The sequence below is a fragment of the Chironomus tepperi genome, unplaced genomic scaffold (genome assembly GCF_022539635.2).
Source record: "Chironomus tepperi strain 1889 unplaced genomic scaffold, CSIRO-AGI_Ctep_v1 contig_123, whole genome shotgun sequence".
NCBI classification, from domain to species: Eukaryota; Metazoa; Arthropoda; class Insecta; order Diptera; family Chironomidae; genus Chironomus; species Chironomus tepperi.
The window spans coordinates 1,077,105-1,149,193 of NW_027226245.1; the positions used below are offsets into that span (position 1 = coordinate 1,077,105).

The following is a 72,089-nucleotide window of genomic DNA, read 5'->3' on the forward strand; positions in this document are numbered from 1 at the left end:
ATGGGGTGAAAGCAGTTCTATGCTTTTAAGCAGCAAAATCATGACTGTTTCTTTTTTTTCGTTCCATTTAGATGAAATGAAGCGTTCAACCTTATAAAGCTTCACTCATACATAATGAAGTTTGATGTCATTTAACATTATGCTTTTTACCTTCTTGACATTTTGTCATAATATAAAAAGTACAACACTATGAGTGTCGTGTAGAATATCGTAAATAACTTTATGACTTTTTCACGCTTCATTTTCTAAGAATATAAATCTTGAAATCAGTCATGTTAATTAACATATTTCATCTACGATATATTTTGAATGATTATATGATATTCATAAATTCTACTTGTATTTTTGGATAATTTGTGAGGAGTTAAGTCAGAGGCGTATACCTAGTTACTTTCTTGGCTAAGGGGCACGAAGACCCATTGTCGTATTTAGAGTTAATCGAAAGCTGGATCTGTCTTTACATAACTGACAGATAGCTCTAGGTAGACATGTAGCCAGCTTTGACGGAATCAGGGGCGTGGAGTCAGTATTACCAGGGGAAATTCGGAAATATCAAAGAAGGGAAGGGAAGGGACAAGAATTGACCTAATCCCCTTGCGCTTCCCTTTTTCTAGGATACAATTTTGAGTCAACTTAATTCTGTGTCTACTTTCCATATGCATTTCAATCTCAAGCTATTTCAAACCATTTTATGTCGCAGCTCATTATGTTCCTGTCAACTAACTTAATGTGTGACTATAGTTGCTAGCTTTTCCGATACCTAGATAGCGTGAAAAGGATCTGTTACAATTAGACTCCACTCTAGAGCTACGCCGGTTTGTTTGCCGGTCTGGCTTCAGCTTGCCATTGTTAATGACTATTGTAGCTATCCCGAAGAAACCATGACAAATTTAGACAATCTCATTAAACAATCAGCAGTCGGGTCGTTGTTGTATAAATCAAATTGATTCCCATAAAGCACCTAAGATAATGTCCACAACTGTCCAACCCTTGCTATACTACTAAACAGTTTTCAACCCCATAAACATCTACTCTTAAATACAGCCATAAAAATCATTGTTTAATTTCACGAGCTTTTATACATCGACTCTTGTCATTATTTTTTATTATGCTGATCTTTGAAGTTTTTCAATTCTTAAACAAAAAAAAAAAAAAAATCAATTCAAATGAGAAAGAAAAAGAATGAAAAATAATGATGTCAAGTGATTTTTTATTCTACTCGCAATATCATTGTATGTTGAACTTTTTATTTGCATGAGCAAGTAGAAGAGAAAGTTTTGAAAGCTTATGAAAGTTTATAAAAGCTTTTCGATAAAGCGCATGAAGTTTTGAGAATTATTGAACCAATTTTTTTGTTTGAAAACAGTATTAAATGCTGTGCGATTGATGTATTTAGTTGGAAGTATTATGACTCTTGTTAGTAGAGCAAGAGTTTTCGAATTTCTAATGAAGTCCTGTTGATTTTACTATAGAAAATGCTAGTTGACTTCAAGTTTTGACAGCTAATGGTGACAATAATTAGCTGTAACACACTTTAATTGTGGTGTTTTTGGCAAGTTATGTACTTAATAAGATTTGTTCAAAATTGCAGGCTATCAGTCATGAACAAACTATAAGGTAAAGCCGTAAACTATGTAAAATACATGATATGCAGCTCCGCGGTTCTTGGTCTTGCTATAGTCCTTAATATCGAGAATGGTAGTTTTAATTCTGACATTTAAGTTCAGTAAAATGTAAGCGAATCTGTCAGTGAAGCAGTAAGCCATCTGTGGTCAAATGATTGAGCAACTCACCGGAAATCTGTAGCTTTCACCTTTGTGAGAACGTAGGTTCGATTCCCTTCAAAAGCAATAGATTTTCAGATGATCCAACTAGAGTTCGAATTCGACTCGAATTTTATATGAAGCCCAGTTGACTCATGCCGACTTTTCCATACAAAATCTGAGTCAATTTTGAGCTTTGAGTCCAACTATCGAGTTAAATACCCAAAATTGCTGAAAGTCGATTACTAAAGTCATAACAATTGACCCAGCATGACCATTGCTATAATTACTCCGACACTAAGCTGTTTATATGCTCATAAAAGCGCAATTCATTCAATTAAATATTCAAATTCTCAAAATGCTCTCTCTAGTCAAACTGTCTTGATTATCCATGCCTTAAATATATGCAGCGATAAGCAAAAATGTTTCGAGAATAAAAAAAATTAATGAGTTGAAATAAATACAGAAGCTACGAAATATTATTATTTATTTATTTACACAGCAAAAGGTCACAAACATAACACAAATGGGTTTTTTCCTTCAAACTTTCTGATTAACCAGACTGAACATTTTTTTTTCAAATTTAGCTCTAAGGAATATAAAAAAAACCACCACGGAACCAAACATAAACATAGTTTTAGAAAATTTATGGATACCGCAAATTTTTTATGCTCATATCTCATAATATCCAAAGCTACGATGTTTAGCTGTCCCATGCTAAGCTAACAAAAAAAAATTCACTTGACTTGATGCTTTAAGGTTCAGTGAGCCTTTTTTTGCTGTGTGTAGAGAAGAAAAAAGTGAATAATAATAATAATTTATTATTGGACTTATGCTGAATATTATTACGTACCCAAAACAATTTTCATTTTATATTTTTCATGAGCTGGCTGTGGTTGTGCTTGTGAGGAAAATTAGATATGGTAAAAAGTTTTTTATATGGAACCAAAAATTCACTTTCAATTTTTGGGTAAATTAATTTGAAGTGGAAATTTTTTTGACAGTTTGTTGAGCTTTATAGTAAGTTAGGGAACATTCCGAAATTAGGTTAATGTAAGAAATAGTATTTTAAGACCAATGTCACTTTAAGGTCCTTTAGAGTCTTTTTAACAAAATCATGAACTTAAATTTGAACCCCACTCGCCCTTTCACTTAATTACTGACTGTAACCATGATCCTGGGTTACAACAAATCTGACTCTGTTGCTGGTTCGGTCACACTGTCAAGTAGTTTGTACAAATTCTCAGTTCGGATCGAAAATGGTAGAATATTTCTCAGGAGGAATCCTAAAACCCCATTGAATACGCTCCTAGTCTATCCCATCCACAACTCCATGCTATTCCCAAAAATATCCCAACCCCCATCAGCTATCCCATCCTGCAACTGACAACTGACCACTTCACAAAATATACCTAAAATAAACAATTCACAAAACATCTTGAATTATTAAGATGACAGGCAGAAAAATAGCCGAAAACTCTTCCTTATAAAATAATAATCCAAGTAATTCATGAACAATAAATGAAAGCATAGCAGTTCCTTGAATACAAGAATATAAAAATATTCATTCATTAAAGCTGAACAGTAAATTCCATTTTATATTATTAAGGTAAAGCAAACAAACATAACAATTCTGTAATGTCACTTATTGTAAATGATAGTTCCATTCACCTGAACAGTCTCACGTGCAAACATCAAAGAGATTTGTTTAGTGCATTAAAGAGTTTAGGATTATGGATGGATTGTGGTTGTTTTGTGCATTTTTAGTGGTTTATTTGTGGGATTCTTGGAAATTTGAGGAATGATTTAGATGCTATTGGATGTTTTGTAGGACAAAAATAGGGATTTTGGGCATATAATCTAAAAATTGCCTTAAAATTAACTTGCAGCTGTAATAAAAGTGATGCCAACTACTTGGTTGGGTGTATTGGATATTATGTCTAGCCTCCTATCTTGTACTTGTAGAATTAGATAAATTTTGATGAAATTCTAGTCCATAAGATGAAATTCACCTCAATAACCTCAAAGAATCCACAAAAATCACATCAAATTCCTCCTTAAACCAACTCAAAAATTCCTTCACTAGAAACCATAACGGCAAATAAATCTCAAAATTCAAAAAAAAAAAGCTATCAAGTCATGTGAACAAGACAAATACAACAAAGCAACATCTAACGATGAGATGCATCTCATCGAAAATTGAGAGAATCAAAAACAAATTTCCCTCTTATTTTCTCACAAAATGATGACGACAAATTCGAACATTGTGATTACTTCCCCTCACTTGTCGCTCACTTTCTATTTTCGAAACACCATGTTTTTATCGATTGCTTTTGTGCGCATGGCATTTATGTGTGGGTGATTTTTGTCGAGGGTTGACTGATGTGAATGTGGGGATTATTCATGGATTTTTTTAAAGGTGCTGTTGATAGTAACAATGAGTTTGGAAAATATTAAATTATTTTAATTTCATTTCAATTTACAAAAAATTCATCCAAAATGGCACAAAAATTGACATGATTTTTGGGGTCCAAAAATCCAAAAAGATTATTCCACTCTTATCTAGACTGCTTTATATCGACTAGAGTTCGGATTTTAGTGTATGCTTTAATTCTGAATGGCAGCATCAACAATCGATTTTACGGCAACTTTAAGACATTTCTTCGCAGTTAGAATTTATTAGTTAAAATTTACCAAAATGCCATGGAGACGCCACTATGACAAAACTACAGTAATGTTTTTACGGGAATAATTTTGAAATTGTCATTCATGACTTATTCTAAGCGGAACTGAGATTAATACTAAGCAATTAGCAGAAGTTCCATGCTTGTTAGATTGACGATTGCACACATTTTGAAAAGGCCAGATTGAGGAGTATATTCAGGGTGAAATGGCAATTGAGGCTCAATCCCTTAACTATACTGATTAAAAACATTAGTTTAAGAATTATTCTTGGAACCTGTCCTGCTTGATTTTAATCTCATGCTTGATTTTAATTAAATCCGTCTTGATATCTGTCTTTTATATGATTTACTATTTCCTCAAATTTGGTTTGGGGTCAGAGCACACTACCTTGGGTCTGGATTTTCATTTTAATTTTTCAGTAATTGAACCTAAATGTTCAAGAACGTCTCAAGAATCTCTAAAATTCCTTCAATATAAATCTAAATTACATCCAACAAGAGAGAATGCCCACAAAAAATCACCATAAACGGAAGTAATTCTCTTTAAAAAATCCCATCACATGCAACCCTTAAAATCGAAATAAAATTACACAGCATAAAATGTGTAAATTTTCAACAATGACAATTTTTTTTTATTCATCTCCCATTTTTTTTTCTCTATTTTTCTCATTTCAGATAAACTCACAATGGATCCAAGGTACAGTATCATGCTCATACACCACACCAATACCACACTCTCATAAGGATGTTAAATGAGAGTAAAATCGAGAGTCCAATACAATGTATATGAAAAAGTGCTGTGCCGCTTATTTTCCTCTCTCATTCATTCAGTTGTGTTTAGGTGGTGGAAAACGTAACAGTTCTGTTTTTCTACTCTACTTTTTTACCTTCGGCACACACTTTTAAGACAAAATATATCCAAAAAAAAAATAAGAAAAGTTCTAAAAAAAACCAAAAAAAATAAAAATTAAAAAATAATTTATTCATCAGTATTTTAGCAAATATGGATCGTGAAGCACTCAAGAAACAAATTGAAAACATGAAATACCAAGCAACGATGGAGCGCTGGCCACTTTCTAAATCAATTCAGGCGTAAGTGAATAAAATTTTCATTTTTATTAAATTTTTTGTTGGAACCGACAAATGAAAGAAAGAACGAATTTTTGTGAATTTATAGTCATAAAATTGACTTTCATATCCATCAAGTGTTGAGTGAATAAGAAGACAAATCCAATGCAAAGTTACAATATAAGTCTAGTGGATGTAAAATGGCAGTGAGAGACTTAGTTCCTATTTTTTTCGGTCGTTCTGCCAAGTCAATAATTTTGGGGTGTGTGTAAAAAGGTTTTTCCTTTCATTTCTTTTTTTTACTCCCTCTTCTTCTTCCAATTCCTCTCCGTTCCTCTCTCACTTGCTGTACATTACAGCTATTTCGTGAGAGACATAGACGCACATTGCATGATTTTGCCGACTTTTTTTTTTCGGAATTAAAAGAAAATTTTCTTACAATTTTTTTAATGACTTAAATGTCATGTGTCATGTATCCAGCACATGCTATGCTTTTTAAATGTTAATTTTATTGACTTTAGCTCTTCTTGTAAAACAAAAGTGATAATTTAAATATCAAATAAATAATGAGGAATGGAAAGAGTTAAGAGGATGAATAAAAAAAGATGGAAATTGTTATCGATTTTCTTCTTACAAAGCAACAAAAAAGAGAGAAGCTGAAAACTCAGTGAAATGAAAATGTGAGGCGGTAAAATGAAAATTTGTGAAAAAATTGATGAATTGAGTCTTTTTTTTGTTTTGTTGATTCAAGCGCATTTCTGTCATGTTGGTAAACATTTCATTAAAATTAATGACGGTGGAAGTAGTTATGCGGTAAAATTTAATGACATTTAACACAAACTTAGTTTATTGACTTTGTGACGGGGCTTGTTGATGAATTTATTGGAGTTTAAGGGTTGTTTGGTTATGATGTTGTAGAATTTAGGTATAGACACTAAAGTTGATGTTTTAGACATTTTTCTTACTTACTTACTTACTTCGCTGGTCGTACAGATCAAATGTGATCCATGACCTCCCACAGGAGTCGCCTGAAGTTGGCTCTATCGCTGGCTGCCACTTGTCAATTTCCGATACCAAGTGCACTACTATCTCTCTCGACAGCTTCCTTCCAAGAGTTCTTTGGGCGTCCACGGGCTCTTTTACCGTCCAAAAAGTCAGCTTTCAGCAGTTCTAGACCTCTAAAGAAGGTTATTCCGGCTAATACTAGTTGTGGAGCTTATGTTTTAGGAAGTTAAGACTAAATTACATGTTAGGACTTTAGAGCATATCCCTTTTTGTGTCACGAGACACCTCAGCCCGTTAAAACGACACACAGGAGCATTAGGACAGTCTATATAGGATTTGACACTTATTAGGTGCCTTCCACGTCACTCACGCCATCTCCTATCTTCAAAAACCAATGAATATCCCAAAATCCAACTCCATAACTCATAAACAATCCCAATTTGTTCCTTACAATCCTCATAGCCTCATGAATTTATGTAAATCTTCATAAACTACTATCAATAGTACCATAAATCTTACGAACAGCATACAAACATTCAGGTAATCTTGTTCACTGTCTGTGATGATGCTTTCTATTGACTTTGGAATTACCTTCTATATGAGCTTATACGTTTAATCTAATGTTTCAGTTTACGATCTTTGAATTTAAATTTTATATCACATAAGATGCTTAAGAGAAAAAATAAGACGCAGGCAGTAAATCAGTTAATGCTCTTTTGATTTTGATGTCATTCAAGTTGTGCATTTTAGAGGGAAAATTTTAGCAGTAAAATTGGTTTTTTTTGGCTCCGAGCAGTACAAGCGAATGTCACATATTCTAGCTTGAGGCTAGATTTAAGTGTGAATTCAGCTACTGTGTCAGGTTCCTACATCTAGATGTAGGAGCATCTACGTGCTGTTCAAGATGATTTTATTCACACGAAGACATCTCCATTGTTGTAAATAGTGACAAATAAATGCACGAAAAGTATAAGATATGTATATAGCTTGATATTGATTGCTATTGATTCGATTATATTGTGAATAACAAGTCTGTCATGATGAGTTTCAATGAGTTCATATTTTTGAGGTTAGGAACAAGATGTGAGAATGTTTCGGAATGTAAATGGACTTACAAGGTTTGGCATCAATTGAATGATGTAAAGAACAAGGTAAAGACTTAAAATCAGCGGTTCAGAAAATCATTTTAGTGGAAGGTCAGCCTGCATACCCAAATCAGAATGTTGATTCAATTATCTGAGACATTCTCATCAGATATTGTTTTAAACAGCACAAACTGCACGCTAGGAAACCGCTACATTGTCGTATTTACAGTAAGACATGAAGTTACCTCAACAGCATCTTCACTGCTGTCTCATTCTGCCTTTAAGTTCCAAAATGCAATTCTATACCTTTCTAACCATAACATTAAAGACTTTAACCTCTTCATCATTAATTTACATACCAAAAATTCAATCTTGTTGATGAATATTGTATTTCAATCACAAAAGCCACAACCTGCACAAGCTCACCAAGCAATCCTATAAATATCTCAGTAGATTTCTTATTTCACATTTAATTACTCATTAAACATAAATGTCTCAAGTGACCCAACAAGCATTTCTGACCAATGTATCACGTGACCGATTAAACGTGACTTTCTGCACAATTTTGTCATCCTTAGTGCAAACTGTAACATAATAAAATGCTCATATAAAATACAGTATATTTACAGAGCACTTCAAACTGAATGTTGTCGATAAATAAATTATAAAGTTTGTATGAAATAATGCATGTGAAGGGACATTAAGTTGCTGTCGTTAGGTTGAATTTTGAAATTTGGAGTGGAGAGATAGTGATGAGTAGTTTTTCGGTACTACTCAAATTCAACTCGAATTTTAGATGCAGTCTAGTCTTTCACATGCAAAATTCAAGTCAACTCCTGAATAGCAAAAATCGCTTAAAGGATCGAAAATCTGACTTTAGTTGGCTTGGCTCTGACTTCTAGATCGACTTAAATTCCATAATCATGCCGTCCTGCGGCTGAGATTATTGATCCATTTACCAAATGTGTTTTCAACATTTGTTTGGGGAAGTTTTCTATGTCCATTGTGAGTTTATTGCTCAAAAGTCATGAAAATTGTGACTCAACTAGTAGAATTTTGTGTATATCTTGACTTTCAAACCATCATATTGGCGACATTCAGAGTTCAGATGTGCTTTTATAGCTTATTTTCCGGTTTCTAAATGCTTACATTCGATATTTTATAAACCGTGCTTTAAATTCTATAGTCCTGAAATGTAGAGGTCATTAACTTGGCATGCCGGTATGAATTCTCTTTGCATGGGACCATTCATGAATTCCGTAACGCTCATGGGGAAGGCAAGGAGTTCCCATTTTCTTACTGATTTCATGATTTTGTTTCCAAGTGTTACGGTGGGAATGGAAAGGCTGTTTTCAAGCATTTCTTAATTTTCAAACATTTCTTATTATAACTCATCGATGGTTTGCATCTATAGCTTTCTTAGTACTTACTCAAATCGTTACATCTGTAAATAAACCCAATAATATTTCCAATTCCAAAAATTCTCACTCCCAAAAATGATTCTCAATAATCACATCAAACGAAAAAAATAATTTCTCCAAATTCTATCCAAAAAATGAAGCCTAATCGGATGAAAATTGACCAAAGCGTACCGAGAAGTAAATTTTATGTCATCAAAAAAGGCCAAAAACACTTTTTTCCAAAAATGACCCCCAAAACAAAAATTAAGCTTCATTTCATGAAGCTGTAACTAAATTTAACAATCTGTTGATGCCGTTAGTGGATATCAATGACACCCACACACATTTACACAGCAAGAGAGAAACGAGAATAAAAAGCATAGAAATTAGAGGATTAAATTGAATTTATTAGGCATTCAATTCTGATTTCCATAATTACATGACCCGGATTTGGAGAGTTGACAATGTTTGGGATTTTTTTTGTCGGAATGAAATATGGTGGACTTTTTAAGGTACGGCATTAATGCTTTTTATGTGAAAATTACCTAAATTGTTGAATTTATGACATAAGAAAAAAGCTCATAAATCATTTCACCCAAACTGCAAACGCGAAGCTTCAAAAAAATCGCTAGGCATACGACGTCGATGACAGTGTGCCTTACGTGAAGTGGAGGAAGATGAGATGAAAAGTCGCAGGAAGACAATGAACTTTTGCCATTTGAACCGTTATGCTAATTGTATCCTGAAGCGTACTCACTTGTGAAAATATTTTTTTAAATGATTAAAATTAATCTTCTGATGTAAAAAGAAAGATATGGAACTGAATATCGGGTAATGGGCGTACAGATAGGCTTTACAATAATGATAATCATATGCTTGAGAGCAGATTGAAAATGAAAGTTCGAGAAATTGTTGTGGTTAAATATGACTCGTGTGTGTAGCATATCCATGATTACTTTGTGCCTAATAAGCATGGTTCAGTTGCTAAGGGATAAAGTTTTCATCCTCATAAATCTAATTAAAAAGTATAATCGTTTGGTATAATTAATTAAGTGTGATCTATGGCCTATCTCAGTTGGCGTCTTATGCTGACTTTGAGTAGGGGAATGTTGAGGAAGATGCAAGATTGGAATCAGATTGAATACAGTCATAGTTTAGGGGTTCTGAAAACTATTTCTCATTACTTAGTTTCTTAATTCACTGGAGGAACAGATCAAGTGTGATCCATGGCCTTTCTCAGTTGCACTATCCTGAACTCTATTGTTGGCTACCACTTACTTCTAATTACCAACGGTTGGACTCGAAATGTGACACTGATTTCGATATCGTACATGGCTTCTTTCTTCGTTCTTGGTGGTTTTTACATGGTTAGTTGTGTTCTATAATCTTTTAATGGCTCAAACTGACATTCGCTGTTAGAAGATCTGAACAGCACACCGTGTTTGCTAAGGAAATGTTGCTTCTATGTAATCACGGTTGGACACGAAGATTCCTGACGATGTCTGTAATAGGCCTTAAGATGACTTCTATTCTGGACATTTACACGCGAGACCCAAATGTGGTTCAATTTATTGTGTCTATTAGGGTCTTTAAACGACGTTCTGAATGTTTAGCCTTTAAAGATTTAGAGTTGCAATCTGTGCGAAGATCCTAATGATGTCTTTTCAGGCCGTCAAATGACATTGCCTTTGAAAAGGTGAGATCTGTGATAGATCATGTTGAACCATGTGCTTGTAACAGGCAGTTTTTAAATGACAATCTGTAAGAGCCTCTGAATGACCTCTTTAGAGCCTTTAAACGACGTATTTTTACGTATTCAAGGGCCGTCTTTCAAGCCATTGGAACGAAGTCTATCAAGTTTTCAAACAACGTATTTCTGAACAATTGATTGATGTCCTTGCGAACTTTCTAATAGCTTCTCTGAGGCCATTCTAGCGGCATGTTTCAAAGGATTCGAACGAAGTCCTTAAAGTATTCGATCGATGTCTTTCAAGCCATTAGAAGCCAAAAAACAACCCCTTTCAGAAATCACAAAACTCCACCAATTCCATTCCACCTCATTTCCCCATCAACAAAATATGACTGAATCGACAGCAAAAGCCTTCAATAATAAGAAGTAATAAAATATCATCGATTACTAACATATGATGTAAAATAAATCAAATGTATATCTCAAACATACTTTATGGATGCCTAATACCAATAACTTTTCAATACTCACTCAATAAATAAATGTTCCCATGAGGAAATTGATTTGAATCAAATCAATTCTCATTGTTGTCCAATTTCAATTTTTTTTTCATGCCTACATTGTAACGTCTATCTATCTCTCCAGGTTTTTATGGCTTCGATTTCTTTTTCAATTCGACTCTCATTTCACTTTATTCTTTTTTCGACATTTTGCTTGATAAAAAAGAAGAGGAACGGAAAATTTAGCAACGGAATTGAGTATGAGATGGGAAAAAGTAAAGGGCGCATTTAGCAAAAAAGTAAAAATATGGAAGTTCTACGAATACCAGGAACTAATTAGTCCACAGTTCAATTACGAGATTCGAACTCATGACTTTTGTTATTTATTTAGTAATTTATCATTTGATTGAAACAATTCTGATTAAAGTTTGGCTAATAATTGCTAATATTCAAATGTTGCATCCATAACAGTGATGGGCAAGCTTTTATTTTCCGTGGCATGTCTCATGTGACTTTAGCAAGCCTCGACCGATTGCTCAATATAGGTCTACAAGCTTCAAAACTGGTCTACAAGCTTCATAACTGGTCTGACAGGCTTCATAACTGGTCTACAAGCACAAACTGATCTACAAGCTTCATATACTGGTCTACAAGCTTCATAACTGGTCTACAAGCTTCATAACTGGTCTACGCCTCAAAGCTGGTCTAAAAAAAACTGGTCTACAAGCTTCATAACTGGTCTACAAGCTTCATAACTGGTCTACAAGCTTTAAAACTGGTCTACAAGCTTCATAACTGGTCTACAAGCTTCATAACTGGTCTACAAACTTCAAAACTGGTCTACAAGCTTCATAACTGGTCTACAAGCTCTACAACTAGTCATAAAACGTCGTAACTAGCCCCAAAATCGCCACGGCACACAGGTTGCTCAATCCTACTCTATAAGCTCCATAACTAGTCATAGAACGTCAAAACCAACCAACCTCAAACTTCCCCACAAATTCGATTGATTCTAAAATTTCCAATTTATTTCCCTCAAAAAAAGCCACTCAGACAAACCAAAACTTCCACCGCAAATTCATCATCATCATTTCAAACTTTACTTTTATTTCCAATATTCCGCCCAAAAAACGGTAGACATACATGATAGATTCGATCGAACTACATGCAACACATTTCATTTACCCTGCCAATAATAAATTTCGTATCTAGAGCAGTAAAGCTAGAAAAAAATAGTAAAAAAAGTATGAGATATGTATTGTCTGATTATAGAGATTTATTACCACTTACATCATCATGTGAAATACTTTTCCAACACTCTAGCTGGTTGACTTTCATATATTTTTTTGGGTAACCATTTCCTTTTACGTCATGAAATGTATTATCGATTTGACATTGCGTGAAAAGGATTATTATAAGCGTCAAAATTTCTTTTGCTTATGCTTATCATGATTAAAGAATTGTGATTGACAATTGAATGACGGGATATTACTGTGGATATAATGGATGTTAGAAATGTTTTTGGGTTTTGATTATGGAGGTTATACCTTGTGGGGTATGAGGAGCTAAGGGTATTAAGACATGAACAGCAATTAGAGTAATGCGAAAGTAAGGTGATTTTGTATCAAAATTGATGGATTATTGTGAGTCATATGGATTGTTTTGAGTTATATCCATAACTTGTAATGAGATTAAATTGCTTTATCGGGAAGATCAGGTGTTGTAAAATACATATAAGCTTATAGATGGGAAAATTGTCTGAATGCTGTTACTGATGTTGTTTTATTGAGGGAAATTGAGCATTTTGATGGATTAAGATGATTTATGGTTAAGAATTCGAAATTTGATTTTCGAAAATTGACTCTTCATATTCGAAATTAGAGTTTTTCACTTTCGTAATTGGGAATTTTACACTATAAATTGAAATTTTAATTTGAAATTCGAAATTTCTCTTTAGAATTTGGAAATCAGCTTTCGAAATTTGAAATTTCATTTTCGAAACTTGAATTTCATTTTCGAAATTAGAATTTTTACTTTCGAAATTAGAAATTTCACTTTCAAAATTGGAAATTTCACTTTCAAAATTGGAAATTTCATTTTCGAAATTGAAAATTTTACTTTCGAAATTAGAAAATTTCACTTTCGAAATTGGAAATTTAATTGATGACTTACCTAAAGGAAATAATTAAACCCCATTTCAAAAACGTTATTCAACTCAATAAAAGAAATCAAACCGTATTGAAGCCTTAGTAACAGCAAGCAAAAATTGACTTTGAAAAAGGCACGGCAGAAGAGCTGACAATATAATAAGATTTATAAGGTTACAATTCTCAGACCATTTTGTTCATTTTATTGATTAAATGTTGAGATAACTCAGTAAATAACAAATTGTCCCACAAATTGGGACTTCCAATCAATTTAAGGTTATGCTGTGCTTATGTTGCTACTTGCTACTTTTTATAAGATCCTTGAAAATTAATTTTCCATTAAATTATCGTAGCTGTTAAATTTACAATGATTAATATTTTCCATGTGACTTCCCTTATCTCATAATAACAAGCATATGCGACAGTTGGGGAAAAAAGTTCAGCACCCAATCCCAAGCACACATGACTACAAAACCTCATTATTGAAACTTTTCCGAATGAAAAACTTTTTTATTTTAAAAAAAAATACCCCAAAAAGTGGTTAAAGGTCGAAAATTGTTTTTTCGGTTGAGTAAAAAATCTCAGCTGATGGGTGCTGCTTGAGAAGGGTGAATCATATGGTAGATTTGTGCCTTTATCACCAATGAATAAATTAAGAATGTCTACGTGATGTGATTAATGCATGAAAGCCACTGAAGAAATGACTATGAAAACAATTAATCAATTCTTTATGGATGGAAATAGATGGGAACGCAGCATAAACGCACGTACTCATTCATACATATATAATCACCATGCTTTTCCTGTATTATATCCAGCTTCTAAATCATTGAAGCGGAAAGGTGAAAATTATATTTTTATTTATTTTTATATTATCTGCATCCACTTTGAGCAGACTTTTTTGTATATTGCTGTATGTATTTATTAAAGCTCATTATGCAAATTTGTTGCCTAAGCCAATGCGAAAACCATTGGAAGCTCTTTTTTTCCGCTCCTATTTCTCTTTTTATGATTCAAACGAATAATGAATTCTGAAATATATATATTTTTTCATTGTTTCCTGATGATGACGATAGCGATAAATATTTGGGATAGGCGTAGCTTACAATTTCGAAATTTGAATTTTTCACTTTCGAAAATATAGTTTTCACTTTCGAAATTCGAGTTTTCAACTTTAGAAATGAGAGTTATTTACTTTCAAAATTAAACTTTCGAAATTTTTTCGAATTTGAAGCTTTCACTTTACAAGATCAATTTTTAATTTTCGAAATTTCGAATTTTTTCGAACTCAAAAGCTTATCAACTCCCCTATTTTCAAATTATTCGTCCCCATCTCTCAAATTTATTGTTACTTTATATCTCAATACACCCGCAAAACTTTTTTTAATGTATTTTATTGTCATATTTTCCCCGCTTCTCTTCATTTATCAATTCCCGCTTATATGCCAGCTCTTATCCATTATTATCATTTAAATTACAGTATGCAGAATACTGGCGACATTAAAATTCATTTACAGGTTTTTTTTTCTATTGTATCTTTTCGTTATTTAATATCTCCCTCGTGTCCCGCACATAAAAAGTTGCGATATACATAATGAAAATGAAAAAAAAAGTGTGTTGTATCAATCATGTGATATGAAAGCAGGCTTTTATAAATATTATCAAGCATCGCATATCGCAATAGCTTGTTTTTTAAATTAAAATCATATAACACTCCAGTGACCTCCAACTTCATATTTATATTGATCGTCATACAATTTTGTTTGAGTGGTTTTGTATTTCGATATAAAGGAGTTGAGGGGGATTTGCGTTATGTCCAACAATTTAATTGAACAGACCCACATAACCGTAATCGTTGAGAATCATCAGAATGTGTATTGAGTTTTTATTAAGTTTTCAAAATGGTTTGTTGATCTTGTTTGATATATTCCATCTTGATGGTCGATGCCACAACCGAAACCGTACATAGCATGCGATTCATGACTACGTCACTCAGTATAGACATCAACCAAACCACAATGAACCTTCAATTCCCGAACAATCCTAAATCAAGTCATTTTCCTAACAATTTTCTTAATAATACAGCACAATCGCGTTCATAAATTCATCGACTACAAAGCAAATAATCCAAAGAAATTAGCATCTTTATAGACCCAAAATTAGCATCTATGTGAACCCAAAATTAGCTTTACTTCCCACCCTCAAAAATTGAATTTTAGTTTCTACATTAAAATAGCAATAACAGTCTCCATTGTGGCAACAATACCTCCCCCTAAAAAATAAGTATAGACCTGTAACAGTCATTACATTTTGTAGTCAATAATTGGAAAATTACATCCGAAATTGGATATACGCAACATAGTAAAATATTTATTTGCAAATATATATATTGAATTCTGTATCAATAGAGCGAAAAATGGCAGAAATTTTTTGACATATCCTTTATCAAATTTCAATCATTCTGATATCCGAAAATGCGCTTAAAGCATAATCCATGCCATAGAAAATTTCATCAATATTTCAATGTTCAGTTAATCATGTATATTGAAAATGAGAGTTGTTTGGAAGTGATGTTTACAATACATATTTATAGATGCAGGTCTTTACGTATGCAGCCAGTTAAACTCTTTGATACGAAATTTGCGGTTGTTGAGGACAAACCAAAACAATGCTATTTGGACATTGTTGGCTTTATCGAGGACTTATGCATTTTGTAGAGAATTTGGGAAGTTACAACAGATCATCGATCCCAGTGGAGATTTATGTCGATTTGTGCTGTATATTGGGTGTATAATGGTAACTTTACATGAAGATTTGCCGTTCAATTTAATGTATACTATCCTTGGTATTTCAGAAATGACTAAATCCCTTCAGAGGCTCATAAATCCTTCCATAAACACGTCCTCCTTCCTGAATACGTCCTTACTACACTCATGACAATTTCCTCAGGCTAACAGGTAAAGAACATGCGTTCATGGTGCAGAAAAACTACTACGGTACCTAAAAGCGGCCTCTTTGCCTGACAGGGACAATTAGGAACAAATTTTGGGAAGAAAACAGACATGAAATTGCCTGTCAGAATTTGAAAAGTTTGATTTCTTCCCAAATTCTTTCTTTTTTCTGTGCCAAACTGTCCCCAGGTCGACGAAGAGCCAAATTCGTTGTGACAAAACCAGCAAGTCACCATGACACTATCCTATCTACTAACTGGAACAGAGCGTGCTTGTAAGGGTAAATTAACCTGTAAGTACGCTCACCAGCATGCTCAACAACTATATTTCAGTAGAGCAAGGTTCTTCAGAGCATGCTCACTGCTTCTTGGGGAACTCCTTCAAATTTTAGATTGTCTGTCACCATGTGCTATCCAAGAATAGCAATAAATCTCCAAAAATGCCAATAAACCCATTACATAACATCCAAATGCCTCCCCTAAAATCAATAAAAAGAAGCCAATAGTTGCATTAGTAAGCACACTGTTTACGACTTATTCAAGTAAATTCTGTAGCATCATTTATCGTTAACTTTTATTGTTACCAATAGTACAATACCGTCCACACACAAAGCCTCCACATGTATGGTGATTTAATGACTAAAAATAGAGAATTATAATGATTTGAGGTTGAAGAAACGGAAAAATATAATTTGTGTGCGTAAGAAAATTCACGGTAAATGAAGAAAGAGAAACGAAACACACAAAAAAAAAGGTTCTAGTTGTGATTTATAAACAGTACAGTCAGACCACCCTAAAGCTATTAGTAACATTAACCTATAAAAAGGATTTTATGTCAGAAAATACGATTTTCGAGAGTGTGAGACAATAAAACAACAACAATTGTGTTGTATAAAGCCTCAAAATCAAAAAAAGGAGGGATGTGGACGAAGGGATAGAAAAAAAGTTTAGTTTTTGCCATGCCTGCATTAACATATTCAACAGCATTTATGAGAATGTGATAAAGTATCTATGAATATGGATAGAAAATTTAATTAAAAAGCCTGTAAGTTTTTTTTGTTATTCCGGTAAAATGGCAAACAATATTAACTTACAGTACATGTTACAGTCAGGAACTTTTTAACATAAACAAGTTAAATGTTAAAAAATAAGAAAACAAAAAAAGAATACTTGTGTACTGATCGCATGTACCATAAATATTAAGGGTATTAAATACAAACTTTTAATGGTAATTTTATTATCCAAGAATGGAAAGGAATAGCAAATCAGGCATGTTCACTTGGTTTCGTACATAGCTCTATGTGAGTCGACTTCAAGCTCTGATTTTGTGGTTGATGTTGCGTTTTGATTGGAATTTATGAAAAGATTTGATGATTTTCGGGACAATTTTTGATGGTCTTCTATGAGTTAACCGAATTGAACAAGTCGAATAATCAACCGATATGATGGTGTGACACTGACATGTCCTAACATGCAAAAAGCACCCTTTAATGACACAAATGGCAAATCTACCCAAGGCAATGCTTTTCAAAGGCAATCCATATCATCGATTATGAGAATCTATCATTTTTCCTAAATACTTCATCCCTAGGTCACAATAAACTCATCCAGTAACAAAAAATTCCCCAATTTACAATAATAATTTAAATATTTCATTCAACAAATATTTTAAATTCAATTGTTATATAACAGAAATTCATTAACCTTTGTACATCACCCTTGTCGATCCTTTATCGACAGTAAAATAATTTACGTAAATTTGCTTACATGTCTCCGACTAATTATACAATAATATTATCATAAATTAATTACTGTTCGATAATTAATTTAAGAGTCACATGCTCAATGTGTGCTTTCAACTCAGCATAGATATAAGTGAATGTACATATTTTATTTTTGTAGTCATCGAGAGATTTTTGAAGATCTTTTTCCGAATTTCTACATTTTCCTCATTTCGTAATCCTCAGCAATAATCCCAACTTGACAATATATTTTCAATATTTCCATTCCTCTTCAGCTCAACGATTTTCTATCTTAAATTACAAATAATTCTATTTTCATACAATATTCGCAAGACACTTGAGCCTTCTCGGTTAGCATTGTTCAATATTACGAACAATTTTTTGTGTCTATAATATATAAAAATTCACACCTTTTTTATCATCAAGATTGAATTTGATAGGATTTGTAGTACTTTTCCGCTTTCTGATTTATTGATCCGATTATTGATAATGCACGAAATAGACTTATGATACTCAAAAAATTTTCAGACTGTAATTTCTGTGAAGTATAAAGTAGATATGTTAGGAATTTTTGGGGGTCATTCACTTGTGATGGTCTGGATGTAGAGGAATGTGGGGAAAGGTCTAAGGACAACATAGGACATTATTCCAGTCTCTTACTGGTTCTAGTGGCAATTGCAAGTCTTGCTTACTCACTTACTTCCTTAGCAAATGCGCAGGAAAGACTCATTGGCCCATGTAAAGTTCGTTGAAAGTTGGATCTGTCTATAGATAACTTCTGTCAGTTTCTAATTTTCAGCATTTCTAAATCTTTGCTCACAAAGTAAAATTGTAAGTATTGGGATAAGAATTAATGGGAAATCAGCCCATAGAACCACGAAACATGCCATTATTTTCTAATAATCTCAATCTTCGAAGCTTGTCATTTAAGAAAGCCACCTTAAAGAATTTAAGAAGAAAAAACCAGGTCTATTGTCTAGGGGCGTATCTAGGGGCTAAAGACGAATGGTTTGAGATCAAAACTTTCAATTTTTCAACAATATTCTTCAATTTTCTAAGGTTTTTCGAAATAATCCAAAAATTTCTCTATTTTTTCTCAAACCATTGACCATTCTCCTTTTTTTTAACCACTCGATTTCCTGGTCCTACAAGATTTTCGGGATCCGAGACAGCATTTTCCAGGAAGTCTTGGTCTCGTGAATATATTAAGAGAGCATGCAAATCACCAAATTCCCGCCACCCTTGTTTAACAAAGCTTCCGACAAGTACTCACTGTTAATGACTAACTACATCCAATCCACATTGTCTAATCCTTTTTCGTTAAAACTGTATTCGATTTCTCAAACTTTCAACATTAATTTCGTAAGTTATTAAACAAAACAAGCCGAAGCAAAAAGAAAAGTAATGGCTGAAGGCTTCAAGGCAATAAAAAATACATTTTCATTTAGTATTTTCACTTTCAATTTTTATTAGTCCAGACGCTTAAAGCCTAATAAACTTTTTATTTTAATGACTGCCAAGCAAATGTCATTTCCTCGTTTTATGCCTTTCGATTATGATGTTGGGCGTGTTACGCTATGTATACACAAACCTATAAAAAAAAGTGTCTAAAGTAAAGAACTTAAAGGAGATGAAAAATTATCGCGAAAAAATAAAAAGAAAATTTATTTTCATTCATGCGTTATTATGTGATATGAAATGGAATTAAGTACCGAATAATTTATTTTTTTTTTTTGAAAGCTTTGCGAACTTTTTTCATGAAAAAAAAAATTTATTCGCATTTTTAAAAGCATTTTCTGAGTGAAAAATTGAGGTGAAAATTTCCTCGTTTTTTGTTTTTGGTTCCATAAATTTGGATTATTGTTTCATCGTGATCGTAATGTGCCTTAACAAAAAATGAATAATTTTTCTGCAAATTAGACTTTAATTTACTCTGTAATACGATATATAGATATTGACACTTAACACACCTACTATGGATATTTATTGATGGTTGTAAGTTTTTTGGGAGAATTTTCGTCGATTGTTCAGAAGTCAAAGGTCATGGTTTGGATGTGGTGTAGCCACATGCTAACAATAGTAGTAATAGAATTGCATTTTATGATGCGAAAAGGCGTGGAACAGCATGAGATGTAATAATAACAGTATGGTCACTTTGGAAGCTTTAAAGGTGAACATTTTGAAAGTAGCAAATGTTCCTGAAAGTGCAAGTGAAATGGACAGTCAGTTGCACAGATTTAAAGAGTTCATGACTTGAGTTTGGTGAAAACTGCTTAAAAATTGAAGAAACTGCTCAAAATGCCAATAATTTTATAATTCACCTTCCAATGAATGCCAAAGTAATGACACAAATCCCAAAATAACAATCCTTTTCATGAATTCATAGAAAATTTCCAAAGCATTCCCAAATCAGCACTGAAAGCTCCTTAAATCCAACCATAATAAGCAATTCACAGAAAAACTCATTAAAACATCAAAAGGCTTTAATATCCTCCCTTAAACTCAATTCTAGAAATTCCATCAGGATCCATAAAAATCCAACAAAATAAAATAAATTCCAACAACCAATCCTCATCCGCAAGCACCGTCAATAAACCAACAAACCCACACAAACCAATTTAATTTACCAAAAAAGAAAATCCACTTTCAATTCTCGCATCTCATCAGCACATTTGAATCTAAATGAAACATGCTACAGACACCTTTTTCCTGATATATTCAATGAATTGTATATCCTCAATTCCACAGCGGTTTCGTTTAAATTCTTTCATCTAATTTAAATTTTAAATTTATGTGTTTTTTTATTCGCGAAAATCGGCAGAAATGAAAACACAAAATTACCGCTGTTTTTCGTGCATTGCAGATTTTTACATGCGGGTCTGCGAATGATGAAAATTGTCTGATTATGAATTTTCTCATTGAATAATTTTTAATGGGATTCTGAGGTAGACAATGATATGCTACTGATATTATCCCCTTTACATGCTCATATTCGAATTCGTTGAATCGATCAATAAAAAGAATCAAGCATGAAATTTTACAAAAGCATTCAAATAATTCGACATTGCAATAATTTGGTCTAGTTTCAGTTCCAATTTTCTTTTGTTAGAAAACTCATATTGACAGTTTGCATAAAACGAAGTCATACACAGTAGTATTTCGTCTAATGTCTTTCCAATAAGTCTGCAATAATCGATAGAAATTTGATTTTCATTCAGTCTGATTCTAAAAATATCGAAAGATTTGTAGACTGTCACCAATGTGTGATCAATGACTAGGTTTATGACTAAGTCTGAGTATTGAGATGATTTGGATAATGTTTTGGGGTTTATAGTGATAGTAAGGTAGAAAAATTGTTATAGTTTGAAGGCATTGCTGAGGATTGTGAAGACATGAAGTCATTTGTTCGTCACACATTGAAATTAGGGCGTCAAGTGCAGGAAATGAGCTGAAATATCCCCATCTTGACAATGGGGCAGAAGACTTAGATCCAGATGGAAGCCACTTGACGGAAACAACCACATTTGCCGATTATAATTTGTCCGAATTAGATTTGGCACCGATATGTTCGAGATGCCCAATGCGGTGATTAAAATCAGTCGTTATGATGTTGTCAGGGTCAGGGTGTCTTTCTGTTAATACGACGGCATAGCGCTGCTTTAGTGAGTATTCTGTGCTGTTCGTGGTGCTTTTAATTCCATAGTATTGCTTACAAATGCCAGATTAGTGTCACTAATGCCCTCATTTGGTTGCTTCACTATGAGCTGTCGACTGCGTGTTTATATCAGTAGTGCCTAGTTTCCTGTATGCAAAGTCTTTTCTGAACGTAAGACCAGTCGAAAAACATTAGCGTTTTCTGATTTTTATTAGCATACCCCTTAAAAAGGTTGTGCCTAGTTAAAGGCAGGTTAATGTCTAGTTACTAGCCTAACTAGTTCAAACGGTTTTTGTTCACGCATTTATAATCATAGATAAATACATATGCATACAAAAAGGATAAAATCACAACCAAGTAGTCACCCCACTCAAAATTAAAGTCTACCCCAAAAAAAAAACTTCAAACATTCCACTTCAAATCAATTTCGTAAATAAAAATTCATTTCATTCAAATTAAATGAAAAGCACTCTGAACTTTAAGAGTGAGAGAAACAACCTTCAACCCATGTTATCTATTCAGCATTTATCTCGTTATACAAAAGCATTCAAAATGGATTTTTATTTTTTATCAACATACACTTATTCAATATCTGATGAATAATAGAATTACATTACATTTTCAATCAACAGTGAAAATTTTTCTTCATCAATTGAATTTTTATTGACAAACATGGTCATTTTATGCATTTTTCATTCCTATTCAATCATAGAACAATCGAATTATGTTCATATGTAGGATCTACTATAGAAAAAATATTTTAACGAGCTGTCCATCAAATAAAATGGAAATAAGAACGTTTCGAATGGCATTTGAATGACCATAAAAATATAATGACGGTGAATAAGCTTATTCAAATGTCCTTGATATGTTGCGATGGAACAAAAATAATAATATATTTTGTAGGAGAACTTACCGTATCCACTTCAAGTTTTTTGTTAGGGTGTTTACTTGTGACGTCAAATGTTTACGGTCTGTTTCACTAAATATAGGGATTTGAAGTTATGTTGCTCACTATTAAGGTGGAAATCATTGGCATGAAAAGCACAGAGCGTAGAAATAGCTGATATCCAGCTCGAGACAAACTTGATTCTGAACTGAAATCAATTTTCATTGACTCTGGTCTGAAACCAGAGTTACGCTGAATTTTTGGCCATTATGATACCGTGTGCCTTCCGGGAAGGTTATGAATAGGCAATTGAAGATTCAAGTCGAAAATGAATCACTTTCTGGACATAATTCGATTTCCAGCTTACTAATTCAAGCAGCACAATGCAGTGAACCGCATTTATTGATGCAATACTGCGTTGAAATCAGCCGGTATGGAACTGTGAATGCAAATTTAACGGTAATTTACGTTGACGTCAATACAATGACATAGCGGTCCCTTATTGAACATGTGGTGCTGTTCAGGCTATAGACGTCATTACCATATGACCCATATAAAACAAAATGCAGCATATTCAACAAATATCCCCAAAAACAAAAATACTTGAAAAATACAAAGCATAAACAAAATGTAAACTTCCTTCTTGATATATACAAAAGCTCTAGGTCTTCAGTCTTGATAATATTCATGCACAATTGTCTACTGAACTATTGTTGGTTGAGTACGATAAAAAGTTCAAATATTTAAATTGCTATTTGATCGGTTTCGGTAATATTTGAAAATATATTTTACTACCGCTCTTAAGTGTACTGTATACATACACATGACGGAAGAGAAGTAAAATTTTTAGTTGAAGAAGTTTGTGGAAACCGAATAAGGGTGGTGTTGGAATTTTTGTCAGTTTGGGTGGATATTTGAGTTTGGTATTGGAATGAGGGAAATTTGTTGATGAGAAAGTTTTTATGGATATTGATTACTTGATTTGGTGCTTAAAGTCGATATGGTTCAGGTTAGTTGTTGAGCAATGTTGTGTGGCTGCTTGTTTGAGGTAGGTTCGGTAATAGGCAGGACTAAGGTCGGAGTTGCATAGATTGTGTAATACTGTCCTAGATTTGTTCTTAGACTTATAGAAGCTCCTGGTAGCAACTAGAGTGGTTCAAACTAAGGCTCCTCGAAGACTCGGTTACGACAAATTCTCGAGATCGAAACTGAGACTTCCCGGGTAGTCTTGCCGGTCTCAGCATCAAAAACTCTTAGTTCCTACCTGATTGCCAGTAATTTAAATAAAGCTCAGATGTGGACCAAGCCTTATTTTTCAAAATTTCAAAGAACATTTCACAAGATGCGCTTCAATTCCCCCAAACCTACCCCAATCTACCCAATCTTCAACTCAATTCTATTACGCACAACATGCATAAGAGATTGTGTGTTTTATCATCGGCATCATACCAAGAAAAAGCAATATTCAATCTACATAATGTGAAAACAGGAAAAAAATTTATCACATATGTGATGATAGACGTTCGGCACGCAGTAAGGTAAAGTTAAAGGGGAAAAAAGCAGTAGCAACAGCACAAACGTTAATCCTTCAAGCCAAAAAACGCGAGCTTTTTTTCCTTCCACATTTCTGAGTAAAAATAGATGGAATAAGAAAGCATAAAAAATGGAAAAAAAAATTCTTTGTTGACAACAAAAGTGCGTCTACAGATGACATGAAAGGAAACAGATACATGCGTATGATGGTATAAAAAAATATATATGTAGATTATTGAAAGGGTTTGAATGACATGAACACAAAAGGTTCAGGCAAATGAAAAAAAAAATTCTTTTCAATATAAATGTTTTTCTAATATTCAACATTATGTATGGATATACGCACATATGTGTGTATACATAGTGTTATAATAATATGACAACATTCATAAAATTCACACACTTCATGGCCGTCCCCAGTGGGATGCGTGGATGAAAGTTGCAAACATACAAAAATAACTTTTTCAAATGAATATTTTTGCTAGGATTGCTTAAGCCTCACTTGAGGGTATTATCGAGTAAATATGTATGTATAACCTGTACCATAATCGCATAAACATTTCCTGTGCTTATACACAGAATTTTTTGCGCGCATTTTTCGCATCCCTCAAAATTTATTTGTTGCCAATAACAATAAGAAGCACTTCCTTTTGTTGAACAGCATTAAAGCACAAAAGACATTATTTTGAGAATGAGAATTGTAAATGACGCAATTTCCGTCAAACAAATCTGAGTACTTATTTGGGTCAATGGCTTATTTGATGAAATTGTGGAGATTTATTTTGATTAAAAGACTCAAGATGAGTCGTTTTTGTTAAGGTAATTTGCGTTGGCAGGCAATAGGATTCACAAGAAAAGCTCTTTTGCTTACAAAAATTGTGTTTTTTTAATGATTGAAGTTTTTAAATGGAAATTTAGAATCATCTTGAAAGGGTTGACGAGATTTTAAGGATATAGTTTAGATAAGATTAATTACAGATGATTTGGAGAAGAGATGCGGGGCTTGTTGGGTGGTATGGAAGCTCAGAAATGGATTTTAGACTAAAGATCGACTTTTTGAAATTCATGGACGTGTTTAGGAATGATATTCAGCCCAATTTGCTGCTATTTCGATTACTGACGCAATTTATTGCATTTGAGGCATACAATATGTTTAAGATAATCACCATCCATAGAAAAAGATGGGACATATGATCAAAAAAGACCTATTCTTCAAACAAATCTGAATAATCAAGTGTCACTCCACCAAAAATCCTAATTCTCCTTCTCAAAATTGCCAAACATTTCCTATATTTCTAGTACATCACTTGAGCATAATTTTTTCCACCAAAAAAAAGCCCTCAAATTTGAATGTCAAGTTGATAACGCTCTCAAAGAAAAATGACACAAAGTACAAAGTGTCGTCTATCTCCCCCTAGAATCTCTAAGTCACAAAAAGCACTGCTAAATGAAATTTATACACAAACTCATTTTTTATTTAAAAGAGAGAGAAAAGCACGAAATAAAAAGAAAATCAACAATAACGAAGACTAAAAGATTGAAATATACGTGAATAAATGGAAAGGATGTGCGGTTAGCCACGTTAAGAAAGCACATAAAGGCACAAAAAAAAGAATTGCTGCGATGCTTAATAAAATATATGCGCACATAAACATAAACATTAATTCAACTAAACTTGCAAGATTTGTTATTTTTTTTTTCGGGTACCCATCCCACTACATTCCATCCCTCATCCCTAATTGTATCGTATCGTCGATGCTCATAAATTTGATAACAATGTTCCATCTCTTTTTAACTGTCATTTTTGTCCTTTTTACTTTCAATCTGCTTTATCTAAATTACGGTGTACACTGACAGCAATAAAGTCAGTTCCAAAATTTCCATCCACATCTACTTATGCTCAAACTTTTTGCATTTCTAATAACATCATTTGTGAAGCACTTTTTCCAATATTTTTCTGACTATATTTGCCTTCGACAGACATGTCAGGTTGCCATGTCCCACATCAAACAGATTTCGTATGCTTTTTTATGATGGAAGAACGGAAGGGAGAAGTAGACCCGAATATATTTTTATGCTCATTTCCTATTTTGTATTTTTAACAATGTTGATGGATGAGAATTTGGGGAGTTGATGGGGATATTGGGAGGATTGGGAGAATTTTTTCGGTTTGATAGAGTGAGGGGTGATACAGAGGGTCTATAACTTAGTCGAATGAGTCTGCAGTTTTAAGTTCTATAAAAAATACTGAGAAAAATCCGAAAATCTATGGTTCGCGCAAAGATTGCGCCTGTCCCATAACATTTCCCACAATCCCGTAAAAACATCCAAAAAATTTAAAAAAAGCCACAGGCCAAAATTCCCAAAAAATATCACATTTCAAAAACACCAACTGACCACCAACTCAAATAACAAAAAAATGCCAAGACATTCCAAAAAATCAAAAAATCTTGAGATCTAAAATTACGTCAGCAAAAGCACATTTTTCCTATTCTCATGAGCCCCCCTTTTTTTCTCTCTCTGATTGAGAGTTGATGTTTCATGTAATTTATGGCATGGCAATGTTATGTAGACGTGTATTTTGTGCTCTTTTTTATTTATTCATTTCAATATATTTTTATTTGGAAAGAAAATACAACAATATGAAATTGAAAAGCGAGTAAATTTCCATTTTTTATGGTTAAAATGATAAAAAAATGAAGAAAAAATTCATCATTTTTACCCCCATTGAAGGCTCCGATGTTATACATGCCGTGCTGAATGTTAAACATACAATTCAATATTTTCCAGTATTTTTTAAAAACAACAAAAGCTTTTTCCGAGAAAGAAACAAAAAAAGAGACTTTTGGGAACAATTTCAATGTTGATGATGAAAAATGTTGTCAAATTTTCTACATCATAGCAAATATAGCAAGCATGTGTGAGGCACGGTTCATGAAAAAAAGTATCATAAATAAAATTTTCAGCATCGAATTTTTCATTAAATTATCTTCATGATACATGAAAAGAGCTTAAAAAAAAGGGAAGGAAAAAAATGCTTTTTCGCTTAATCCGCATAAGGAATGAACGTTATGTGCTTTATGCTGTAAAAAATCTCTTTTTTTCGTATCGGTTGAGAGAATTGCAGAGTTGTAAGAGCATTTGAGGCATACAATATGTTTAAGATAATCACCATCCATAGAAAAAGATGGGACATATGATCAAAAAAGACCTATTCTTCAAACAAATCTGAATAATCAAGTGTCACTCCACCAAAAAATCCTAATTCTCCTTCTCAAAATTGCCAAACATTTCCTATATTTCTAGTACATCACTTGAGCATAATTTTTTCCACCAAAAAAAAGCCCTCAAATTTGAATGTCAAGTTGATAACGCTCTCAAAGAAAAATGACACAAAGTACAAAGTGTCGTCTATCTCCCCCTAGAATCTCTAAGTCACAAAAAGCACTGCTAAATGAAATTTATACACAAACTCATTTTTTATTTAAAAGAGAGAGAAAAGCACGAAATAAAAAGAAAATCAACAATAACGAAGACTAAAAGATTGAAATATACGTGAATAAATGGAAAGGATGTGCGGTTAGCCACGTTAAGAAAGCACATAAAGGCACAAAAAAAAGAATTGCTGCGATGCTTAATAAAATATATGCGCACATAAACATAAACATTAATTCAACTAAACTTGCAAGATTTGTTATTTTTTTTTCGGGTACCCATCCCACTACATTCCATCCCTCATCCCTAATTGTATCGTATCGTCGATGCTCATAAATTTGATAACAATGTTCCATCTCTTTTTAACTGTCATTTTTGTCCTTTTTACTTTCAATCTGCTTTATCTAAATTACGGTGTACACTGACAGCAATAAAGTCAGTTCCAAAATTTCCATCCACATCTACTTATGCTCAAACTTTTTGCATTTCTAATAACATCATTTGTGAAGCACTTTTTCCAATATTTTTCTGACTATATTTGCCTTCGACAGACATGTCAGGTTGCCATGTCCCACATCAAACAGATTTCGTATGCTTTTTTATGATGGAAGAACGGAAGGGAGAAGTAGACCCGAATATATTTTTATGCTCATTTCCTATTTTGTATTTTTAACAATGTTGATGGATGAGAATTTGGGGAGTTGATGGGGATATTGGGAGGATTGGGAGAATTTTTTCGGTTTGATAGAGTGAGGGGTGATACAGAGGGTCTATAACTTAGTCGAATGAGTCTGCAGTTTTAAGTTCTATAAAAAATACTGAGAAAAATCCGAAAATCTATGGTTCGCGCAAAGATTGCGCCTGTCCCATAACATTTCCCACAATCCCGTAAAAACATCCAAAAAATTTAAAAAAAGCCACAGGCCAAAATTCCCAAAAAATATCACATTTCAAAAACACCAACTGACCACCAACTCAAATAACAAAAAAATGCCAAGACATTCCAAAAAATCAAAAAATCTTGAGATCTAAAATTACGTCAGCAAAAGCACATTTTTCCTATTCTCATGAGCCCCCCTTTTTTTCTCTCTCTGATTGAGAGTTGATGTTTCATGTAATTTATGGCATGGCAATGTTATGTAGACGTGTATTTTGTGCTCTTTTTTATTTATTCATTTCAATATATTTTTATTTGGAAAGAAAATACAACAATATGAAATTGAAAAGCGAGTAAATTTCCATTTTTTATGGTTAAAATGATAAAAAAAATGAAGAAAAAATTCATCATTTTTACCCCCATTGAAGGCTCCGATGTTATACATGCCGTGCTGAATGTTAAACATACAATTCAATATTTTCCAGTATTTTTTAAAAACAACAAAAGCTTTTTCCGAGAAAGAAACAAAAAAAGAGACTTTTGGGAACAATTTCAATGTTGATGATGAAAAATGTTGTCAAATTTTCTACATCATAGCAAATATAGCAAGCATGTGTGAGGCACGGTTCATGAAAAAAAGTATCATAAATAAAATTTTCAGCATCGAATTTTTCATTAAATTATCTTCATGATACATGAAAAGAGCTTAAAAAAAGGGAAGGAAAAAAATTCTTTTTTCGCTTAATCCGCATAAGGAATGAACGTTATGTGCTTTATGCTGTAAAAAATCTCTTTTTTTCGTATCGGTTGAGAGAATTGCAGAGTTGTAAGAGTTATACAGTCCCTTTTTTGAGAGATTCTGATAACCTTGAGAATGGATATTGAGTTCTGAAGAACTTTTCAGGAATTGAAATGATGAAGGTATAAGAACAATGGAGATTGGAGATATATACGGATCATTACTTTCTTTCTTGAACGTATTTTAGATTAATACTTGAGATATTTAGTTTCATTTAACTTTTATAAGAGGTAGATGCTGAAAAGGGGATGACAAAAATGGAACTTTTGTTTGATAAAGCTTGAATAAAGTTTGAATGAGAATAGACAGTATCTGGAATAGAATTTTGCATTGATTGAATCACAAAAGTGATGCTTTAGATCAGTTTTGTTAAAATTATTCTCCGCTACAAATTAGAATGTCGCTAAAATTCTCAGTCAAAGACACAGTCGCAAAATGTGTGGAGACGCAACAACATAAGATTGACATACACTCAAGACTGTGTTGTCCAAACTTATTTGGAACACCTTTGTTGAAGGCCACGATGGAAGCCGCAGACGACATGATTTTAGTGTTTTGCGGCACACAGTGTGGTCAACACTGACTGAAGGGTTTTCAAGATCCAAAATAAGATTTTCCAGTCTCGAACTCGAGATTTGTCGAGACAAAGACTTCATGGAAATTTCATGTGGTTTCGATCTCAGGCCTGGCCTTAGTCTTTATCTCAATCTCCAAAATTTTTCCAATCCGAAACTTCAGGAAGTCTTATATAAGTGATTTAGTGTGTATGTAGTATACAAAAACAAGTTAATTTCACGAACATCCTGATTTCTTGTTGCATACTCGAATACCACAAATCGGTTAATCGATTAAAAATCCGATCCTAGAATGGTGACTCTGACATGATTCAGGATTTAGTCTTAATTGATTGAAACTCAACCCCATGCAGCATATTTTGCCGCAATTCCTCTTTTCTGCTTAATAAAATTGTCAGTTCCTTCCTTCTTCCCCCCTAAAAAACAACCACTTAATCCCCAAATGATAAACAGCCTCATTATCAACTCTGCACAAAATTTTATAAAATACAGCATAACAAAAATTTAAACGATATTCCACCCTCCGTTCGTTGAAACATAACTCTCTCTTAAAAGATTAATTCATGATATAGACTCGTGGAAGACAAAAAAAAAAAATGTTTAGAAAAATAATTGAAAAAGATTTGTTCTGTGAGAGATTCTATTTCAAATAACATTAACAAATCATGTACTCAAATATCAGCGAGAAATTAGATCACATAAATTTTGGGCTGCTTTTTTGTATACTTGGGAAAAAAAATGTCGTTAACTCATTTAAAATTAATTTAATTAATTTGTGGAATATTATGTTTCACTTTTTTTTGTTCTGTGGTGAATGTGTGCTGTGGATGTGATGTTAATGGATGTTTTGTGTTGTTGATGTGGGTCGAAGGTGAGAAATAATCAGTTTTCTGGACGTGGAGAGTGATTTTTCATAATTTGGATGACTTTTGGGGGTCTTTTCTGATTATGTTCAGCATTAGAAGGATGTAAGGGTATTTGAAGCTGTTTGTAGGCTATAAGACTATTAAAGGTCGTAGTCAGGGTCGTAGTCAAAGGAATAGGCTTGATCACCAGCCCCTTCTCCCTAAATACACCCCTAAGACTAGTTTACATCACTAAAATATGTCAAATTGCAATAAAATGTCAAAAAATCCAGTCAATTCAACAACAGACTGTCATTAACCATCAAAAATCCTTAACACATCAACCTTACTCACTAATTCAACACGAAAACCAGCTGCTACAAATTACGAAAAACCAAACACAAGCCTACACAAGATCCTTATCATCATCAACATCATCATCAATTTGTGAACATTTCAATGAATATCCAATACGAAAGTTTCAAAGAGACATGAATGTCAACAACATGCAAGACATGCCATCAATCATGAGAAATCTTTCAAATTCAGTCAACCGATAGATTTTTGTTTTATTCATTAAATGGATGTTCCCTTTTACTATCAAGAGATGGTCCTTTTGGTTGAATACTTGAAGGATGTAGGTAGGGGAAGGTTGAAATGTCATGAAGCACGTGTGAATAGGAAATTAGAAAATGTTGAAGATGATGAGTCATTTTGTGTAGGTGTTGTGAAAAAAGTTTTAATCCTATTGAGTCACAACAAAATAGGAAACTTTTTTAATCCCCATCCAATTTTTAAATGCTGTGCTTTTTGAGTTTCGATCTATTTTTATCAATTTTCCATAGAAAAGTCATTTAGTGTTGTAGATTCTCAGAACAATTTAGATCCATTTTTAGAAAATAATTAAATAATTACGTGATATGAATCGAATACACGAAAATAAAATTTAAAATTGTCTTAATGAGCATATTGTGTTAATGTTAATTGATTTCTGAAGCAGAATGAGTTTGATTGGCTTATGGAGGCGTGTCAAATGCAAAGAAGTTAATTATGAATAATTAAGGCCAAAAAAATTATTCAGCACGTGGGATGAAGCTTTAGGTTTAATTACTAAGTTTGTGTAGTACAATTAATAAGTTCAGTAATTTTAATTCGTTGCGACATTGAGCTTTTGGAAGTTTTTGTGATGAATTTTTCAAGGGTATGATTGTGAGCTTGATAAAAGATGGAATTGTGGGATTTGTTGTTGATGAATCTACATGATTCAACACTTCCGGAGAGGATATGTCGTAGATGTTGCCGAAAATCTGAACTTAGGTCGATTTAACACTTGCCTGAGATCAGATTTCACCAAATATTGCTAGAAACTAGAGCAACGCAGGACTGATACTGGATTCACAGCCTTTTCTGCTCCATGTGCCTTCTTGGGTTTTAAATTATCCTCTCATTTGGTAGAAAATGCTCAAGACTCTCCTATATTGACTAATTCATATGAATTTAGAACCACACGTCATCTGTGCGACTGCCACAAACGTCCATCAATCCAATATCTACATACTTAACTTCATCTCGTTACTTAACACATTACAAGCACCATTTGTTTATTTTAGTTACCCAAAACTATCAAAATCTCTTCCAAAAATATAAAAATCCCAAAAAAAAAAAACTTTTTCAATCCCAAAACTTCTAATCCTCTGAAATATCCTTCACACTTCCTTAATATTGTTTCAATTTAAAAGTTTATCACAACACAAATCGATTCTTTTTCGTTAGAATTTGTTGGACACGAGAATATAAAGGTATATGCATTATTTTTTATCGTTGACATGAATTCCCAACGACGTACATTAAGTTGGACATAGTACATTTATTTCCGTACAACTTAACGTCTCAATTTAGAATAATTCTTGAAATTAAATATTCATCGCAAGGTTCCCATTATCAACTTTACTTTCTCATTTTACTCGATGACTTTATTTTATTTTCTTCCTTTATTTTATTTTCCGTCCATAATGAAATTTTCAATTTTTTTCCAAGCGAATGAGAATTTTCAAAAATTTATGAGCGGGAAGATTAAACGTCAAAGTTGTTTAAATTGCATTTTTTTTTTGCTCTCATTTCGTTCCTTCCGTTAAAAAAATAATTTTATAAAGAGTAAAGTCTTGTCAAGCTTCTTTAAGAACATTAAAGTTCCGCTCATTTATTTTATAGCATTTTTCACAACAAATTTTCTTCTTGACTTCGAGACTTGAATCCTGCATTGCGTCACTGTTTAAATATTTAATTCTGACTGAATACATCCTTCAATCATTTGTATATGTGTCTGATTGTGTGGCGTGTAGAGTAGAAAATATTATATTGTTTATTTTAGAAAACTAAAGTAGTTTGCCGAGGAACTATGGCTTTTGGGGATGTAAATAAATTGTAAGTTTTTGTGGGGTTTCATGTTGATTGAAATTGTTTGAAAATTTTGTTAGTTTGACTGAAAATTGTTTAAAATTTGAGGAGTTTTGGAACTATGTTTTCTGAATGAAGCTTTTCATTTGAACAGCACAACATGGGGTGCCGCTGCGTCGTCGTATTAACTGTTAGATGTGAAGTTACCTTTACGGGAACATAAAAACCAATTTTGACCTATTTTTACGACAAATAATGCAGTTCGATGCATTTTGGAGCTCAGATCAGGTGCAACTCTACACATTTTGATATAAATGTTAAGTTACCAGACTTTAGGGCTCATTTTTCTCAAGTTTTTGAACTTAGACACACTGAACACTCATATAGAGTGCCTTGTAGAATTTAATGACGTATCCACAATAGCAAAAGTCACTAAAGCGGTCCATAATACAAAATTAGGTTAGTGAGGCTCGGTTCTCATTTAAACTAGGGTTTCTGAAAAACCGCGTTTTTTTGCGGTTTTCAATTTTCATACAAATGTATGAAATTTTTTGAATAAATTTAAATTTCGAAAATTGAACATAACTTTTAAAACTAAAGCTGTTCTTACCAGTTTGCAAGATTTTAGTCCAGCTTTTCAAGTAAATAGAAATTTTTTATTAATTTTCGAATTTATCTTCAAAAATTTACATTTTGTGGATTTAAATGAATTTTTCATACAAAGTTCTAAAACTGCGGTTTTTTCATTCAAAACCGCGGTTTTTTAAAAACCGCATTTTAAGGTCAAAAAGAGCGGTTTTGCGGTTTTTTGAAAACCGCTTCCAGAAACCCTAGTTTAAACCGAATCCAACACCAAGTCAGAGCCACTGTTCAGACTATTCGAGCATTTTACATCGCTTAACATATTCTTAGTTATGAGACACCGCTCTGTCTTACTCAAAACCCAATGGTGGCGGAAAGAAAAGTCATCGTTACGAAAAATATTATTTTGAAAAGAAACTTGTTACAAATTTACATCAAAATTTTTTGATTTTAAAATATTTTTGACGGTTATTTTGAAGATAAATAAATTCAGTTATTTTGTGACGCAAATTCATTTCTTTTATGAATTTGACGACAGGGACGACTAAATAGACAGTGTCCATTTCGATTGCAACTATTACAATTACAAAAACAGCATTAATTTATTAATTTCATTTAATCAAAAAACGGTTTTTTAAAATTCAAATATTTTGTTCTATAAATTTAGTACTTGAGTTCTACGTTTGTTCTAACGATAAGGCCCTTAGTTCTAAGTATAAGGCCCTAAAATTTTCTCTCCGCCACTATTGGCTCAAAACCTATTAAGACCAACTCCCGATGCTCATTTTCCTTCATGGCTACAAAATTCTACAATTTATGATAACTATACATCACATTCACTCTCTTAAATTATTCTCACAAAAACGAAGATTCAGAATACAGCACAAAAAATGAAAAAAAAAAAAATAGAAATGAAAAAGTTTCTCATGAATGAAAGTAAACAAGAATGAATTTAAAATGAAGTCTCGTGTGTATGGTACTAATGGGAATTATTTATAAGTTACTATAGCATTTTAAAAATAGAACATATCAAAGTATATGCTTTAACAGCGCTCAGTTATTATCATTTATAATATGTAATTCAGTGAATTCTAAGAAGACGCTAAGTATATGTAGCATATAAGCATGTCATTTAGATGGGATGAAAATGTTTTAATTTTAATGCGGATGGAAGTTTAAACAGTATTTAAATTCAGATTGTAATTTGATGATCTGAGGGAGCTTTGGAAGTGAATCTTGACGATTTTTGTGTCTTTTATTCAGTATAAAGGTCTAGGATTAAAAATTGGAGGACAAAAGTGAACTTCTGAATTCTGGACGAGGTATGAGCCTAGGACTAGCCGAAAACTGGAAATATCCATATCAAAAATGCAAGATTATTGATCAAACCCTTTGAAAATCTATTTTGAATGAACTTTATTGTATCAAGGCAGAGTATCATTCACTACATGGCCTGGGTCGTAGTTGGCAAGTGTCTAATAAGACAATAATGGAGCCATGATGATCTTTTGCTATTTAATGAGTTTTTCGAGCAACATTAAGCTCCATAAAAAGCCGCGTCACATCATTTTCAATTTAAAAAAATCAGAACTGCTTAAAAAACATTCAAATTGGTTCCATAAACTTCTATATCCTTTTACTACAGCCAAGATATGGTCAGATTTAACCGCAATAAATTTTCATTGGATTTACATGTTAAAAAATTGTGTGGGAAAATATTCTTAAAATGTACATTTTCATCCTTTAAGTATGCATATACATATATATTTATCGCACATGTCCAAAACATTAACATGTTTTACGGTCAGATTATTTTTTTTGGGGGGTAAATAGTAATTTATGATAAGTTTCGTATGTAAATTGGATGATGAAAATAGCACAGTCATGGGTATGGGTACTGACTATGGGATTTTTATAATCGATTATGTAACAAAAATATTTTTTCATCGTCATACAAAAATTTTTCCATGGGAAAATGGCATGACTGTGAACGTTCTAGCATTTTAGATCATTGTTTTCCAAGAAGAGACTTCATTATGATGATAAATAAGAAAATAATTTTTTGTTCTTCTTCACAAGCTGACAGGCGTGTAGCTAGGGATTGTGGGGAATAGTAATGGCTGTGGGTGAAGGAATCAGAATTGTAATTTTAAGTATGACTAAGTATAAATGGGAATGAGAACTTTGTAGATGGATTTTGACATAAAGTGACATTTAGTACCTTCATGCCCGAGCGGCACAATGTGATGACTTTCATTTTTTGCCGTAAAAATGGGTCTAAGTCCAATAACTTCACGTCTTACCGCCAACGCGGTTAATTAGCCATACCCTAGCAAATACGGCGTACCTCAAGTGTGCTGTTCGGGACCAAGCACTCATGCACCATCAAAACATCAAAAATGATCAAATCCCACGCCATCCCATCCCATCCATCCCAAAATACATCCCCCGCATGCTATCCACAAAAAAACCATTTTTATGCTCAACAAATATTTGCAGTCTTGTTTGACAACAATCTCTGAATGCAAGCAGATGCTTTTTCCTCATGCATAAAAAATGTCTCTGCTTCCCTTTCTGTCTTGTGAGTTAGTCACAAATTTTCATAGAAAGTAAATTGCTTTACATAAAAAATATATAACGTCGAATAAAGGAGACACCGAGAAAGTTTTTCATAAAATGAAAAGCTATAAACTTTGTGTTTTCGGTACCCATTTACGTGAATGGGGAGCTTAAAGTACCGTCGCTGATGTTGTAAAATATTCTTAAAATATTTAACAGCATATATGAGAATACGGACAATATTCTTTGCGCATAATAAAGGAATGGAAACATTAAATTGTTGTTGCAACAGTTAGAGAGACAGTTGGATGGATGTGGAGTTATTATTTATCTATGTTTATGAATAGAGATGGTTGAATTGAATGATGTTGTTGTGTTTACTGATGTGTAATTATGATTTCGCTTCAGTGATGTTGAGAAGGATGCTTCAACTCAATGATGCTTTGGTAAAATGTTGTAAATGCTTAAAATGAGACATGAATTTAAATTTTCTTGGTGAGTTTTGTGGAAAAGTTGTTAGATGTACTTCAATTTTATGATGAAATCGAAGCTGCGGGATGAAGAAGAAGTGTCAGACTACTAGACTTACTTACTTACTTACTTCGCTGGTCGTACAGATCAATTGTGATCCATGACCTCCCTCAGGAGTCGCCTGAAGCTAGCTCTATCACTGGCTTCCGCTTGCCAGACTACTAGACAGTCTACTAGAATCAGACTTGAGATTCTAGTCTCACAGGTAAATTGATACTTACCTCAAATTCAGTATTCCATAGTCTGTTTAACCTCAAGTCACCCAAACAGTCAAGGAACATGCTCAAGAGTATGCCAAAATTGATTCACGACCTTAATGCTTAGCCATAAAGGCAAACAGCTTGAAAAGGTCAGAAAATTGTGTATTTAGGTCGGTGTAACTCTGATATTGAGTCAGATTATGTAAAATTCAGCCCCACACTAGAGTCACGCCGGTCTAGGGACCCAATTTTCCAATTTTTCCACACAATGAGCATTTCAGGCTGATCCTCAAGGTATTATCCCTAAAATTAGTCTAATGCCATCAACAGTACAGAAGAATATTCTAAAATACACCAATATTGCCCACAATTTCACCCTACAAACCATCCCCACAAAAATCACCTCCCTCTAACTCAACAATTACCTCTCCAATTAACATCACTTGCATTTCCCATTTTCTCCATTATTTCACGTGCTCCAAGGGCAATCATTAAAAATGCGGACTTGTTTTCTCTCGCTGCCTTTCATAAATTTCATTCAATTTTGCACCATTTTTAGCATCCTGGAAAAAATATTCTTTTTTTATATCCGTTCCATCTTCTCTAAAAATAAATTTTGAGAGACAGCTAGAGAGTAAAACCTGCAGTTAAAGCTGTATCCATCGAACTGTTAATCTTTTATGATTTTTCTCTCTTTTTATTCTATTTGTGAATTGGTAAAACAGCAGATGGAGTTTATGTATGTGAGGAGCGTAAAAAGAAGGAAGCAAATGTGTGAGATAAAAGTTTATTTTTGGAAAAAAGGAACTAGTTGAATTGTCGAAGAATGTGGATGATGGTTTGGGTATGACGTATTTTTTTGGGGTGTATGATGTGTTACCGATGGGTGGGGAATAGGCTTTATGGTTCTATAGCATGATTTGAGTTTAGGAAGGTTGTTGAAATTGAATCAGTCGTTTGAGTTGGAATGTTGAACAGGGTTAAAGTGGCTCCTCATTATCTGGAATTTCCCAGTACGGGATGTTTCTTGAATCCCGTTTAATTATTAAAAGCTGATTAAACCGTCAAGCAAGGCTTCAAAATTCGAAAACAGATCAGAAAAGCTTGTTCGAAAATTGTAGTGACTTAGTAAGACTCTAGCACGACTTTATAGGCCTTAAGCCGGATTTTGGATCAATTAACCAGATTGGGTTATCCCAGTATAAGTGGTTGCAGATACAACTAGCTTTAAACGTCATCCAAAAGAAGTCATTCATCGTAATTGATCAGTTATGCTACCAAACTAGGCAGTAAGCCAAGCCACAGCTCATCCAAGTCACCCAGTCACAATTTCCCTTCTCATTCTTCTCCATATCTCAAAATACCAGCTATTGCAGCTAGAATACAAAAATAAGAAACAGTAAAGAAGCAAAACAGTTTATTAAATTGGACATTTGCATTCGTTAAGGAGTTCCTTTTTTTTCTCTACAATATATAATGAAATGATGATCTGCAAACAGCAAAAAGGAATGGAATTGGAAGCTATGAGCTTGAATTTTCGTTTAAAAGAACTGAATCGTTTTATATTTCCGTCGAGAATGTAAAAATGGCACTCATGATGATGATGAAGTTTATAAAATATATAATATTATTATGATACATTTGCTAAACTTTCTCGTATAAATATATGATGGATATAAACTTAAACGTCAACTTCTTCAAATTTCATCCTTCAAACAAGAGCTTTATAAGCTCATTCTTGTGTCTTTGTTGGTGGAATAAAAAATATCTCTGGCAACAGAAAAAAAGTCATTTCCAGCATCTGCTGCATTGATTTTAATGTCTTAATCTTGTTTGAGAAAAATTGAGGGATTTTTTTTTCTTTCATTCGTGCTTCTCGTGGCATTATTTTAATTTAGAATAAAAAAAAAGTTTAATAACAGCAGATTTTATGCTGTGCTGTTCTAATTCCCTTTTTTTAATAGAGTAAATTTAATTAAAAATTTCAATCTTGTTTTGTTTTTATGAACGGATGGGGGTTTTGCGATCTTTGATGTGCTTCACTGACTTAATGTGTGACAGATGATATGACTTTTCCGAGCGGCACTGCCATATTTAATTAATTACTAACTCATGTGGTCGATGGCCTATGTCAGTTGACATCTAAAGCTGATTCTATCGCTGACTGCTCTTTGGCAATTATCAAATGCTTCACAGAATATGAACTTCAGATGGATACGGCATCGATTTGGTGTTAATAGAAGAGCTTTATCGGAGTCATCTTACTTTGTATTGCTCGGGTTTTGAGTTGTTATTCTCCTTTGAGACTATTCAATGCTAAAGACATTGCAGACATTTCAAGACTTTTCGAAATTATTAAACGATTCTTGAAGAAACTCATAAACCTTAAAGTTGAAGACGCAAATGTCATCAAGGTAATTGAGTCTTCCTTTGCAATCACCAAATTTGTCCATCCAAATGTCAAACAAATATTTTCTTTCCTTAGCCTTAAGGTCATTAGTGGATGGACTATATTTGGATGAATATTCTAAACGAAGACGTGAATGTGTGTGTATTATGCGCGCACAATATGAGATTGTGTCATCAGCAGAGGGTTTGTGAGAAAAAGGAAGCTGAAGCTACAATATTTAGCATCTTGGATAAAAAAACATGCTTATGGAGTTGAGTCGAGTCGTCTTCGATCTTCAATTTCAAAATTCCACCTTGTCTAATGTTCTGACTACGCCACTGAACCCTGATATTTTCTTAAAGCCACACAGTAAAAAACTCACAAGCATTCTTACGATAAGAAGATCACAAAATTCCAAAAATATCAATTTTTCAGTACCGTCAACTTAAAAAAAGTACGCAACATAAATTTTACCATGACAAAAAATTTTTCATACCAAATCCGCATAAAGTCTTTCATTTTTATATCTTCAAAAATGTCACAGATTTCACAAAAAAAAAAAATATTAATGTTTGGGGCCAAAATCATGACTGCTTCTTAAAAGCTTCACATTCAAGTACAGATTTTCATAATTTAGAGTCAAATTAAAAAATATTTGTCAAATGTCAGTCACAAGAAATGCTCTCAAAGGCACCCAAAGTTCATAAGTTTGTCACTCAAGCGACATGTTTTAATTAACCACGTAAAGCGTTTCCGTGGAATGTCAAAAAAGTTAAGAAGATTTAATAAGAAGAAGGTTTTTTAATTTATTTTTATCCATTGCGCGTTGTTGCTTGGCTCCGCTAATTAGAAGCTTTGAATATATTTAAATTAATTTGAATTTCGGAAAAAATAAAGAAAATTTGTGAAGACTGATGCTTTATATTGTGTGCAAGGAAAAGAAAAGTTTCATGAATGGCAAAGAGTGGCACCGAATGGTGATTTATGCTAGCATAGAATATTATTTGATAGCGTGGGACTTTTTGGCTGTTGTAGAATTTTTAATTTTGTTATGATGAAGAGAGTTTGTTGATTTAAAATTAGAAGGGGAATAAAATTCAGCCAGAGATGGAATCTGGACATTGGCATCTACTGAAAGATGATTTTTGTTGATGTTAAGGATAAGGAGCTTAGGAATCATCTTTTGATTAGTTTTGATCCTGTCTTAAGTCGCCGTTATACTCACTTGATGCCGGATTCGGTTTAAATCCATAAAATATCAAGTCGACTTCAAGCTCTGATTTTGAGAAATCCGCTAATATTTACAGTCAATAAGTCCTAAACTACAGATCCACCAGCCGTTAACTTTGACTAAATCCCTTAAAATTCTCTCAGATTAAATCAATTAAACTTAAAGCATCAAAGTTGTACCAAATTTTTAAAAATAAAATCATCAAAAAGTCAAATTAAAATCCCCCAAAATCGCCTGTCTAAGACTTTTCTCACATCATCTTGAATTCCTTTAACATAAAGCAACAAATAGAAAATATTCTTTTGAATTTTCATCCATAAAATCAGAATAAGAAAATATTTTCATCCATTAAATTAAAGAAAATGGATAAAAAAATCTAAATCGAATAAAAAATCATTACGAGCATTTCCATTCTGTCTGCTAAGTACGATAGAATTGAAGTTAAAGCAAAAAATATGAGAGAATATTATCAAGCATGAAAAGGAAGCTGTTTAAACAAGACAAGATACAATGACTGTGTATATTTTTATACTGCATGACGAAAAGGAAGATAGGATGGAATGTGAGAAAATGTGAGCCACAAAAAGGGCCACGTAAAGATGAAAATATCTATTTTTGGTTTCTAAGACGTCAGCAGTAATTAAGGACACCACATAGTATAACCCATGTGAAAAGTGATCTTTCATGAGCCTCATCACATTTATACTTATCATGATACATAAGTATTTATAGCAGACTGATTAAATTATGTGGAAATGAAATGAGATTTTCGTCGGTCTGATAGAATATATATTTTTGCAATTCGATGAGTTTTATCGATAACAGACAAATTTGTTAACAGATTTTCGAGTGGTCGATCAAGCGCGAGTGGAATTGAAGAAGCTTTAAGTGTTTTTATTGTATTAAAGAAGATGTTTGAATAAGACCAAGTGGTTAATCGGTCATTAATCCGACACCAGGTCATCGTGATTATGACTTGGTATCGGATATGACTTAAATTCGGCACCAAAAAAGTGTCACGCAAGCTCTCCGGACACCAGGCCATCGTAACTCTGACTTGGTATCGGATTCAACTTAAATCCGATACCAAATCAGTGTCACGCAGGTTTGGTTTGAATTCTGCTTCAAGTCAGAGTCACGCAATGACAGGTGTCGGATTATATATCAATTTTGGATTGGGTCGGGTCGGGTTGGTTAACTTGAGCAATTTTTGATGATGTTGAGTCAATCAATGGGATTCTCTAGCAATTTTGAGGCTACAATTACTGATTTTGGCAATAATATCGCAGTTTGTATTCAATTAGACCATTACGGTTGAGTTGATCTCGATGTTCTAGTAGCGCAGTCATAAATTGAAGACTTTTTCCCAAACGAGGGTGCTGAGCGTTTGACTCCCTGCAATAACCCCCACGGATGTCCATCCTTCATCCACAAAACTCTAATTCACGTCCATCAATCTCAAAAAAACTTGATCAACAAATTTCATGGGAAAAAAATCGTGCATGCCACCGATAAAAAAAAGCTTATTGCCTTTTCAGCAATCATGTCTCACCCTTTGCTGTTATCCCATTTAACATGAAAGATGAGATAAGCAAAATAGATAAAGGAACTAAAGTCACGTGGATGTTGTTTTTGGATATTTTAAGGCAAAAAACAGAATTGATGGCAATTTTCGAGATTTTTGTGCTTATTCTCAGCTTTTTTTAAAATGAATAATGCCTCAGGTCTTGAGCTTGTTGGAATAGAAGTTGAGAAATGTAAAACTCATGCAACATCAATGACATCGTTTGAACTTTACATGAAAATTATACATTTTAGTAAGCAATTTTCAATTTTCATCGTTTCATGGATTTATGCATGAAATAACATTGTATATGACTTTGCCTTTTATTGCACTTACTTCCCATCCATGACTACATTTATCATTTAATAATGTCACAGCATTTGCTTATTGTCGCGTATACGATAAATTTATGTTAACAAATTACAACAAAATGGTACGAATTGTGTGCTGGTTGTCTTGTGCTGATGGTGCGAATTTTCATGTTAAAGATAAATTTATATAATCGATTAAAGATGTAAAGATGTTGTACAGATGTGAGTGTTGGATGCACGTTTGGGGATTCTGTTTGAGTTGGGTGTGGAGTTGGATTAGTTGGGGATTGTTGGGGATGTTTGGGTTATTCAGGTAGTTTGTCCTAATTTAGATGATATAATTTAATTCAGCAAACTAGCCTTAATTCAGCATACTAACCTTAATTCAGCAAACTAACCTTAATTCAGCATACTAACCTTAATTCAGATAACTAACCTTAATTCAGCAAACTAATTTTAATTCAGCAAACTAACCTTAATTCAGTAAACTAAGCATAATTCATCAAATCAAGCTTTATTCAGCTAGCTAAGCTTAATTCAGAAAATTCAGCATTTTCAAGCCAATTCCTAAATTTCAATAGATTCATTGCAACTAAGCTAACTTACTAGTATATTCTGAATTATTCATCAAACCCAAATGAATTGATCTTCCTTACTTACCCCAAAATACATCCCTAAATAGACACATGCATGCAACATCCAAGCTACAATAATAATACATTCATTATCCCCCATGACATATTGCAAATTTAAGAATATAAAACTCAGCTACTAAGTGTTTTCCTCATGATACAATTTTATTAGACGAAGTTTAACATGACAAACTTCCTGCATGTCTCGTGTTCATTTCATTTAACAAAATTTTTTTTATTTCGATAGCAAAATTTTACAAGAACATTTAGCAAATGTTAAAGTCTTGTTCGAACAATAAAGCATGAGTTTTTTTATATTTTATTTTAAAATATTTTTTTACATCCCCGAGAAGTTCGCCCGACAGTTATGTATGTGTGCATAGTCGAATGAATCCAAAAAAAATCTTGTAAAAGAAAAAACCGAACTTCCTTTTTTTGTTTCAACCCTCGAGGGTTTTATATTGCCAGTAATTAAAGTATGTTGCATGGGATGGATATGGAAATAAGTACGATGAGAGAATAAATGGCCATAAGCACTACAACATCAGCAAACATGCTCTGTATTCTGTCAAATGGATTTCAAAAAAAAGCTCTCTTTTTTTGCGGTTCTTTTGCGGTATACGCTTACTGTTAACCGCAGGAAAAAAAACTCTCATTCGGTTATTTACTGCAAGCATCAAATTTGTGTAGTGCATGGAAAGATTTTGGCATGGATGAGAAGGTTTCTCGCCTTTTTACGGTCTGATGATGCAAAAGTATTGCGATGCAGTAACATTTTTACAGTCTGACACTGAATTAGTAGATGTTTTTGGGAAATTAGGGGAAAAAAATCTATATCCACATCTAAAAAGCAGCATAATTGCGTGATTTTTGGTTTAAGGATCCCTAACAAGCAGCATAATCGCTTAAAAAAGAGTGTCCTTTAGTATACAATAGAGCGATTCCATGAGTGAAAAAAATTTGTCTTAAAAGTTTTTTATGAATATTTCTTTAATTAACTACTTTTACCCCAATGTTATGAACTTATATTATGTATTATTGTAATATTTAACCACAAAAATAACAAATTCACTACAAAGAGGCATATAACAAAAGATTTTTCCGAAAAACTAAACTTAATCGGTTAACTTTTCGTAAATTTCTAAATTTTCAATTGTCAATATTTCCTTAAGTATACATTTTCGTGTGATAAAATTACACAAAATACATTTGAAAACGCCTAGGCTTTGTATTTATATCTTATTTGTGCCTGTAACTACTGCAATTAAGGAGAAAATTGAAGAAAACACAACTTAATCGGTTAACTTTCGACCGATTATTGCAAAACACAAAACACATTTTTTGCCATAATTAAGCTATGTTAAGATCTTTAAACACTAAAAACACATTTAAAATAGAAAAATAATCCTAAATGTGTTTCAAAAGTTAACTAAAAATGCATAACTTAAGAGAAAAATGAATACAAAGTTTTGTACTAAAAATTTTTCAGTTACGTTTACTCATGGAATCGCTCAATAGCCGATGTCAGTGAGCAAGCTCCATATCTGTTCAGGGACTAAGTTTGTGTTTAAAAACTTCAAAGTCGAACTTTGTTGGAAGTTTAAAGCTTACAATCGAGTCACACATATGAGAAAGGCTGTGCCATAGAGCTTTTAAGGCTACGTCAAGCCTCTTTTATTAACACAAAATGGACTTTGCTTAAATTTAGCAGCCCTATAACTGCCAAGGAGGTTTAACGGAGCCTTTTAAATGTTGACGGACCCTATTCAAGCAAAGAGACCACTTTTAGGTACCGAACTGTTCTTTATGTACCATTAAAGCATCGTCTTTGCCTTTTAGTGGAATCTTCTTCATTTGTGTCGGATATAAAGTATCATTTCTATAATTATACGCTATTTAGCATGTCTAATTGCGATTATAGCTTATTCGAGGAATTAATGGAATGAATACAGTAAAAATTGTCAATTTTTGTATGAAAAGCAGCCACTTCAGTCGCTTCTAATAACCAGCACTTAAAAGTTAGACAAAAAAGCCAACACACAATTTCAAAAAAATTTAAATAATTCACGTTAAAGCATCAATTTACAACTCCATTAAGGTTTTATATTACATCATGCGTTAACCTTATTATTTACCCCATTAATGTTGGATCTTAAATTTTTAATAATTAAGGATTTCAAAGAAGTTAAAAAACATGAACGTAAAGAAAAATATTACACAAAAAAATAAAAAATTCGATGAAATAAACATCATTAAAATTCTAAAATGGAGGTAAAAAATTCTCATTTTACATTGGATGTTGCTATGATCCTGTTTAATGTGAGATGGAAAAAATTAATGAGGCAGATGAAGCCTTTTCTTTAATGATTTTTTCTTACTTTCTCGGTCAAGTGTGAGAAATTTTTTAGTAAGTTTTCGTTTTGTGAGAATTTTTATATTTTTAAGGGTTTCATTAGAATAAAGATTCACTTCAAAAGGCTTGAGTGTGTCTTCAGGTCAGTTTTGAAAAGTATTTGAATAATTCTCTTAGTGCACTTTGAGTTGAAGATGCTTTTCGACTTCTGAAGATGGCAAATGGGGTAATTCTCGTTAATTTACATGAAGAGTCTACATATTTGAATATTATATTTTATATATAGCCTTAAATTATGTAAGACATCGATTCTGGTCGATGTGGCTCGATGGTGGAACGGCTCAACACTTCTGTATCTAATTATTACTATACTGACCCTAAGAACATGGGTTCGAGACTCAGAATCATTCATAAGTAGTAGAAACTCGTTCTTATTTAGAATACAGGCAATAATGTCATCAAATGAGTGGCTTTGATCCAATTATAAGCTGTAGATTGTACTAAAGGTTGAGGTCAGGAGCACCCTCACCCATTAAACAATTATTAGCCGTGAATCACCTTACCTAACAGGCAAAAATATCACCTTTAGGTACCGCAGTGGTATTTCTGTACCATGAAAGCATGCTCTTTGTCTGTCAGGACCTATTGCAGCTCTAGACCTCGATAATTTGAGCTTTCTACAAATAGAATACTTTATTCAAAACTTACTACAAACTTGACCCGTCTACATTAATTTTTCATATTTCATATTTCACCTTAAGTAGATGAACACTTTTTCAGCATTATCATGAAAAAAATCAGTTTAATAAATTCAAGTCTGATCCTTTCATTTCAATTCATTACAATTTTATTAAACACGTTACAACCCTTTTCAATTTGAAGTAATTTAAAATTCCAAAACAGATTCCAGATCTCTTGAATTTTGACATTAAGAGAAATGCTCCCAAAATTTTCAAATATTAATATATTCTATGAAATTCATTATTGAAAGGCATTCTTTGAGTTATGAATCTTTCCAAAAATGATCAAAAATTCCGAACATATATTTGCCTCAATCTGACAACCTCTTGGAAATTGTTTATTAAGTTTTATCACACAAAAACACAATAATAATCCTTAATGCTGTTACAATTCATTTATTGATGGATTATCGGTAAATGACGTCAAAAATCAGAAATTTCTCAGCTTGCCTGACTCTCTATGTAATGAAATATTCAACCAGAGACTCCCACACACCCCCTAACCTCCCCATATCCACTAAATGTTCAACATCATCATCCACCGACCCCAAGAGAGATAAAAATGATTATGACTAGAATCATAAAAAGACCTGATATTGATCATCTAAATGTCCTTTAAGTGAAATTACATTGTTTTTCTGCTTCTCTCTTGAAAGTCATTCAGATGAAATAATTCGTGAACGAAAGACATTTATCATACGATGATGCGTTGAATTATGTAATGTTATAGGCGAGAATATTTTATGCAATGTCCTCGGAGCAACACGCAATTGGATGTTTTATTATGAATGGAGAGTAAATGATGAATGAGGGGAGGTAGATGGACTGACGCAATTTTTCGGATGGTGTAACATATTTTTTGGGGAAAAGATAGAATTTATGAGAAGAATGACCTGAGGGCTTGAGTTGATTGTCTGAAAAGTTTCTTTATTTTGTTCATATAAAATTCATTGTGCTTTAGTGACCTTGAGGGTAATCATGAACATCTACAATATCATTATGATGATATTATTAAGATTTTATTAAAATTTAAATCAATTTGATGTTTAACGTATTTTTAAAATTTGAATATTAAATTTTCTCTCACTTCGAAAAGTTTTCTGATGATTTTGGGTTCAAATCGATAGTTTTTAATAGTTTTTCAATGGATTGAACATTAAAAAAGTAGCAAAAGTGAACCAAACTAACTGAAACAATAGAAAACTTCATTATTCTTTCATAATTCCAATAATATCTTAGGAAGTCAACCACTTTATACTCTTAACCACGTAATAGAGATTAAGCTGTGTGTTGTTTTATAACTTGACTTCATAGCGGTCTAGTAAATCTCACAGCATGAAATCAAATTCAATGACTGAAGTGAAGTCCTTCATATTTAATAGAATTTTCAATTCTTTTTATCTCAATTTCTCTCATTTTCTTTTTATAAAATAGAATTTGATATTATCTATTGTTTAGTTCTTACTAAGTTTCTCAACATTACTTTTCATACTCAAATTATTGGCAATTCAAGTGAGAAAAAGGAACTAAAGATCTTTTCCTTTGATGTTTATGAGACACAAAAAAGTAAGAAAAATGGTTTCAAAGAATGAATATGAAGTCTTACAAATTTCAACTTTATATTGAATCTAAATGTTTGAGTTCTAATATTTTCAAGGGATGTGTAGTCTTTGATCGTAATCTGGGGTGAAGCTTGATATTGTTCATGGTTGGGAGAAGGGTTTGAGCGTTGAACAATTGACTCAAACATCTCGGATTCGAACCTAAGGAGAGTTTAGTTGGATACGAGTGCTTTTTCAAGAAAAACTCTAATAAATTGGAATTTTATTTCCAAAAAAGGAGAGGGATCAAGATGGGGTATTGGGGTTCAATACGTTTTCCGGAATACGTCTCATAACCTGATGCTAAAGATATATTTTTTGCAAATTTTAAAGAGCTAATAAGAAAAAAATTTTAAAGCTTTTGAATTGATTTCAACTTTTTGGGTCAATATATCCAACAATATCCAGCCAGTTAGACTCACACCATATTTATTAAAATCCATTCTAATCAAAAAACTTATCCTCCCTAGACATATCTTTTTCTTATTCATTACTCGATCCTACGAAAAAAAAGGCGAGTAGATTTGCTACGTGATTCACATATTTTCTCTGTTCTTTACGGCAACAACAACAACAAATAATCAACTTTTACTTAAATCAACCTTTTTTCCTTCATATCCTTTCGTTTATAAAAGTCTATGAAAATTGTTGTCAAATTGGTAAAAAAAATTCCAATTGAGACATAAAGACAACATCCTTCAAAATGTTGATGGAAGAGTGTGAGGGGGGATAATTGAGATGCGGTCATTATGGATTGATGGATGGAGCGCTGTTATATGGGTTAATTTGCTAATTAGACTTTTATAAAAGTTTTACATTGATTTGGACTAGATTGTTGATGAAATATGATTGTTAAGGATGTTTGAGGAAATTTTTCGATCCATGTCAATGATGTCTCCACTTCAAAAAGTTTTTTGGACAATATTCTTTAATTAAGCAATTTTAGGATGAGAAAATTGATTGGAAATGTCAAAAAAAGTGGCACAGACATTAAGTTTAAAGAAAATTTGGCAAATCATCACCTAACTCCCACAAATATCACTTAAACATATCAACACAGTCTTTTTCTTATTCTATCTATCCATTTATTCATTAATTGAGTGAAAACACTACAAAAAGAAGCAGAAAAATTCCTCTGATTAATGCTCATTTCTGTTAGACAAGAAGGAACAAATTTATGTGTGAATCAAGAGTCCTCATCTTGACTTCGTCAATTATTATTTTCACTTTCATGCTGGTTTTGTTATTGTTGTCATGTTTACGTTTCATTTTGTTGGCTTGCTTGTGAACGAGAGTAAAAAGGAATCTTAATTACAACGATTAATTAAACGAAATGAATTCTGGAAATGAAAACACAAAAAAATGCGAACGAAGAAATGACGAGAGAAAAAAAATTTAAGTGTATTACTAATGAAAGTGCCTTTTTTGTGGATATAAAGAGCACTAAAAATAAAGCAAATTAAAACACAAAAAAAAAGTCCTTAATTAATAAAGTTGGCATAACAATAATTCTTTCTTTCTTTCATTGAACTTACAAAGAATAATATTGATCAATTTACTTGTGATACAATAAGTAATTTTGGATTCTTTGGATTTTTATGACATGAAAGGATTGTTAATTTACCTTATTAATATATCAAAATCTTTAGAAAAGTTTTTTGTGAGATTCTTTGTTATTTTTATGACGTTAAACTGTTGAATTGGGGAAATATTAAGGTTGCTGAATTGCAAATTGAGTGAAATTTGAAGATTTTTATTTAAAAGCGCTGAATTTAGCTCATTTGATTATGAATTAGCTGAATTTAGCTCATTTGAGTATGAATTAGCTGAATTTAGCTCATTTGAGTATGAATTAGCTGAATTTAGCTCATTTGAGTATGAATTAGCTGAATTTAGATCAATTGAGTATGAATTTAGCTCATTTGAGTATGAAATAGCTGAATTCAACATTTTAAAACCCTTACTACCTGCAATTAGTACCAATTAACTCAATAAGTACCTTAAAATACCAATAATTTCACACAAAACTTCCTCCAAAGCAACAATCCGCACTAATTGGTAAATCATTATTGCAATAATTAATCTTTGTTTGTATTTTTTCTCACATCTATTTTTAGAATGCGCGAATTCATAGAGGAGAACGAGAAAAACGATCCACTTATTCATGCAGTTGATAAGAAAAATAATCCATGGGCTGAGAAAGGAAAATGCTCGATTATGTAAATTAATTTTCTATCTATGCCTGTCTATATAAATGTTAATCTCTATCTAAATTAATTTAATATCATCTTTTTTTTCTGTCTATGTGCATGCCTTAATAAAAAAATTATTTTTTGTTAATTATAATTTCACATAATTTCATTACGTGAGAGCGATGAGAATGTGAAACACTGAATTTTTATTAGTGGGGGTTCGTTCGTAAATTACGTATGGCTTAGTAAGATGATCAGGGGTTGATTACAATTTTGTTAAAAATTTAGAATTCGGTCAAGAACTACAGGTCTGTATTTTCTGCATTTTAGATTTATAGACCTGCATTTTCCGATTGTACCTTCGACTGAAAGTTCGTTCAAGGCTGCAGATGAATGCTTTTTATCTGTTATCCTTCAATTTTGACGAGCCGCTGGACGAATACTATAATAAATTTGATTGTATTTCAGAATTTTGTTGCAAATCGTTTCGAGTAAAGGAATAGAGCTGAGTCTATAAAGGCTGTCAATTTTTGCGTCACGTAATTTACGAATGTTCCCTATCTTGATTATATTTTAGTATAATTGTAAAATTAGTATATATATATTTTTGGGGTATTTTCATACAGTTAATTGAAGCAATAAAGACTGTGAATTTGAGCTTAATAAGAAGACAATTCCGAACGGCACAAGGTGGTGAATCGCATTTTTTGTTGTAAAAATTTGTCAAAATCAGCCTTGACGAAGGATTACCTAAGGTTTTCCGAAGTCTTGGTCTAGACAAATTATCGGAAAATTCTCGAGGCCGATACCAAGACTGCCCGGGAAGTCTCACTCTCGGTCTCGGTCTCGGCATCGGGAACTCTCAGTCTTACCGTTAATTCGATTATGTACGGTACCTTAGTGGATGCATTGTGCTGTTCGAATAAACAATGCTAATTTCAAGCTTAAAATCTAAATTAATTTTGAAAATCTTACTGAATTCACTTGCTGAGTTTTGTTGAGTTTTTAATGAAATTTAAAGCCATAACTCGAAGTTGACTCGAATTTTGTTTAAAGTCAAGTCAAATCTAGTCGATATCCATATAAAAACCGAGTCGACTTCGAGTTCTGTTTAAGCAAATCTAACAAAATCTTCCAAACTTAATGAGCTTATCATGCAATTCAGTTCGACCATTAAGTTCATTAACCTTAAAAACATATTTATCCATTCTAAAATTTTGCATTTTGCATTCAATTTATCAATTAAGCAACGACAGCTTAATGAATGATACTGATACAAACATTTGTTGTTTTCGTAAACAAAGTAGATGCTTAATGCTTTCAAAGCTGCTTTAAATCTCATTTGTTAGCAAGCTGTATCATTCCTTCTGTTTATTTATTCATTAAATCAGACGAAGATGTGAAAAAAGAGGGTAAAAAAAACTTTTCAATTTTCACAAAAATTATTTAATTTATATTTCAAGAACAGTCTTCTTGTATGAAAATACGTCAATAATGATATTTAATTTAAATTAATTTAATTTGTTAACAGGAAGTGGATGTGGAAGACATAAACAATATTTTGAGATGATTTACTTAAGTTTTTCACTTTTAAAATTGTTTAAGCTTCACTCAAATATTTTTTTCCATTAAAAAAACTTTCACCGCACTTCCTGTAACATTTTCTTCTTATACTTTTAATCATTTTATGACAAGTTTGGTTCTTATTTCTTGAGTGTGAGTTTCTTTCCGACATACTTTATTACTTGATTTACATTTTGTTAATTAACTCTATATAATATATTATTTGCATATAAAATTGTACTTTTTATGTAATCAGATGAAACGAGTAAAGGAAAACATAAAAAGTTGTGATTAATGTTGCAAAAAAAATGATTTTTTTCTTTTTTTTTCTTGTGCTGGTTTTTAAGCGTGGTTTTATGGATGTTTGAGAAGTCAGTCATGTGGCCTTGTTTTGTAAAATTTTTAAAAATTTGAAATATAAGTTGAATTATTGCTCAATTGAACTAACCCATACCTGATATGGTAAGGTGACGCATTTGAACCAACTCATGCCTGGGATGGATACTTGAACCAACTCATACCTGGAATGGTGAGGTGGAGGCAGGAAGAAGTTGGTAGCAAGCATCCTCAGTTCCCTACCTACTTCTGGTTTGGTACAGTACGTTATAACTACACCTTTATCTACACTCTGGTACCTGCCCATACTAAATATAGTAACTTAGAACACTTGAACTAACCCATACCTAGTTTGGTAATGTAGTGCACTTGAACCAACTCATACTTGGTATGGTAAGGTGGCGCACTCAAACCAACCCATACCTAGCATGGTAAGGTGGTACTCTAATATCTACCCACATCTAATCCTTACCCAAACCTAGTATGGTATAGCGATACACATGTCATATACCATACTCAGTACAAAAGAACTCAATAATTGAGCTCAATCCAATTTGACTCATCCATGTGTATTTTGACATCACTTCTTCTCCAACATCCATAAAAAATACGCTCCATACTATCTTTTTACTTTACAGATACTTTTATGTTATTTATTTAATTTCCTTAATAGCATGATTCATTTCTTCTTATTTTAAATGATAAATTAATCAATTAATCAACTTTTGAAAGCTTTTTGCTTTTGCTTTTCATTTTCCATTTCTGCATGATACTCGCTGAGTAATCAGCTTGCATGTGAATTTCAAAAAAAAGTTAATCAAAATTTATAAAATTTACTTTTTTATCTTTCAGTTAAATAATCTTCTTAATTGTAATTGCCAAAGCATTTAAACTGTTTTGTAAAAATTTTTATTGGTTTTGGTTCATGTTCAATTATTACGATTGGAGAAAATGGCTGAAGGCGAGCATTCGATATACAATAGGCAACGTAGCATTTGTTGTAGGAAAGTTTTTTAATCGACGAAAATATAATTAATTGCATTGAAATAATTTAAATAACATAATATGGATTGAAATAGATGACAAAAAACTGCAAATAGGAACAAAATATGCGAAAAATATTTGGATTAAGATTTATAAATTTTTCAGCAAATTTTTTTCTTCATTTCTTTTTCTTACCAACAAAAGGAGATTATAATTAAGTATAAAAAGAAATAAATGAATAAGTGCGTTGAATTTATATAAATGAAATTATAAACAAAAAATTTAAAAAAATGAATACATTTGCTTTTATGTAATTAATGTTGGTGTGCTTATGTTATTTCATACAACATGATTTATTTATGTGGCAAAATATGCATTCAAGTGCATCTTCAGTCAAGTAAATTAAATTGAAGTAAACTTAATGACAGATTTTCAGTCAAATTTGATCACTAAAACTTGATAGTTATTTGCCAAATTAAGGGCTTTTCAACTGAATAATCTAAGTCAAAATAGTCAAATTTTGAAAATTATGAAATTGATTGAATCAAGTTAATTTCATAAATATGTAAGTTCAATGAATTCATAAATGATTTGTTGACATTCTTCAAGGCTTTTAATAGACTTATAAACAAAATAATTAATATGCATAGAAAATTCAAACCGAACAGCACAATGTGTTTTCATGAACAACGCTTTGTTGACGTGTTAACGATTAGATGCGTAGTTGTCATTACCCGAAACAGGCAGAGACCCACACTTACTTACTTTGCTGACCATGCAGATCAATTTTTATCCATGGCCTTTTTGAGATGGCACCTAAAGCTGGCCTTTTGTCTGTCATTAACAATACGAAGTGCAATACTGTCTCTATCGACAGTTTCCTTCGAGTTTTTGGGTTTTTCCATAAGCTAGGCTAAAATAATGCTACTCATAAATATACAAGATGAGCATGTTCATGAGCGTTGTTCTCAGTTTACTCTACCGAGTGGATAATTTGACACAATTTAAAGCTCATAACTAGGCCTGCTGTCGATTAATGGCACTTTTCTTCTACTTCTAGAAAAAAAATAAACTTATGTCATATTGGTGGAATCACTTAGTTAGGCCAGCTGTTAATGTTATAGCTCCAATTGAACCTGTTAAAGGTCAAGGGCTATAATTAACTAAATGAAATGGGTGATTTGCGTGTGCTATCATTAAAGTTGGAGAATATCAACTCTAGAGCTAGACTTAGTTGATTCTGCGTCTAGCTATTAACTAAGCATCAGAGGTTGAACTCGTCTCTGAACTTGTATGGAAAAGTCAACCTGGGTCGACTCGACTCTATATAAAATTCTAGTCGAATTCGAGATCTGCTAGGCATTATTCCATGATTGGCTATTCGGGTCTGGTTTTGATAGACACGCTTCGAGTACGCATTCGGCCACGCTCTTTGCCTACTAGAAGACGGCACCGCAAAAGCTAATGCCGATCCCATTTTAAGACATAAAATGCGGCTCACTCTATTGTGCCGCTCGGGCTCAGCTCATTTAAAATTTAAAAACAAATTTGTTCCTAAAACTCTCATATTTTTCGTCATTTTTGAATAAGAACTTCCTAAAATGACACGAGGCATATTAAATACTTTGCATATTTTTCCATCAACATATTTGAAAACATTGAACCCTTCGTTGTATGAAATGATGTGAACATATTGATTGACATATTTAAAGAAAAATAATAAATTTAAAAAAAAAGTTTAAAGCTTCTTGAGGCATAAACAAAAAAAAAACATAAACACAAATGATGTAAAAGTTGAAAAAAATCAAAAATCAAAAAAATGAGAAACGGAAGATGATGGATATTTGCTAAATACAGCCAAAAGAATTGCATTGACAATTTCATCAATTAGAGAAGAATTAATAAGATTTATTTGCTCCCCCCCAGATCAGAACATAACAAATTATGCACCCACAGTGAGCATCTAAAAGCGAGCGTCTAAAAGCAAATATATGCAATGCAACCTAACACACCAATAGCCTCTTATTCATTACATTTAATCTTAATCTACATCCTCTCTATCCACACACTCGATCAATCAATCCTTCCACCTCATTTTCAGTTCAATTTTTATTCAATATTTTTGATTGAGTTTGTAAATTTTTTTTTTGTGAATTTTGTGATTATCCCTCAGTTGATTTTTATCAATAGAATTTGAGACTTTTATACGCTATTATACTATAACAGAGTTGTTATTTGGGTGTAAACTGGTGTGAACATGGATTATTAAAATTGCACTGTAATGTGACTTTTTTGGAGGATATAGAGAATCGGTGATTGGATTTATAGTCTCGAACTAATTAGTATTACCTTCGAGTTATCTTAACAGGCACAGAGCATCCTTTCTAAGAGCTTGCTTACCTTAAATATAGTAGGTGGGCAATCTCAACAGCATTTCTATCAGTTTAATCTGCACTTGCTGGCACGTTCTTTGTCTGTTAGGGTTGACTATGTTACTGACTAAGATATTGAGTAATTCTTGATTCCTAGAGTTGGAATTGAATTCCTACAATGGGCTTACATCGGTTTATGTATCATTGGGAGTGCGATAGTACGGGAAGTATGGAAAATTAATAATTTATACATGTCACTTTGTCATATAGTGTCATATAGTGTCATATAGTCGAGTAACTCCCGATAACTCAGTTGTAGCAGCATGCAACCGGAAATCGTAGGATGTGAGTTCGATTACCACTCGAGATCTGTCGTACATTGTCAAATAAATTATCTAGGAATCGATCAAGTTGCTCAAAGTCGACTCGAATCTTATAAGGAGACGAACCGACTTAAGTCAAATTATCATACAAAATTAGAGTCATTTTCGAGCTCTGGTTGAAAGTTTTGGATAAAAAACACCAAAAAATCATTTAACCGATACTAATACCACCAAAACACAGAAATAAGCTACAATTCCTATGCAAAGCTAGAAATTGTCTCGAAGTTTGTATTTAGTTGAGTCGACTTGGGTGGATTTTTCCATACAAAACGACTTCCAGCTAAGATTCTATAATTACATCAAGATTCTCTCCTTTTATAAGTTTACACATTCAATACCAAAAACCAATTTAATTCATTTTGTCCAGTCATCAACTCATCAACTCTGTACTATGCTATATAAATAAAAAAACACACATTAAATTATTAGCAAATCACACATTAAATATGTGCAAATTTTTCCTCTGGAAAGATGCGCTACAAAAAAATTCTTTCAATTTTTCATGTAGTAATTATGAATCAGTTTTCAATTTCTATGATAATTGTAGTGAGTAAAAGAGTTTAATTTCACTTATTAAAATGAGAAAAAAATAGTAATTTTTAAGACAAAAAAAACCTATAAAATGAAAAAATTTCTTGGCTTTTAAATGAATTTTTGATAATCTATAATTTCCAATGAATCCAGCAAAAACAAAAATGTAAGGTCGTGTTCAATTGTTCTTAAAAAAAATAATAAATTAAAATGTAAAATAAATTACTTTTTTTTTTGGTCAAAAAAATAAAAATGCAGCGATAAAATTTTGATATTTAAAGCTGAACGAATGAGTTTTTAAGGATGCAAAAAAATAATGAAAACTGATAACATGTTGATGTATAAGATATAAGAATTATAAAAAACCCTAAACAAAAGATGATAAAAATGAGATCTAAAAAGTAAAACCCTAATGTTATATAATTAACAGCAGCACTTTACATGGACCACACTCAATATACGTTCATTGCATGTTTATCGAATTATCATATTAATTGCGTTTACTTCTATAATTTATTAAGCATATTTCAGGATAACAGATAAAGTATAAAAAATTTTGTGCGACCTTATTGCAGATCTAAATTTATTCACAAAAAAAAAAAGCATAAATAAAGTTTTGTTTTAAGTTTCAAAAATAATTTTCAACAAATTTTACTCAAATTTGTACTTAATATCTAATTGTAATGAGATAAAAATTCATTTAATGAAATTTAATAAAGATAAACATTAATTTAATTAAACAATATTTGAGGATTTTTTGCAGTTTTTGTTTTAAAAATTATTTAAGTATTCTTTCAGTAAATTTCTAGTTAAATTGTATAAATCAGAGCTCCATGTCTTGGAGCCATATATTGTATTTCGACTCGACGACTTAAAAAGTGAATCGACCCATATAAATTGATTATAGTGACTGATATTATTCCTTTCAGATTTACCGTTAAACAGAAATTTGAATCAATTTAGTCATCGCGGGAATCGATGTGTAAATTATATGAAGCGCCATCTTTGGTTCAATTGATTTACATAAATGGAATGGTTCATAACTAGGAATATTTTCAATTTGATGTGCATTCTATTATAGAATTTTTCAGTACTCAAAACCTTTCATAACTGAACTTTAAATTATTTAACTGGAATTTAGTCATTGCATCATCTGGAATTCAAAAATAGGATCTATCAAAGGCACTTTTTGAAACCATGTTTCTATAAGGAGCTTAGGTTAAAACAAAAATCTGTCCATCTGACTATAGCCAGTTCTGTTACCTAGTTTGTGCAAATTGTCTGTCCTTACGTTTGGTTCCTAAATAATTTATTACATTTTAGGCTCCCATTTCATTTTTTTTTCAACAGAAATAATATTTATTGGAATTTCAGCATTATTTTTTTTTTTTAATATTTAATGCATTTATCAACTCAAAGATGTCGCTAGTAATATTAAAATGCACTTTTTTTAACATTCCAGAATGGCAGGTTGTTATTGAAGATTTGTTTCATAGAAAACTGAAGATAAGAAGTCAACAGATGAATAGTCAGAAGAAGGATAACATCATCAATAAATCATCATAGATTAAATTTATAAAGGCAATCGCTGTCTTCAACTCCACAACCACAACTTGAAGTCGACTTGAATTTTGTATGGAGTCGAATCTACTCTAGTCGAAAATAAACATTAAAGGCATTGAACACAACATAAAAGAAACAAAATAAAGTTCCAAAATAATAACTTCAAAATATCTAACACATGATCTAAAAAAAAAATCATAAATTTTTCATTGCAGATATTCTTCAAAAATCCCTTTCAATCGGTAATCATGTCATGACTTATATAAGCTAACTGCTATAAGATCAACACAAAAAATAAAAAGTTTATAAAAAGAAAGAATAAGGATTACGATTCGCATTGGCATTTGGTGATGAAAACAAGAAAGGCGCAATTTCAACGAGCCAAAAAAAGAAAAGAAATAAGATATAAAGTTTAAAAGGAGTTGTAATGAGGTGATGACGCAGTTATCGATGAGTTCGGATGTTTAAATTCGGTATTGATGGATGTCAGTTGATGGCTTAAAGGAGCATATTTAGGATAAGGTTTCACAATGTCTTGGTCTCAATAAATTCTTGAGGTATTGAGACGAGATCCCTGACTACCCATGACTTACCGGTTAGTCTCGAGTATTTTTCGTGAAAAAATCTCAAAAACTCCCTAAATTGTAGAACATTAAAACTTTACTTTCTCCTGTCATTACGCTGAATGGCGGATAGTGTTCTGTTAACCCTTGCGTGAATAGGGTTAAAACTTATAAACATTAATATGTCTCGAGAGTCCCCCAAGAGCACAATCCATCAAACTTCATTTATCGCCATAAAATAGACCTAAAACAGTAGTCAAGGTGTCGCCAGGGAAAATTTGGCTACATCCAGTCAATCCGGCAATGTAACGGTACCCTAGTGACACCAATGTGCGGCTTAAGTCCAGAACAAACTGAACAAGACCATCAACTTTACTCAAAATAACTGCGAAATGATAACACAAAAAAAAGAAAGAAAAGAGAAAAAAAAGAAAATATAAAAAAAAAAATTCATGTGACCAGAATGTTTAAATAATACATTGTAGGATCGAAAATGGCAAAAAATAAAAGAATTTTTGCTCCTCGACTCTTTTATCTTTAAATATTTCCTTCCATCTTCTTTAATCTAAAATTAGAATTTCATTTTCTTCATTTTTTTTTTTTTTGCAATGACGATGATGAAAATGATTTATAGCTTGATTGTAGTATAGCATATCATATTATATGATATTACTCTCTTCCTTATGATATGGGGCAGGGGTGGGGAACCTTTGAGCTACGGCACATGTTGGTGGGAAGCCACAATTTATACTACAGATGGAAAACGACTTAAGGCATTTGGGAAACTTGTGTACCGCGACCCACAGGTTGTCCACAACTGCCATAAAGTATTCTTAGCAAAAACTTTACCTTCCATATTTTCTTATTTAGTTTTGAAATTCAATATACATCTCCAGAGCAAGTTTTCAATCTCACAAAAATTATGAAACTATCAGCATTCAATCAAAGTTTAATTTCTTCTATTTTCAAAGTCAAATCCTCATACATCGTCATGTTCCAACTCACTAGTCGTATAACTTTCAGTGTTAGAAAAAGTTTTTTTTGATTGCAACAGCATGTGCACTGATTGTAATATAGATGATGTTAATGAGAAACTTTTTTTTCTCTTTTTTTCGACGGTACGAATGAGAAATGCGTGTTGTGTCTCATTTTCCATAAGTATATCAGCAATGTATGCTCTAGGGTGGAATATTATATGGAAACATATTGTCAAGATGAATGAATAAGCATACAAGACTGTCTCCTACTTTTTTTTTTTTATTAAAGAATATGTGCAAATAATTTGATGAAATGTCCAACACTAAAATGATAAATTGTGATATGATTTGCTAGGGACACATGAAATAAAATAAAAAAAAGGATTTTTTTCCATAGATTTATATTTAGCTGCAGGAGTTTGAAAGGGTCACGAGGTCAAGAAATTTTATTCTGCAAATATTGCTTACAATGTATCATAAAAATCAGAATAAATTTTATCACTAAATGGTGACAAAAAAGACATATTCATCATAGTTGTAAGACGTGTTTATTTTGAGGGTATGCAGTACAGCATTTTTTGAAACGTATGTGATTGTGTGTGATTAGACTTCAATTGAGATATTTAGAATAGAAAGAGAAATGAACGAATATTTGAAAATTGGAACTTCATAAGTGATTTTGTCTGAGGATACGATGAATCATAGATGAGTTAGAGCTGTTTAGAACTAACCCTAAGCTCTATAGTGGGTCTAAGTCAGCAGTCACGGTGTCATCAGGGTAACTTCATGTCTTACCGTTGTTAAAGGACATATAGTAGTCAAGCGAACAGGATGAGTTGTTCAGGAACTTTAAATTCTCTGTTGCTCTATGAGCCACTTTAGTCCTATCGCTAATATCACAATCTTTCATGAAATAAAATTGGTTTTGGTTGAATTAATACGAAATATTAGAAGTTCGCTCACTACGTCATAATCTAAAGCCCCTAAACAGACAATCATTTGATTCAACGAAATTCATCTTCAATTTATCTAAGAAATATTTCCTATTTTTTTCAACTAAACTGTAATCATTGCTCTGTTGTGAACAGAATTTGTAATAAACTTCAAACCATAAAATGCTATTTCCATTAAATGTCTTCTTTTTTGTTCAGAAACAGAGGAACATGAACCAATGCGACAATTAGCAATAATGATAGTTTAGGAAATTCTTGTATCGTGCAACATATGTAACTAATATTGATCTAATAAATTAAAGGGGAGATAAAGTTTGTCTTTATAGCTGTGCACTATGAAGTATGAATGTGAATTATACCGTTGGTCGGGATAAATATTTTTGAATTTTTGGAGGTTTTTCCATCAATGTCAATTTTAACTTTTATTAGGTATTAATCTTTTTTTCTCGTTTTAAGAATTTGATAAAAATGTGTAGTAAATGTCCATAAGCCAATCATAAAATGACCGTTGGCAAAATTTGTGATAAATTAGATTTGATATGCAATAGAAATGAATGATTTTTTTTTTTTGAGGAATGATAGTAAAAAAGGGATACGTTTTGAAGTATCGAATTATGCAAATGACAGTCAAGGGTGTAGTGAGAATCAAGCATTGATTCAATATCCATAAGCCTTTACTTACCCCTGAGTGCAGCCAAAGTTATGAACGATAAATTGCCAAACTAACTGCATGGACAAAAGAAATGAAATAAGAAAAAATTATGGAAATTTTTTGACATTTTCCTTCAGGATTTTTTTCTCTCTCAATTCATAAAATATTCATTGGATATCCATTATGATCGTTCATGTAGATATATTTTTAGGGATTGAAAAATCATTTGAAAATTTTTGGTGAATTTTTTCCAAGAAGGACAGTCTGTTCATCATAACAATATACTTGAATACCAGTCAACTACTTCCATCCACTAAATGTCAGTCTCGTAAATTCATCCAATGAAGCTACTTATCGCTCATTATTTTTTAAAGCATACCGCCTCTTAATGCCAACTTAAGTGGTGATTCTTGTTTATTAAATATATTGTTATTGCTTAATGTATCAACAACAATTTACGTAAAATTTTTCACAATTAACGTGCATATAACTGACATTCATTCGGTGATTTGCAAGTCATTTAAATATATTTTTACGTAAATTGTTTTGTATTTAACATATTTTAAAGGTGATTTTTTGATTTGGGAAATGAGTGTTGATGACAGTTTGGCTGTTTTTGGGGGGTTTTTTTTATGGGAAATTCTAGAAAATTGAGATTTATCCTAAAAGGAGGGGAAGCAGGGTTTGACCATTAGCCTGTCATCCTCTGAATACGCCTCTAACTAAGGCATTTTTAGAGCAAAATTATGATTTTTCTATCTCGGCTTCCAGAGTTCCCTTGAAGTTGTAGCGTCCGTTACGTTGGCTTTAGTGGTCTTTCTATCGACAACAAAATGTCAATATGTGCAATTAAATGCTTGATGCTTGCTTTTTGACTTTTAATTGACTGTAGTGCAACCTAACGGACGCTCCAGGGTCACAGCTTCGTTTCCGGTCTCGATATTGGACTCCATTAGCTCCCTTAGGCCATCTTCAAAAGCTGGCAATCCACGAAAGGGGTTACTGGCAGAAGCTGGACTAAAAAGCTACAAAACCCGTTCTGGTCCACCTCTAGACTGCAGAAAACCCTAATCAGAAAGTTTGGCATATTTACGAACCAGACATAGATGATTGGTTCCTATTGATCCACTGTGAATCGTAGGGCGTTAATAAAGCGATTGAACAGGTCTCTGTTCCGGGCTATAACGGCTACTTCTGCTAACTTCTTTTGTTGTTGATCTGCCTCCTTCTCTACTATTTTACGCCAAGTAATTTTAACCAGACATAGCAAATGCGCTTATGTCACTCATACTTCACCATTTTTATTACTATATAAATGTCTTAAATTGATAATCTTCACGTTTGACATTGAATAATGACTCTTTACGTTCTGCTCTTTTTTTTGTGAATTTGCTTTCGCTACTGACATGGCATTAATTTTTTTTGCATGACGAAAATATTATTTATATTTGAACAATTTTTTTCTGGGAATTCATAAAATTTTATTATTCATTTATTACAAATTATTGGCAAAAAATATTAAATTTTGTAGGATTTTTGAATGAATCTAATCACAACTGTTGGTGCTGCTCACTTCCATAAACTGGTCAAATGTAATGCATTCAATTGTTGAATTCCATTCGCATCTATTTGTCCATGGATTAAATCGTGTCTCTTTAGCATCGGCACATGTCATTTCAAATAAGCCGTGATCCGAACATGCATAGAATTTCCTACAATCAGTTGCATGTGGAACTGAAAATTGAGAATTATTTAAAATGCTTAACAAATGAAATTGTTCAACAAACCATTAAGTGTTGTCCAATTTGCGCCAATCTTCTTTGCATATGCAACACAGTCAAAATCAGCAACAGATTTTGGAAGAGTACTGCCATTAACAGACATATCAAAAGCTTTTAAAATCAACACAAAATTAAAAATAATTCTTAAAATATTTTTCATTGCCATTTTTTTTGACGTTCTTGTCGACAAGCTTGTTCTGATTGTGGTAAAGTGGAATTTAAAGTGACTACCAATGTTGCATTTTTGGTGGATTTTTATTTAATTTTGAAACTTTTTGCTATCAAATTATATGACATAAATTAAAAGGCAGGTGAAATAATTCAGTTGACATTAATGCTTATCGCGGAAATGACAATTTTGACTAGACAGGTTGCATAATTTGGACATTCTTATGAACTTTTTTTTGACATAAATCTGTTGTATTGCAATTTTATTAAGCTTAATATTTTAAATTCGCTGATTTTGTTCCTGAGGGAAATCAATCAAGTAATAAAGAAGACAAAGGTCTGGTAAATTGAATGCTAAGTAAAGCAGGTGAATGGCTGATTTAATAAAATAATCAAAATTTCCCCAAAAAATTACAATTTTCCGCCATAAACATCATCAACAATATATTTTTAACAAACTACCTTCCCTGATAAATAAGAATTAAATTCAATATATTGGAATTAAATCTACTTTCAAAATAAGAAGGAGAAATTAATTCAGGAATCAAGGAGAAGTGGGAGAAGAAATGATAAATCAGCATAAATAGGGAAAACATGTCACAAAACTCTAATTGAATTTTGCTATCGGACAGAAAAAAATTGAAGAGATGGGAAAAATCTTTAAAATTCAATTTAAATTTTTCTTCATTTTTTTGTCCTATTTTAATGTATTTTTATTGAATGATGAGAGCGGTAAAATTGATGGTTTGTTCAGGGAAATGTCTTAGTTCTGGTTACTTACTTAAATAATAGATTCTTCAAAACATTCTGCCAGTTCAGACTATCAACGATTCTAGTGTCCTTTTCGAAACATTCAATCCTGACATTCTTAGGCCCTCCTCGCGAATCCGGTTAATTCTGGTTACATATCCAAATAGCACACGTAGGTTAATGGATCCAAAATCTAGCACCAGACCGGATAGTGCAGAATTCAACCATGTTCAGACACTCCAATGGATAGTACTATAATTACAATACTTTTCATACAAGTAATTTAATTTAGATCCAGTTAGTATTGTAAGCACAGTACTGTAATTTTGGAGTGTCCGAACCTTGGTATTCGTCTTAGATGTCTAGTATTACACAGGTTTTGTGACGAATTCAAGATAGAGCTGAAGGGACATTGCCAGACATTTTTCCAGGTGATGTTTTGAAATTATTTTGGATTGAGAAAATTGGGAAATGGTTCTTTAAAGAACTTCTTTTCAAGAATTTCTAATTGAGGAGGAGGTAGGGAAGCAAGAGAGGTATCATGACGTTGGCTTTATACCTGATAAAAAAAGGTAAATGTAAACCTTGGATGAACTATAAGGTCCCATGGAAAAATGCAGGTCTGCGGTTCTTAATCGAATTCTAAAAATCATCAAAAATGCGCTATAAAACCGATTAAAAATTAAAACCCTCCCTCAAACTCAGAAATCTATCCTGAAAAGCATGAAAAAATAAATAAATATAATAAAATAAAAATTTTGTGGTATTAGAAAAAAATTGAAAAGGAAGCTGAAATGCTGAATTTACTAAAAATAAAAGAAATGCGGAAAGGGAAGGCCAACAAAAAAATAAAAAATATTTTTTTTATGTACATTCTCAATTCAGCATGGAGTAAGAAGTGAAATAAATAAAAAAATATTCAGATGGACTTCAGAATATAATAAAATGTCGAGTGATGTACACACGCACAAAGACACGCATTTTTATAAATCGAAAGGGGTTGATTTATAACGTATTTCAATATTGAAAAAGCCATTTCGAAAAGACATTTATTTGGTTTGGTAACCCATCCTTCTACATATATACATATGTGTGTCTGAAAGGGATACGCGTCATTGAGAAAGAATTATTTATAGCTTTAAGAAATATTTTTTCCTTTTTCCTATACGCACATATGGAGATGCCACACACTGTATATATATATACTGAAGAAATATTGATAACACGATGCGAAAAGAGAAAATATTGGAATAATGCGTTTTCAACAAATTCTATTGCTGTATATGCTAATTTTATGACTTTCTTTTTAACCAAAAAATTCCACTCACATTCTGGGTGTCTTATATGATGTGTAAGTTGGTAGTGATAGAAAGTGGATGGGATAGGATGTTCAACCATACACAAGTGATTTATTTCTCATTTAAGATGATGAAGTTTTCGCTGGTTTAATTGTGGAATTAGTCTTGTTGGGATTAAGGCTTCTATTTAACAGTGTTTTTTTAATGAGTATGTCCATTTTCTGTACATATTCTCTAAACCAGTGTTGGGTAATTTGAGTGCTACGTCCCAATTGCTGTTTTGGCCGAGGCTTGTCACCCAAGTTTGCCCAAAAAATAAAAGGCTGCTTTTTAATGCTTTAAAGAGTTAGGGATGTTCACTTTTTATGTAACTAGAGTTTGAAAAGAAGGAGACACAACGGCAAAATCCTGCAGAATCATAGCTTTTGCATGTGACTCCTTTCGCTGTTTGCAGTCTTATGTTGATTTGCAGGTTACCACCTTCCGCTAAAGAAGACCCTACAATCTATTAGATCGAGTAAAAAATGTCATTATTTCCTTAAAGCTTAACATTGAAAGAAACGATCGGCGTAAGGAGACAACCTGCTATAGTAATAATCGGCAGAAAGTCGACTAGGTAGCGACAAACCCCGACTTTTATGTCACGGCAAACAGTTAGGACAACACTGAATCAATGATTACCTCTAACATTTTTTTGCCGTAATTAAATCGTTAATGCTTCACTTTTACTCAACTAATACAGAACAGTACAAGAATATTCACAACATCCATATAAATTCATCAACAACAGCAACAGCTAATGCATTTTTCAAGTTAATTTGTATCCCGACGAAGCTATTGCATAATAATAAACCTTCATGAGATTAATATTTAACCTTAATTTACCTCTTCTTAGCATTTAATTAATTCATTGCTCACCTAATTTACTTGCTAGAGCCAAAATTCATCTAGTGAATATTCAGAAAGGATGAAAAACAAGAGAAAAATTTCCTTGCGAAATCAAATCAAACGTGAAAAAAAGAAGATTTCCATTAGTAATTAAATTTATAAAGAGTTAAGATTCAGGAAAATAAGGAAGCATCGCGTCTTAATGGTAAGACATTAAAAACTGTTATGAAATTAATTGAAGTTTGTGATCATATAATGCGAGCTATTAAGTATAAACAGTCCCGAGCGACACAAGTGAAGAATGAACCGCTGAACTTCTTTAAGTAACAACAAATTGAGGCCGTCTTCATTTGGTGTCCAAATGGCTTCTAAAAATCGAGGCCGCCTCACTTTGGCGTCCATATGGCTGCCAAAAGTGAAAGTTGATTCTGTTAAGCAGCCAAAAATGAGGGCTGACTCCATTTGGCTGTCAAATGTTGCGGTCGAAAACATTTGGCGTCCATATGACTACCAAATGGAGTCGGTCTCCATTTTGGCAGTCAAATGGGGCATAAGGACGCCTAATGTATGCGGCATCCATTTTGTGCTGATATAAGACATTTAGCGGAACCTTAAAAGCTCCTTAGCCTTCTCCATTTATGTCACTCGGGCATTCATAATATTGACGAGTTTTATAATCATGCCTTCCTTCCAATTATTATTTTCCTGTTGCTTCTGGTTGAAAATGAAGCAAAAAAATATCTTTTCTTTGCTAATGAATTTATGAAGGTATAGGGATTACTGCTGAAGGATAAAGAGGCTGGAATGAAACACACACAAAAAAAAAGTTTTATTCTTTAAGGTTGGTGAGTCATTAAGTCCTTTATTTTCAAATAAAGTTTATTTTCTTTTTTAGTTCTCATTATTTTTGAAACCTTTAGGTACTTCCTTATGGATATTAAGTAGAACAACCTTTAAAATGTTTGAAGTTAAAAAGCTCGTCCCTTTTTTTAAGGAAAAAAAGTATTTTTAAGGTAAAATCAAGTGATGACGACAATGTTGCGGATTAAAATATTCTTGTATAATTACATCTGATACCTTTAATTAAATTTAAATTGTATAAACAGCTTGTAACATCTTTAATTAGAATTTCAACTCATTGAAGGTGTTTTAAAGACTGAAAAGATACAACAATATTGGGGATTGCAGATGGTGAAGCTTAAGAGGCTTGAGGGTAAATTGAAGAAGTTCTGGAATAGCTGTGAATAGAGCTTGAAGTCTAATTTGATTTTTTTGACAGATTTTGTATTGAAAAGTCGTCTCGACTTCGAGCTTTGGCTGTGAATAGCGATGTAAGTGTCCATGGAATCAGAAATTGATCCTAACAGGCATATAGCATGCTTTCATGATACAAAAACATAACTACAGTACCTAAAAGGGGTTTCTTTGTTTGTTAGGGCAGTTCATGAAAGGAAGTTGTTGATTGTTTCAGAGTTGACAGTATTCCAATGTTGATGCGACTCTCCTGGAGTCCGGACTATTTGGACTTTTGGAGTCCGGACTTCAAAGTCCTGCCAGCTCTGGATTACATATGGTATTAGAAATTAACAAGCGATAGCCAGCGATAGAGTCAGTTTCAGGCCACATCTGAGTCTCTTTGCCTGCTAAGGTGTCTAAAAGACCCATAAAAATAGAGTCGGCTTCAAGAGAACTCATAGACTAGTGCCAAGGCTATATCATGAACACCACCTTCACCACTCCCTCTTTGACCCTCTCCATTACAAAATCTCAGTCTTAGAAGTTCTAAGGCTAAATCTTGAATGACCCCTAACGTGTTTCGGCATTCAGAATTTAAATCCAAAAATAATTTCCTAAAATAATTAAAACAAATATCCTGAACACCAATAATCCTTTATTTAGTCAGAAAAGCGTAAAAAATTGATCAAATAATACATCACACCATCAACATACGTCAATGGATCGTAATTTGATACACACATCTATGTAACTACGACTAGTGACGTTAATTCATCAATTCCATGTGTTGAGTTAAAGTCTATCATTTTTCCTACAAATTAAATACTAAACTTATCCGGATAAGTTCACCTTAAATACTTGAATGCTCTGTTATTATGCATGAAGTTCTCCTAAAATTATTTATTTATTCAACATATTATTCCCATTACTTCATAAATTAATTCCGACAGAAAAAAAGCTAAAGAAGTAGAAAATATCAATCAATCTAAATTAAGTTAACTCAACACCAGACCAGAAGTAAGAAGGAGATTAAGGAAGGAAGGAGGAAGGTAAAAATTGTAATCGAAATAAACTCTCGAAAAAGTTGGAAATAAAATTCTAAACTTTTCAATTGGTATACAGCAAGTACTGGCAATAACAAAATTTTGAATAATAAGCAAGAAAGTTCCTTTAACTTATTTACATCCTCTATAATCAACGCAATGTAAAGTCGAAAAAAAAGTGAGAGAGAAGCGATAAATGTAGAGTAAACATTTGTGTAACAAGCAAAATTGTTGTGACGAGAGCGTCAAAAAGTATTTTTAAGCGTTGTTTTGCGGATGTGGGGTGGAATGGGGTGGTTTAGATTGTAGATTGGGTTCTAGAATAGCACAAATCGGTTGCTTTAAATCGGTTCTTACTTCGCTGAATGTTCAGATCAATTGTGATCCATGATGTCTCTCAGTTGTCGCCTGAAACTGATCCTATTGCTGGATACCGCTTGCCAATTTTCAATACCAAATGCAATACTGTAGCTGCATACAGCTTCCTTTCATGAATTTTCCTAGCAGATAAAGAGACCTTTTTTCTCTGTCATAAGATCAAGTTCTTTGCTTGTTAGGGTTCTTTGCTTGTTAGGGTTCTTTGACCTTGCTCCATGACTTATCATATTTAAAGGAGTTTCTTTCGGCCCTCTTATAGCATGTCCAGCCCATCGAAACCAGTTCACTTAATTTTATTTTACGACGTAAACTCCTCTGTGTAGTTGATTGATATTTACACTGCTGCTAAATTTTTCTGCATTAATAAATCAGTTAGTAGATCTAAATCCTGCATCAGACCGAATTAGATTCAAATTCGGCTTTATGACGCTCTCAAGGGGGAGGTTACATTGGTAATCTAAACTTTGCAAATCATTCCCTAAAAACTAGGATTCGGTAATGGTCCGAAGGCCTGCATTTACTGTGTTTTAAATGCGCATTCCTGGAATTTTAGACCCTACCTTATAATTCGTCCAAGGCTACAGGCTCGCACTTTTTGTCTGCAAGCATGCAAGTTAGGACAATCCCTACTAAAAATTCATAAATCCAGTATGAGACTTACAATCATTTAAATCTCTAATCTAAAATCCAGAAAAGTCACCAAGCCCCAAACCAAAAACATTGCGCAATTTTATGTCATCCCATTCATTTCATACTCATTTCACTTGTTTACGTTCACCAAAACAACAAAATTCATTCTTTTCTTCATGTTCTCATTATTTTCTTCATCATATCGTCGCTGTTGAATCGGGAATGTGTTATGATCGAGTGCCTGTTATTGACAGCAGTGTTATTATTTGTCATAATGTTATGTTGATGAACTCAAGCATAATCGAATATGGTAGAATGAGTATATGAAGAATAAAATAAAAAAAATTCTCAGGAAATTAAACACTTTAATTGGACATACGTAATGATACGAATATGCGTGGTTATTGATTAATGAGTGAGCAATTTTGTGGGAAAAACAAAGCACCTTTTTTTGCGTATTTTCTGGAATTAAATGTATAGTCTGGCTAATTTTAATGCTCATGTGTTTTTGTTTAGATAGTTTTTATGAACTTGTTGTTTATACTGAAAAACAGGCATACAGTTGCCGGCGTCGATGAATTAAATATTTAAAGAATTTACTATGATAAATAATAGCAAAATTGTTGTGCTATTTGGCAAACCGTTAAAATAGTTCATTGACATTTGTGAATATATTTGAGTTGTAAACAAAGCAGATTAATCTTTTAGGTAGCAGATACAGTTCTGTTATATTTGGATGCTGAGAATGTATTTAATTGGTTAAGGAATGAGTTTATATTAGGCGTAATTATGGGGAGTATAATAAATTGCTTAATTAGTGTGTTGAAAACGTGAGTGTAGCTGGATTGAGGAAATAGGGCTTCTGAAAATAGACCAACTCTTTCCTTTCTCATCAGAGACTTGTAGAGGCTCACAAGACATCAACAAGGAGACACAAATGAAAAATTACTGCTGATTCAAAAGGAGAATGCCAGGAAAAATGTCTTTGTCAGGACAGAAGCACAATTTTGTTATACTGAGCTTGGTTAAGGACAATCCCAAGCAAAACAGTAATGAAAGAAATCCAGCTTAACGTGTGGACGATAAGCTACACAAACTCGGTGACAGATCCAGTAAAAGAATCAGATGGGAAGCCTTTAGTTATAACCTTAGCTACACATCGGAACGTCGTTATTAACAGTTGATTAAAGTAAGTGAGTCTGTATTCATAAAATTTAGTAGAAAGAATTCATGCCTCGGATTACTATTCGAGATGATGAATTCCGAGTAGAACAGACTGCGATCAAAATTTTGTAAAACTTGTCATGATAAGTCAAAGACAGTGGTAGATAGTGACTACGCACTTAGTATCAGGTATGTTATACACTATATGAGAGAGGCCATGGACTAAAATTAATCTGTATGACCATCGCAGTAAAGCATGTAATGACATGATAATTTGGCTTAGTTTCTAGACGCAGGATTGACTAATCACAGCCTGTTCCATTCAAGAAACATCCTTTACAAATGTCTTGTCTTCAAGTATCTATCTTTGCTTAAAATCCATTTGATAACGAGCATTCCGAACTCATCACAGTCAACAATTTCACTCAAGATTCGTAATCGGATCTCCTTTAACATTAAATTTTTACATCATAACATTACATTATTTCAGCTTGATTCCACAATAAAATTATGGACAATCATTAAAGTTCTTAATCAGTAATTTATTTACCATCAAATCATTACTTATGAATTCCATTAAAATTGCAATCAGGCAATCCAAAGAAGAAATTGCACACACAAAAAAAAAGAAGAGGCAAAATTATTGGAGACATTCCATCGCGTAGCAACAACAAAAAATAAAATTAATGAAAATTACATTCCGGGAATGTTCTGGTTTGTTTTGTGTTTACTTCGTTTCGTTCTCTTTCCCTTTTCGTTCCTCTTTCCATTACCATTCGCGAAAATATAAATGAAAATAAAAATAATAACATTTAAAATACTCGACGCGCGGGAATGAAAACAAATCAAAAAGTTCATTAAACTCTTCAGTTTGCGAATACATAACAAATAAATAAACAACGTAAAAAAAAATGCGGGAATAAATGACGAGATGGTGAGATTGTGGTAGTATGGAGCAGAACATTAAAAGTAATTTTTTTTTTTAGAGAATCCAGGCACAACAAAAGAAGTTAAAATTCATGAATAATAATAAAAAAATGAGAATGAATTAAAACGCGCGCAAAAAAAACAACATTTTTCGAGAGCAGTAATTAAGAGTCGGAAGTGAGTGACATTGGCGCACTTTATGTGGGATGATGTTTATTTTTGTGGGGATGATTAAGTTATAACAGCTGATTGCTGGAGATTTTACCATGATATGATGTTGTTGAACAGCTTTTTATTGATGAATTCTTGTGTATAGCTTTTTGGAACGTGAGAGTGGATCTGAAGGTTTGCCAGGATTATGTATGTGTTATAGGAACATTTAGGAATGAAGCAACGCTAAAAAGAACCACTTTTAGACCATTATACCTACCATAATGCATTGCATTATGAACGAAAATTTACAATCCGAAACAAAATTGCAAGCCCACTTCATCGTCACCTCCCTGAGAGTTGCAAGCATGTAACAGGAATTTTCATCAAACTAAAGGAAAGCAATTTAATCAAAGTCCTGAACAATGCCAGCGTCAGAGGGTTAAAAAGCTGATTTCGACATGAAACCTTTTTTTTGACGCTTTTGGTGTCGTGTACGATTCAGAACTTTTTAGCTGAAGTGCACGTGGGAGAACTTTTAGCAAGCTCTATCCTGCGAGAACTTCCTGGTCGTAATATTTAGCGATAACATCGTTTGCTTGATTTTATGAACTTTCCAATTGAATTCAAGCGCTTTCGCATTTATCATGGCATACATACAATACTTATTGTACATCCCTTTCGCTCGTGCTACTCATGATTCCTCCCAAAACTAAAAAAATATTGACGAGTTAAATATCACAGGACTTAAATCTCACAAACAAAATACTCTGAATATCTCAAAAAAACAATTTGTTCAACAAGAAATTCATCAAAATATCTGCATGATCAGCAAAATATCATGCCATTCTGGCATATGATAGTTCATCCCCATC

At 32.6% G+C, this 72,089-nt stretch overlaps 1 long non-coding RNA gene across 1 annotated transcript; it reads left to right on the plus strand.

Annotated features, from left to right (window-relative positions):
• Positions 1-5,270: 5,270 nt before the first annotated feature.
• On the plus strand, positions 5,271-56,767 carry LOC139087461 (uncharacterized). Its single transcript, XR_011544128.1, has 3 exons — positions 5,271-5,539; positions 49,850-49,951; positions 52,676-56,767. It is a non-coding gene; the product is annotated as an uncharacterized lncRNA (long non-coding RNA).
• Positions 56,768-72,089: the final 15,322 nt, after the last annotated feature.